We start from the raw sequence: 71,242 nt of genomic DNA on the forward strand, positions 1-71,242 counted from the left end.
ACATTGTCCTGAACAAAGGCAGTCACCACTCTCCATGGAAGAGCAACATTGTACAAACGACTGTGCAAACTTAAACCCTGGGAAGCAATCTCCATAATGCTTAAGAAAAATAATGGTTTTCTTCCACCTTTACAGTGTGAAAACACTAGTTAAATGTCAGTTTAAATGTATAGGGAAATGTAAACAATAATAAAATACGTGCTTGGTGTACAGTATCACGTTCCTCATGACTAAAACACTCAGGGTCACTCCAGGGGAACTGGGCTGCCTGAAATAACCACACAAGAGACAGAGACTCCTTTTTCTTTGGGGTCTTGTGATGGTTCCTCAGAACTTAAGTGTCCACAGAAAAAATAGTGAGAGAGCGCCTGCTGAACCCTTTTATTGAGGAAGAAGCCATTCAGATGAGGCAAGGGGTCAGGTTTCGGGGGATGAGTCTAGCTTCATGTTGTCTGCTGTCAGCAGGTTGACTGACATCTAGAAGGCCACACCCAAAGGCAGAGCACAGAAGGGGACACAGAAAGGGTATTTCCATGGAACATTCGATTCCAAACAGGGCAAGGGGTAATATCACAAAGGAACAGGTGAGCATAGCTCAGTCCATGGGGCTAAACACCTATGTCTGAAGACACATTCTGCTACTTTGAGGATGGGGCAATATCCAGGTCCTATGAAAGTGACCAACAGAGCCTCTTCCAATCTCGGGAAGGAGAATGCCCGTCATTCAGTGAGACTGCTCCCCACAGTCCAGTAATTTGAAACATCAGAAACACTGAGCATTAGTGTTTTATTGCTTTGTAACAACTTACCAGAGGAGTTTCAGCCATGTCAGCCTGGTTCTTATTAAGTGTCTTTTCTGCCTTGGTCAATTATCAGCCCCCTTTATGGGCACCACCACGCCCCCATGTATGTGGTTAATGTCACCTTCACTAGGTGAAACCAAAGGAAAGTCCCCATGTGGGATCCGTGTCCACACACTATGCCAGCTGCTTCTGTTCTGACCCCTTGTGGCCAGTTTAGTTTCACTTCCAGTATTGCCTCCTTTACTTTCCTCACTCTACTTTCATCCTGGTTTCTTATTCTTTAAAAAGAATGGACCAAAGAGGAAATAAGGGTAGAAATCAAATGAGAGCAAACGAGAACAGAGGTGTAACAAAGCTAAATCTCAGGGCACTGTGAAAGCAGTTCTAAGAGAAACGGCTTCATTTATTTAAAAATAAAGGGATCTCATATAAATAAGTACCTCAAGTCCTTAGAAAAAGAACAACATAATTCCAAAAAACAGTAGAAGGTAGCAAATGACTAAGTTCAGAACCAAAATCATGGAACCTGAAAATAATAATAATAAAACAATACAGAGCATCAATGGAAGGAGGAGTTGGTTCTTTGAAAAGATAAACAGAATTGATAAACCCTTAGCTACATGACCAAAAGAAAGGGAGGGGACTCAAATCAATCAAATTGGAGATGAAAAACAATCTATCACTGGAGACACTTCAAATTCCAGAGGAACATTGGAAACTATGTTGAAAATTTAGACTCCAAAAAAATTGGAAAATCTAGAAGACATTGACAAATCCCTGGACACATGTGACCTGTCCAAATTGAACCGCCAAAAACATGGAAAACTGAAAGAATCCAACACCAAGGAATGAAATTCAAACAGCAATGGAAAGCCTTCCAACAAAAGACCAGGACCACACGGGTTCCCAGCTGATTTCTACCACCCCTTTAACCAAGAAATAACATGTATGCTGCTACCAAAATCAGACAAAGACACTTCAAGGAAAGATAACTTCATGCCAACAGCTTGATGGACATGGATGCAAAAATAGTTAATGAAATATTATGAAACTGCATAAAACACGTCAAGGTGGTAATACACCCTGATCAAGTGGGTTTGATCCCAGGGGTGTGAGGTTGGCTCAACATACACAAGAGAATAAATGTTATCCCGCCCCTTAGGCAGAATTAAGGATAGAAATCACAGGACCATATCAATACATAAATAAAAACCTTTCATAAAATGCAGCTTCCCTTCATGTTACGAATGCTGGAGAAATGAGAATGGAAGGAACCTCCCTCAGCATTATGAAGGCTTTAAATGACAAAGCCACAGCTCACATCACACTTAATGAAGAAAAATTAAATAAGCTTCATAGAATATTAAGTACAAGACGAGGTAGTCCACTCACCCCACCTCTGTTCAATATAGCCAGTTATTGAAACACCAGAGAGAGCAATCAGACAAGAGATGGAAATAAGGGACACAAATAGGAAAGGAAGAGTCATCTGCTTGTGAATGACATGATCCTATAACTAGAAGACCCAAAAAAACGCCCTAGACACATTTCTAAGATAATAAATAAATTCAGCAAAGGAGTAGGACACAAGATCCACACCCATAAATCAATTGCTTTGCAATACACCAATAATGATTTCAACCAAAAAACAAATCAGAAAAAAACCACCCATTCAGAAATCTCAAAATTAAAAAAAAAGTCATAGGAACTAATCTAACCAATGAGGTTAAAGAGCTCTACATTGAAAATTATAGATCGCAGAAAAAGAAAATGATTGAAAATGTAAAGACATCCCCTGTTCTTGCATAAGCAGAATTAGTATCTCAAAATGGCCTTATTACTAAAAGTAATATACAGATTCAATGCAATACTCATGAAAATGTCAATAACATTCGTTACCAAGTTAGAAAAAATAATTCTTTAATTCATTTGTAAGAATTAGAGACCTAGAATAGCCAAAGCCATACTGAGCAAGAGAAATGTTTCAGAGGGCATCAGAGTACCTGACCTGGAATAATAATATAAACCTACAGTAAATAAAACAGCATGGCATTGACAACAAATAGACATGAGGACCAGTGTAAAATCATAGAAGACACAGAGACAAACCCACATACTCACAGCTCTCTGATATTTGACAAAAGTGCTAAAGAGACACTTTGTAAGAAAGCCTCTTTACCAAATGTTGCTGGGAAAACTGGGTGCTAGATATAAGAGAAAAGTGGAAATAGATCCACATCTCTAACCTGCACAAAAGTCAGATCAAAATGGACCAAAGACTTAGGAATTAGTCCTGAAATCTTGCAAATGCTAAAGCAAACTAGGGCCAACAGTCCCTCATGTAGGTTCTGGTGACAGCTTCTTTAATGAATCCCCCAAAGTGCAAGAAAAAAAACCCAAGAATCAGTAAGGGGGATGCCGTCAGTTAACATCAGGTGCACAGCAAGGAAATGATGAAGAGAAGGTCATTCCAGTCACTCCCCCAACAGGGGGTTAGTATTCAGAATATACACAGAGCTCCAGTACATTCAATCTAAATCACAATAACAACAGCAACCCACAAAACCAATGAGACAAACCCCAAACAGAAACATCTCAAAAGAAGAAACACAAATGGCCAATATGTATATGAAAAAAATCTCAACATTCCTTGTCATCAGGGAAATGCAAATCAACACTACAATACAGCTTCATCTCACTGCAGTCGGACGGCAAATGCCAGGATTACAAATCATAAGTGTGGGCGATGATGACTGGAAAATGCACACTCATCCATTGTTGGTGGGACTGCAAATGAAGGAAACCATTCAGGAAAGCAGAGTGGAGAGTCATCAAATAACTAGGAATGGAAGCACCACATGACCCTGCCATCCCACTCCATGGTGTTTTTCCAAAAGATCTAAAATTAGCATCCTACAGGGATGCAGCCAGCTAACGGTGTGTAGCAGCACAGTTCACAATAGCTAAATTATGGAGTCACTCAGGGCCTGTCAATAGATAAATGGATTAAGAAACTGTGATTTTTAACTGTGCTCCTTGGTTTCTACTTCAGAATTTGAAGGAAATTGCTTGTCATTCCATCACTTGTCACTCCATCACAGCCACAAAGAAGAATGACATCATGGCATTTGACAGTAAGTTGATGGACATGGAGAACATCATGCTAAGTAAAGAAGTCACAATCAGAAAGTCAAAGGTCTAATGTTTTCTCTGAGCTCTGCACAGTAGAGTGTAATAAGGAAAGAAGGAGAGAAGGACAGGATACCACACAGATGTGGGAAAGGTCAGTAGAACAGAAGGAGAGCAAGAGTCAAAGAGGAGGGATGGAAAAGGGAGGAAATGCACAAGGAATTCTTTTAAAGTTGTGTTATGTGTAATATAAATATACCCCAATTATATATAAATTGAAAGAAACAATAAAAATAAATGAAGACATGAGCAAAAGGAAGTCTAGTAGAAATTAGGAAGGAGGAGGGTGTGGAGTGAGCAGGGGAAAGGAAAAGGGAGATCCAGGATTGATCCCTAACTCCATGCACGTGTGGTTTTGTCAGGATGAACCCAACTGTTATGGGGAACTATGATCATTTACAGAAAAAAAGGTTTGCAATGATTGGCCATGGCAGGAGGTGACCAGTCCCTCCCCAACACTGAGCAGACCCCTGGAGCCCTCCTCCCTCTAGCTGAGTAGCTCAGTGTGTAGCTGCTGCAGAGTGAGGCCACCAGCCAGCCACACCAGGGTCTCAGGGACAGGAGTCTGGGGCACATCCTGCTTTTTCTGCGACTCCCAAATAGACTGTCACTAAGACCCAGGACACCACGAGGGGCCTAGTGGACTAGCGCAGGACCAGGGGAAGGAAGCTTTGTTCCTGGGAGGTGTGTTCCAATTCCTTCTGAAAATGCAGCATGAGAGACCCTTAACCTTTGCTGCCTGTGCTCCTGGTTTCTACTTCATAATTTTGGAGGAAATTGTCACTGTGTCACAGTTACTTCCTCTTGAAACAAAGTAGGCAGAGTGTCAGTTCTCTCCATAGAGCAGAGTCAGGGATCTCCCAGCACAGACCCTGGGACAGCTCCTCAGGGCTCCACCATGTCTGCACCTACCTCCTGGCCCCAGCGTCCCTGTCCTGTCCTGCTGCTGACCCTCCTGCTGGGACTCACAGGTGAGTGAGCTCTGTCTGGGGAGAGTCCTCTGTCCTGGTCCCTGGGTCAGCTCTGCCCTGGACTCCCAGGGACTCAGGACAAACACAGGCTCTGCCATGGAGGCTGGGACAGGGCATCATCTGGAGCCCAGACCAAGGGTCCTGAGCAGTGTCTCTGGGAGGCCTCCCCTGCAGCTGGGGCCAGAGGCGTCACATCAGCTGATGCTTCAAACAGCAGGGACAAGAATCACCTGCATATTATATCAGCTCACAAAATACATTTTCAGAATGTCAATGTTTATATCCTGATAATTTCTGAGACACCAAAGGTGAGGTGACCTCCTCAAGGCCGTGGAGCAGTGATCTCTCTGTCTGTGTCTCTCTCATACTCTGGCCTTGAGGTACATGGCTTTGTCCCATCATACCTTCTCCTCCCTTGATTTGTTGCCTCCCACAGACCCAATAGCCATGGGGACAATCAATGCTGGACTGAAACCTCTAAAACTGTGAGCTGTCATCCTACTTTTCTCTTCATAAGTGGCTTTGTCTCAGGTATTACTTACAGTAATGAAGAGTTGACTGACACAGGCTGTGACGATGTCCTTACCCTTATCTACATCACAGAGGGCCAGTGGAAGTCCCTTAGCCTCAGGAAATTTACTGAGTAACAACTCAATTTCTTGAACTCTCACTATGGGCCAGACTCTACTCAGATGTGATACAGTTAATTATGTGACCATGACACCCACAGCAGACACTCTGGCCACCCACCTTACAGCTGAAAAGCAGAAGCACCAGGAGCTCCGGGGTCCTCCAGGGGCAGTGCTGGGGCTGGGGTCTGGGTGCAGATGGTCTGATCTGGAGCCCGTGGTTCAGCCACCATCTTCTCAGACTCTGTGGCCCTGACCCTGCATGTGGCCAGACACTGTTTTACTGGGTGTAGCATGACATCATGGGGTCAGATGTCCGCTTCCAAAGACCTGGGCATCTCATGCTCATCATGGTGGTCTAAGACCCCAAGAGGATTTGGATCTTGTTTCTTTTCTTTTCTTTCTTGTTTTTAAAGGCAATAATAGGGGTGCCTGGTTTAAATTTGTATATGAAATTAGTAAACTATTCATATGTGGACTGATTTACACACTTTGTACAGCTTCTGCCAATGGGCGTGGAGACTGCTAGAGGAAAAGGGTTTGTGGTTTTCTTCTCCTGGGATCTTCTACTTCCTGCCTATATCTGGCAAACAGTTCTTGTTTTGCTAAGCATTCTGTGTGGGAAACTCAACTTATGGCCATTTCTCAAAATATATCCACTGCAAATCGACTTCTGCAATGCAGGGTTGTGGCAATTCACACATTAAGTACACACTGAGTGTACACCTACTGTGTGCAGGGACTGTTACAGAAACTTGCAGTGTATTGAGAATAAAAGAGGCAAAAGATTTGCCCTGTGAAGCTAAGGTGCCTCTAGGGACAATGGTGGTGATCAACACACAACAAAGAGGTAAATCATATCACATATTTAACAGTGATCAATGCGACTTCAAAACTATCAGCGGGATCAGAGAACGAGTGGGAGAGGTACTGCAAATAGGTCATCTGGGCGGGCATCACTGAGAAGGAGAATTTGAGCAGAGATTTAGAGGAGGGGCAGGAGCAGCCCTGAGGTTTTCTGGCAGAAGGGCTTCCTGGTAGAGAAACCCCATGTGCACAGGGCGTGAGAGCAGATGTCCCTGCTGTGTTCAAGGGACTTCCTCTCACTCTGATTGAAATGGGAGCCACTTCCAGGTGTGGAGCAGAGAGGTGAACTGCCCTGAGCTCAGGAGGCTGCCTGGGCTGTGGCAAGGTGTGTTGTCCTTGGGTCCCATGCTTCAGAAGGAGGCTCTGGTTAAGGGGTGGAAGGCACCACATCCCACTGACTTCCAGGGTGTATGGCGGGTGGCTGTGCCATTCCTACAGTCCACGGATTTCCATTACGTCCACTAGGTTAATTCTTAGAGTTCCAGCTAGCCATGGGGCCTGGTGGGAGGTGACCCCTCTGATACCCAGGCTTTGGGTAAGGGTCTAAGCATGGGGAAGTCACCCCATCCTGCCAGTGGGAAAGGCCAGATGGTCTAGGTTTTGCTTTATCTTCTCCTGATGATGCTTTCGTAGCTGTGGGAGCAGCTGAGGTGATCAGTGTTCACGGAGCATCTAAGTCCTAGAGAGCCAAGGGGTCAGCAGACAGCTGTTGTTTTCATGATATGTAGACAAGTCCATGAGGGGAAGAGTTTTCCAAAGCCATGGGGTGCCGCAGCCCGGCTGGCTGGGCAAAATATCCGGGGGGTGACGAATGACTTGTGTAGATTGATGCAGCAGGAGTGGAAGCCCTTTATTGTAGGACAACAGAGGTATTTATACATTTTGCACAGCTTATCTTAATTAGCATAAACTAGATACAGCAGTCAACCAATCAGGAATCTCCACACTTAATGGCTTGCTTTTGTTACTTTACAAACCACTCCCTCTGGCATTTTGGCCAGGCGCCATCCAGACTTGTTTACAGACTTTAACATTTCTCTGGCAAAATAACAGGTGCCAATCTGACTTGTTTACAGACCTTAACAATGGGGCAGTTTATGATCCTGGTGAGTGGTCTAGTTACTCCAAGGGGAATTTCTATCTGTTTGCTTAAATGGAATAACAGAAGCATATGTTGGTCCTTTAAAACATTTTTTTAAATTTTGTTCTTTTTAGTTATACATGGCAGTAGTATGTATTTTGACATATTATACATACATGGAGTATGACTTCCCATTCTTGTGGTTGTGCATGCTGTGGGGTTACACTGGTTGTACAATAATATATGAATATAGGAAATTCATGTCTGAGCCATTCTGATTTTCCTATTCCTATCCTCACTCTTTTCCTTTTATTTCTCTTTGTCAAATCCAGTGAACTTCTGTTCTTTCTTCCTCACTCTCCTTTGTTGTGTGGTAGCCTCTGCATATCAGAGACAACATTTAGCCTTTGATTTTTTTTCCGGATTGGCTTATTTCACTTAGCATGAGAGCTCCATCCATTTACTGCCAAATGCCATAATTTCATTCTTCTTTATGGCTGAATAATATTCTATTGTGTATATGTACCATATTTTCTTTCTTTCTTTTTTTTTTTTTTTTTGATGGCCACAGATTCTTTAACAAAGCTTGGAACAGCATTCCATATTTTCTTTATCCATTTATTTGTTGAAGGGCACCTAGTTTAGTTCCATAGCTTAGCTATTGTGAATTGAGCTGTTTAAAACATGGATGTGACCGTGTTGCTGTAGTTGCGGATTTCATGTTCTTAGGATATAAACTGTGAATTGGAATGGCTGGTCAAGTGGTTTTCTGAAGCATCTCCATACTGCTTTCCAGAGTGGTTGCACCAATTTGGAGTTCCACCATTAATGTTTAGTGTACCTTTTTCCCACATACTTGCCAACATTTTATTGTTACTTGTATTATTGATAATTGCCAATCTGACTAGAGTGAGATGAGAATCTCAGTGTAGCATTAATTTACACTTCTCTAATTGCTAGAGATGTTGAACATCGTGTATTTGTTGAGTGATTATATTTCTTCTTCTGTGAAGCAACTGTTCAGTTCCTTTCCCATTTATTGATTGTGTTATTTGTTTGTTTGTTTTGGTGTTAAGTTTTTTGAATTTTTATACATTCCTTTATTTTATTTATTTATTTTTAGGTAGTGCTGAGGATGGAACCCAAGGTCTCACATGTGCTAGGCAAGTGATCTACTGCTGAGCTACAGCACCCACCAAGTTTTCAAAATTCTTTTCATATCTGTGAGATCAGTGCTGAATCTGAGGTGCAACATTTTTCTCCCATTCCGTAGGATCTCTGTTCACCGTCTTGATGTTCTACTTGTTGTGAAGAAGCTTTGTCGTTTAATATTATCCCATTTATTGATTCTTGATTTTACTTCTTGCACTTTAGGAGTCTTGTTGAGGAATTTGGTTCCTAATGGGATATGATGGAGAGCTTTTTTTCTACTTTTTCTTCTAATAGGCACAAGGTCTCTAGTGTAATACCTAGGTCTTTGATCCATTTTGAATTGAGTTTTGTGCAGGGTTAGAGATGGAGGTTTAATTTCATTTTGTTACAGTTTTGTCAGTACCATTTGCAAAGAGGCTATCTTTTCTCCAGTGTAGGCTCATGGTGCCTTGTCTAGTATGAGAGAACTGTGTAGGTGGGTGCATCTGTTTGTCTTCCAATCTGTACCATTGGTCTTCCTGTCTGTTTTGATGCTGAAACCATGCTCTTTTTGTTACTATGGCTTTGTTGTATAATTTAATATCTGGTATTGTGATGCCTCCTGTTTCACTTCTCTTGCTGAGGATCATTTTGATATTCTGGGACTCTTATATTTTCAAATAAATTTCACAACTGCTTTTTCTATTTCTATGAAGATCATTATTGAAATTATAATATGTATGGTATTAAAATGCATAGTGCCTATTCAAGAATGTGGGAGATCCTTTCACATTCTAAGGTCTTATTTAAATTCTTTCTTAGTGTTTTGTACTTGTCATTGTAGGGGTCTTTAACCTCTTTTGTTAGATTGGCTCCCAAATATTTTTGAGGCCATGATAAATGGGGTGGTTTTTCTCATTTCTATTCAGTTACTTCATCACTGATACATAGGAACACAATTTATTTATGAGTGTTAATTTTATATTCTTCTGCTTTCTGAATTCATTTCTGAGAGATGTTTCCTTGAGGAATTTTTTGGATCTTCTACATATAGAATCATGTGAGTGGCAAACAGAGATGCTTTGAGTTCTTCATTTCCTATCTGTATCCTTTAATTCCTTTCTTCTGTCTAATTGCTCTGGCTAGACTTTCAAGGATGATGTTGAATGGAAGTGGTGAGAGGGCATTCCTGTCTTGCTCTAGTTTATAGATGGACTCTTTTCAGTTTTTTTTATTTAGAATGGTATTGTACTTGTTTTGCATATATAGCTCTGACAATATTGAGGTACAGCCCACTATTGCTAGATTTTCTAATGTTTTGAATATGAATTGATTCTGAATTTTGTCAAATACTTTTTCTGTATCTATTAAGATAATAAAATGGTTCTTGTCTTTAGATCTATTGACATGATGAATTATGTTTATTGATTTCCATATGTTGAACCAACCTTGCATTCCTGGGATGAAGTTCACTCGATCATGGTGCATTATATTTTTAACTTTTTATGTTATTTGTCAATATTTTTATTAATAATTTTTGCATCTATGTTCATCAGAGATATTGATCTGAAGTTTTCTTTACTTGATGTGTCATATAATGAGTTTGGAAGGGTTCCCTCCTTTTATATTTCATGGAATAATTTGAGGTGCATTGGTATTAGTTCTTCTTTGAAGATCTGTTCAAACTAGGCTGAGAATTTATCTCATCTAGGCTTTTCTTTTTTGGTCAGCTTTTGATGGCATTTTCAATTTCATTGCTTAAAATTACCAGTATGAATTTTCTATCTCTTTCTGATTCAATATGAATATGTCATATGTCTTGAAATTTGTCAATATCTTCAAGATTTTCTATTTTATTAGAATATATATTTTCCAAAACAGTTTCTGATTATCTTTTGCATCTCAGTAGTGTTCATGGTGATATTTCCTTTTTCATCACAAATTTTTACAACTTGAGTTTTCCCTCTCCTTCTCTTTTGTTAGCTTGGCCAAGCATTTATAACATTTATTTCTTTTTTTCAAAGAACTAACCTTTTGTTTTTTCAATGTGGAAAATTGTTTTTGTTTCAATTTTATTGATTTCATCTCTTATTTTAATTATTTTTTGTATTGCATTGTGTTTAGTGTTGATTTTTAAAAATTTTCTAGGGCTTCAGATATTTATTTTGTGTCTTTCTATTCTTTTAATGAATGAACTCAATGCAATGAACTTTCCTCTTAGCACTGCCTTCACAGGGTCTCAGAGGTTTTGATATGTTATACTATTGTTCTCCTTTACCTCTATGTATTTTTTTTATTTCATTTCTGTTTTCTTCTACTATACATTTGTGACTCAAAGGCATAATATTTTGTCTCCAGGTTTAGAGTAGCTTTTTTTAAAAAAGGTATTGATTTCTTATTTTATTCCATTCTCATTCCTCAACTGTGGGGTATCAGATTGGGGGATACACAGTGGTTTTTTTGATCCCCACAAAGCAGTACAAATTCAGACAATACCTCACTTTGTAAGATGGCACAAGCTACCCCAGCCTGGGCTCTGGGGTTGGTGGGGAGATGATTTGACATGTTTTCCCAGTGCAAAGCTACTGTGGAGACTCCAGGCTGCTCCCTAACTGTCCTCAAGCCTGTGTTGGCTGTGAACCTTTTTAGCAGCTATGACACTGACAAAGCTTGGACCTTCCCTCATCATTGCTCTGCAAAGGGGAGTCCCACCTCCTCTTCCTGGGAAGGCAGCTGGGAAAATGCCAGGGGGCTTTGTTTCTCTCTCTTTTTTTTTTTTACTACTGTATTATTTTGGAGGGTGGAGTATGTATGAATTTTACAAAATAATGGGTTTCCCTGTGGCATATTCATACATGCATATAACATAATATGATCACATTCACTCCTAATGCCCCTGATACCTCTCTGTACCCTCTCTTCTCCCTCCCTGTTTCCCTCCCCACTTTTTCTTTCATGATGCCCTGTTTTTCCCCTGTCTATTTTTCACATATGGAAGAAAACATTAGTTGTCTCTGAGTTTGGTCTATTTTGCTTGACATGATGTTCTCCGGATATATTTTTTTTCCGGAACATGGTGTAATTTCATTCTTCTTTATGGCTGAATAAAATCCCACTGTGTAAATGTAGCACAGTTTCTTTAGCTTTTCATCATTTGAGAGACACTGAGGTGATTCCATCACTTGGTCATTGTGAGTTGTGCTGTGATAAACATGGGTGTCTAAGTGACTTTTTATTCCATGATCCAAAGACTAGACAAGAATAATTGGAGGAGGAAATGATGAATTTGGGGATCACAATTTCAGAGGTCTCCTCCTATAGAGGCTCCATTCCTCGGGGATAGTTGAGGCACAACATCATAGAGGGAGTCTGTAGGAGAATAAGCAGGTCAGGACATGGCCACCAAGAATCAGAGAGGGAGAGAGACAGAGCTCCCTACAAGGACCACATATGGACCCCACAGGGATTGAACTCAGGGGCACTCACCACTGAGCCACACCCCAGCTCTATTTTGTATTGTATTTAGAGACAGGGTCTCACTGAGCTGCTTAGTGTCTCGCTTTTGCTGAGGCTGGCTTTGAACTAGGGATCCTTCTGCCTCAGCCTCCCAAGCCTCGGAGATTACAGGTGTGTACCACTGTGCCTTGTGAGACTATTTAATTTTAAGGGAGAGACTCTTAGCCTGTCGCTTCAAAACCCAAGCACATTGCCCAGGGGAGATTTATAACCTCAAATTATATCTTTGGGCATCTGAAGGAGAGGGCTCAGATTGCTCCTTCCCCTGTTCTCCTGGTACCAGGATCCACCCAACACCTTGGACGGCAGCCATGGACGGGGTGGGAGATGGAGATCAGCTACATCAAGGAAGCAGCAGAGAGGGGGCTGCCCTCAGAGCAGCATGGACATTTAGGGGGAGTCACAGAGGATTGTTCTTGGGAGGGGGACCAGGTGGAGCCAAGAGGGAAGAGAACAAATTACCTTTCCCATGAATGCCACTCACCACATGCTGAAAACAGTGGACAGGCTCATGTACCCGTTCTGTGACCCTCTGCCCCTTGAACCTTCTCTTTTTGCCACAAGTACCCAGGACACTTTTCCCACGGAGGATCCAAGGCACAGGAGGGGCTCAGCACAGACCCTGACCTGACTCACTGGGCAGGGAGCAGTGTCTGCCCAACTTCATCTTCTTGGAACCTGAATCTTGGGTTCAGGAAGCCAGTCACATTCACACCCTGAAGCCCAAAGTGACTAGAAAACCTCCCCTGAATGTCGGCTAAGATCTCCTTCCATAGGGAGATGCCCCAGCAGGACACACAGAGCTGCTGTGTTGTTTGAACAAGAACAAAAGCCTTCTTTATGTGGGGATGTTACAGTTGATCTTGCTGTTGTGATGGATGGAGTCGGGGGCTCCCCACTGGCTGTGCATAGGAATCACGTGGGAAACTAACTGGAGCCCCAAACTCCCAGACCCAGGCTTCACCTACAAACTTTGCTTTAAAAGGTCTGAGGAGGGTCTGGGCTTCTGAAGTTTCCACTTACTCCAGAAGTTTCTAACACATGGCCAGAGCTGTGGACTCCTGAGGTACATGTCCTGAAGACACAGAAGGAAAGCTGGGTTCTTTCCTCTGGCAATGAAGGAGAGCACAGGAGCCTTCTCAGGTGTGGATGCTGCTGAACAGCAAGTGCTGGGCTCAGCTCCCTGGGGCCTGTGGCAGGGTCTCCCAATGGAGCCTCCTAGATCCAGTGTCACCCCAGAGCCCACATCTGACACACGTTGAACAGGAGCTGAAACCAAGGAGCCCTGGCTCTTCAGTACACAGCCCTCCCTGCCTTGGTGAGCCAGAATGTCACTCAGGTATCTGTCCCTTGTCCCTTCACAGAGCCCCTCTTTATGGAAACAGCTTCTCTGGGTGAAACCCCTGTGATGCTGTTCGTGATGTGAGAAGCCCTTTGCCACCTTGTTTCCTGTGGGGACTCTTAAGAACACAGGGAGAGGGCAGGGTGCAGCTCAGTGCTGGTTCCTGCTGAGCCCCCCGAGGCCCTGGGTAGACTCTCAGGACCTGGGGGGGGGCAGGGAAACAGGGGGAGCCCCGTCATCCTCTCACACAGGTTCTCCTGGGGGCTGCAGGAACAGGATGGAGGCTTTTCCTGGGGTCCCCACTGCATTTGTTGATCCTTCTGTCTACTGAATGTGTGGTTCTAGAAGGAGTGATGATACAGGCACAGGTGTCATTTATTAGGCTCCTACTGCATGCCAGCACTGTGCCTTGCCTTCTCGATCCTCTTGCAGGGTGGTGCTTTTAATCATTCTCTATGGAACCCCTTCCATAAGGCTCTGCAGAAAAAACAAAAAGTGTTCAATAATCCTCCTGTGTGGATGAGAGGAGTCTGCTGTATCCCCTCCCCCCCAGCCTGATGCCTTTGGCCGACCAAGTCCCTCTCTGAGCCTTGTCCCATAATGGGCTCTCACTAGCACCTCCTCATGGGCAGGTGGTTATCGAGAGCTGAGGGGCTCTGGGGACTCAAGCCAGCTTCAAAATGCTGAGCAGTTCTTGATAAGTGGCTACAGAGTCCCCAACCCCTGTAGGGACTTCCAGGTGTCTGTGGTCTGGGTGACTCCACTTCTTCAGTGACACCCTCCATACTGTGTCCTCCTAGTGCTGGACATGCATCAAGCAGGGAGGTCAGTATTTGCTGATACAAACCTTCATGATATTTGGTGCCTAGTGACAGCTGTAGAATGTTCTGGGTGGTGGTGAGCAATCTGGAGACACCAAGGGACCCTTCTGAGGACCGTCCACAGTCAAGCAGACTCCTGATGCTCTCCCCTGAGTGCCCTCAGGACCTGCTCAGGGGCCTGGGTCTGCCTGTGTTGTAATTAGCCATCAGTTATGAACTCATCCCTGATCAGTGACCTGTGACTCCAATGCCAAGGGACCCAGGGAAGCCCACATTCAGAAAGCACCTCTTCATCCTCTCCCTCTCACATCCAGGTCTTGGCCCAGATGAGGCCCATGGCATGTTTGTGGAAAGAGGAACAAGTCGGCTGAGTTCAGAACCCCCTGTGGACGAGCCCTGCACAGAACAAAGTCAGGGACAAGGAGGGACCTGGGCTTGTTTTTTTGTTTTGTTTGTTTTGTTTTTGATTTTGTTTTTGGTGCTGAGAATTGAAACCAGGGTCACCTTAATACTGAGCCACATCCCCAGCCCTTATTTTACATTTTGAGGCAGGTTCTTGCTATGTTTCCCAGTCTGGTCTGGACATTGCCGTCCCCCTGCCTCAGCCTCCCCAGTCTCTGGACAACACGCCCTACAGTTTACTGAGATTCCAGGGGCAGCTCTGTGTGATCAAAGCCAACTGTGCTCAGTGTGGCCTGGGAGGAGATTTGCCAACCACCCCATCCCACAGATGAGGTGCTGGGCCAGGTCTCAGCATGAAGAGCTGGTTCCTATGTTCATTTTAGTGTCCTGGTCCTATTTGTCCCCTGCATTTGTTTCTAAATATGACCCTCCTTGGTGTCAAGCATTCTAGGTCAGGCCAGCAGGAAAAGGTTTTTAACAAAGGGTGAGACAGGGCTGTGCGGTCCTCCCTGGGCCCAGGTTGGTAGCAGTGCCCTGGTGCTGAGAGGAAGGCTCTGACCTCAGGCCTGGAGCAGCACCTGAGCTGACGTTCCTCACTGTTTTGCTACACAGTGGGCTCACCCAGGGACTTGAGGGTAGGGACATCATATGGGGATCAGCTCAGCACCCAGAGAGCTTTATTAGGAGCATTAAAAAACTATGTCTTATTGTTTGGGGTGTAGCCCAGTGACAGACCATGTGCTCAGCATGCACCTGGGGCCAATTCTTAGCACAGCAAATAATAGTCATAACACCAACAATAGCATCGAGGACAATTCTTAACAGTGTCACTTGTGCTCAGAAGGGGTCTCCAGATCACCTCACTTGTCTGTCAATCCCTTTCACAGCCAGACCTTCTGCCCCCATGGTGTCAGGTCCAGGGACGAGGGCCACACCTGGGCAGATGGTGAGCTTCACCTGCAAGTCCCACGGCTCCTCCCCCTGGAACATCGCCCTGAACTGGTTCAAAAATGGGAATGAGCTCGCGCACATCCAGACCAGCATGGACCCCACGGGAGAAAGTATGTCCCACAGCATGTCTAGCACAGCCCAGATGACCTTGACTTCTTGGGATGTCCACTCGCAGGTCACCAGTGAGGTGCCCCACGTGACCCTACAGGGGACCCCTGCTCTTCATGGGACAGCCAACTTGTTTGACACCATCCGAGGTACAGGACCCTGCTCCCTGCTCCAGCCCACTCCTGGAGCACCTACTCTACTGCTCCCCAGGGGCCTTTGCCCCAGGACCCTGCTCCCTGCTCCAGCCCACTCCTGGAGCACCTACCCTACTGCTCCCCAGGGGCCTTTGCCCCAGGACCTCATTGGCTTGGGCTCTAATTCCCAGCAGTGCTGCCACCTGCCATCACATGTGGACTCCTGCCCCGTGGCCAGCTTGTACTGGTGCCTTCATTAAACTGACTAGTAGTAACGACCACTGCTGAGCTCCTAAGAGAGTCGAGCTGCCACGTGCTAACTTCATCTGTTGTGCTCACTTCCTGCAGCCCAGGAGTTGGGCTTGTCAGCCTCACTCACTTTACCCTCAGGGGAGCTACTGGTCACTTGGCACCTGTGGGTGGCAGGCCCTGTGGTTAGTGATTCCCTCCTGTGCAAACCCCCAGTGTCTGAGCCCCTCTGCATGCCTGGCCCTGTCCTGAGGGAGGCCCTTGCCCTGCTGGGAGGAGCTCAGCATCTGTCCCATAAGGTCACAGCTTCTGCCTGTGCTGTTTCAGTTCCGCCCACCGTGGAGGTCACCCCCCTGCCCACCATGGCAGGGAACCAGGTGAAGCACTTCTACTCCGGGAGCCTACAGCTGACTTGGGTGGAGAATGGAAATGTGTCCAGGACAGAGATGGCCTTGACTGACTCAGAGAACAAGGACGGGACCTTCAACCTGATGAGCTGGCTGCTGGTCAACTCCTCTGTGCACAGGGAGGACGTGACGTTCACCTGCCGGGTGGAGCACGATGGGCAGCCAGCCACCACCTGGAACTACACCCTGCAGCTCTCTGCTGATCCCAAGGAGCAAAGCCCAGAAAACACCCCTGGTGAGGCCTCCATTCCAGCTGATCGAATGCTCTAAACTTCACCCTGACTCTGTGTGTTGTGACCTGAGAGCAGTGACCCCCTCCCCCAGGGCACCCAGAGCCTGGGAACAGCAGCGTCTTAGTCAGCTCCCCACACCACACTCTGGGGGTCTCCTCTGTGGGGTGGGCACACATCTCATGGGGCCTTCAAACAGGGACACTAAGGAAGAAGGGAGGACGAGGGATGGGCCTGTCCTGGCACCTGCCACTTGCCTTCCTCACCTGACACTTGTCACATCCTCATGGCCCTCTCACTTCTCCTCTCTTTCCACCCACATGGAGTTTCCCCAAAACACACAGTGATGGAACCAGATGATGGCCAGCCAGTTTTACCTCCTGAGCTTGCAAGTGACCTGGCTGGAGAATGGACACATGTCCAAGATGGAAACTGCCTCAGTCGTCACAGAGAACATGGACATGACCTATAACCACATTAGTGGGCTCCTGGTGGACTCCTGTGTCCAGAGTGGGGACGTGGTGGTCACCTGCCAGGTGGTACATGAAACACAGCCTGCCACCTCCAGAAACCATAGGCTCAATATGTTTGCCCCCCCAGAAGGAGCAGGGTACAGACCCTTCCCTGGCGAGGGTCAGTGTCTAATCTGAGCAGCTCAGAAGTCTGAGGCAAGAGGAAGGCAAATTCCAGGTCAGCACCTGCAACTTAGTGAGACCGTGAGCAACTCCTGGAGGCCCTGTCTCTAAATCAATATTAGAAAGGGCTGGGGAGGTGGTTGTGTGGATCAGCACCACTGGGTTCAGTCTCCAGGACCAAAATGGAAAACATATCTCCCTGGGGGGTCTCCACACCAGGTGACTGTGTCTTTTCTGTCTTGTATTTGTTGGGGATTTTTAGTGCTAAATGTAGTATTCCTATTTGTTATAGAATAACTCAAAAGTCTATAAATAAATATATATTAAAACCTTACAATAACCTTATGACCTGAAATCCCCCATCCTCACCCCAAGAGTCTCCACTGTCAAGAGCTTGGTCCATCTCTCCATGGATCTTCTGACACAAACAGACATTAAAGAAGAAAGGGAGGGAGGAGGACTGTCCTGTCCTACTGTCCTGCCTCTTGTCTCTCCACCTATCAGTTGCTCTCTTCTTTTCCCTCAGTCTCTCCAGCCTCCATTCAAAATTGGAATTTTCCTTCACATCTGTGTCCTCCTTCAACAGATGCTGGTACCTACCAGGTGAAATCTGGAAAGGACTCCCTGAGGAGGTGGAGACTGTTTGGAGCAGGCCTCTAGGTGACCTTGAGTGGTCTCCACAGGGGTCTTGATTTCCTCCTGATTTGTGGTCACAGACCTACTGAAGTGACAACCCTCAAAGCCTCATCACAACATGCAAATTTCTGCTGGTGTATATTCTCCTTTGATGCTCCAACTACCTGTGTGTTAGGAGTTTACAGAAAGGGAAACTAGGACAGCCCTGGAGAGCAATGGGAATGTTGCTGGTGACTTTCTGCCCTGACACATGTAGACTATCCATACTACTCAATGCAAATCTAAAGTCGTTGAGGATTGGGCCAACACCAGCCCATAGAGCAAATTTTTGCTAATTAAAAAAGTGTTCCCTCTCCCATGAATGTTGTCCCAAAGACCCACAGTGGTCTGGAGACCCCATTCTGTGGCCCAGTGTGCCCTATTTCCCTGTGTGACCACAGGAGCAGGTCTGGACTCCTACAGACTCTTTCAAGGTCCAGGTTCCTTCCAGCATGCCCTACCATGGGCCTCCTGTGCTGGGTCAACACTGGGCCACTGGTTTATCCCTGTCCCTTCTTGCAGGAAGAGTAATGATTAGAAGTGGGAGATAATTCCCTCATGGTAGGAGATACATGGAGGCTGCCTAATCCCATCCACTAATCACTGCCAGAAATGCACACCAGTGCCAGTGCAGTCCACAGCTGGATTGGTCGAATGATGAAGGACATTCTTCTACAAATCCAACAGCTTTATACAAGTTAATAAAAATCATGATAATTTTCTCTAATCATTGAAAATAATTGCAGTATGCATTCAAATTTTTCAAAATTTCTTTTATAGTTCTTTTCTCTGCACCAAAATCAGTTTTAATTCATCCTTAAGTACATGGCACAACCTCCTTAGGAAACCAGCGGGGCATCAGGAAGCCTTTCTTCAAATTTTAAAAGTGATGTAATTCCTTAGCAGTTTAGGACCATTTACATGCTAGATTTCATTTTGTGTGTATTGCGTTAGGTTGAGCTTCTTGAAGCAGTTTTGGTCTATTTTATGATGTCAACTCTATAACCGCAGATTTGCACCTAAAATGTCCTTAATTATCAGTCTAATGTCTGCAGAATCTCTCACAATACACCCTGTTCAATCTTGATGTTACTAGTGTGTCCTCTCTCTCTCTCTCTCTCTCTCTCTCTCTCTCTCTCTCTCTCATCATCAGTGCAAGAGAATTTTTTATTTTATTGATCTTTTAAAGCCATCAACTTTGTGTTTCAATGATCTTCTCTATTACTTCCCTGTATTCCATTTTATTGAATTTTGACTCTTTTCTTTATTATTTCCTTTATTCTGCTTTCTTGGGGTTTATAGGATCTTCTGTTATTGCTTCTGTGGGAGGAGGCTTCGGTTATTGGTCTGAGACTCTCCTGGTCCCAGAGCACTGCTCAGCTGGTTTCCTGGTTTCCTGGGACACACCTGGACACCAGCATGAAAACTGCATCCTGAGGCCAGCCCATGGGAAGTGTGCCCTGGCGCATCCCAGATCCTCTCTGTAACATGGGACTATAGCACTTCTCCTTTCTGGGATGCAGTGAGGATTACATGATGCAGGAGAGGCATTTTTGTTGGGATGGAACATGGAAAATGGCACTGGATGTCTTTGGGGCAGAGTTAATTGGCAGCCATCCTGCTAAGACTGTGGTCAGCAACCCAGACGTCCACTGAAGGTCTTCGAGTGCTTTGATCCATATGGCCCTAACTTCATTTCCAGCTTCTACAACTTCCCATCAGGAAGAGCCCTTGAACCTGAGGATGTCAACTCCTCTGAATCTCTATTACTATTGTAGCAGTAGATCCAAACCTGCTTTTGCTGCCCTCTGGCTACAGGAGACAAAAAATCCACCGGGAACTCCTTTGGCTCTCACACTTTACCTTTACCTTCAGATGACTCTTGCTTACGTTCTCATAGTCCTTCCCCACAAGACTGATGCCCCCCTGGTTTCAGGGGAGGAGAGGGGCGGGGTCTTCCACTCCCTGCTCAGCCAGGCTCTGATGCTGGTGCCTTCTAGAGGGAGGAGGGGGCAGGAGTGCAGCTCCCCTCCACTGAGGGGGAGTCCCAGAGCTCCACTCAGCTGAGATCGGTGACCTCCAGCAGGGCAGCAGTGTCCCCTCCTTCCTGTGGACCTGGCAGCATTTCTTTATTTACAAAACATTTTTCCATCATAGTCAGCATCATTTTAAGAGGAAAAGTGGCCCATGGTGACAAAGAAAAATCTCCCCAGGTCTGTTGCCAGGATTTGGCTTTGTGTGTCCAACAGAAAGACTCTCCAGCACTGGAGGGTGGTCTGCTATTGGGATATTTTGGTCCCTCCCACATAGGAGAAACATTTTCTTGACCCACAGAAGTGTTTTTCGGCCATAAATTTTACTAATTCATCTAGCACCTCCTTTGCAGGCTCCACAAGGTGAGGCACAGGGTCGTTCACCTGCCCTGGTACTGAGCAGGCAGCCTGGCTCTCCTCTGGCACCATGAAATGGCCCTCCCCCCATGTGCACGCCCCATTGAAAACTGGTTTCTTGGCCTGAAGACATGGACATTGGAACAAAAATCATGATCTTAGGTTTCACCCTATAGGACTCCAGGGAGGAGCTTCTCTGGGTTTGGATTCCTCTAAGCCATGGCTCTCCCTAGCCCCCCAGGAGGAGATGATGGTCGCTCTCCATGAGATGGTGAGGATCAAGTAGGAATCCCCATGGCAGGTGGGCAGTGTGCATGGAGCTCATGTTTTCACCTTCCCTCAGGGAGGACACTCTGGGACCTGAGGCTGGGTGAATGGGAATAAGGAGCCTCTTGACCAGGTTCTGCCTCAGGATGACCAGGGCAGCCAGGACAGGGTGTGTGAGCTCAAGCTTCACAATTTTATTGGGCCCAGGTAGCCTCACCTGGGGCAAGTGCAGGCTCCTGGGAATAGACATGTAGGAGTCCTTCTAATCGCTCCCCCTTGTCCCTTGATTTTCAGGAGCAGTGAAGTTTACTCTTGCTTCATACCTCATTGCCCTGTTTCTTGGCCCCAAGATCCTACTGGCAGTCGGTGTCTCTGTCATCTACGTTCATAGGAAGCAGAAGTCCTGACTGTAAGTCCCCAGGAGGGAGGGTAGAGCACAGGCTGCTGTGAAAGGGGGAAGGCCAGGGGGAGTGCAGCCCACCTGTGCACAGCTGCAGAGTCAGTGGGTCTAGAGAACCAGGCACACACCCCTCAGCACCCTCAGGGTCTCAGGAAACCTCTGTGGCATCTCAAGCTGCCAAGAAGTGTGTGGGTCAAGGGTTGGCAGTGGGTGTCCATTGAGGCTTAGGGGCTCCAGAGATGATGGGCTGAGGGTGTGCAAAGAGGGTCAGCAGATTGGGTGTGTCCCTTGGAGGCAACCTCTAGAGTAGTCCAGTAGTCCAATGCTAGGCCTCCATGGGCAGGAAGATTCTACCATACGGAGCAATGTTGAGAAGACCTGGGTGGGCTGCTCCCAGGGTGCTGACTTCTGACCCTCATTGTGGCCCACTGCAGGGAGAGGCTCAGAGTCCTAACCTGGGGCTGTTGGTCCACTCACCACAGGCATCCCAGGAGGGCCACACCAGGATCTCATAGCTCTAAGGAGACTCTCATGAATGGTGAGCAGATATTGAAAGTGGACATGTTTCCCACAGATCCTTCCTCATTTTTGCTTCCTGGGACTCTCAGTTTCTGCCACCTTCTTACTGCACCGTGATGCTCAGCCTGAGAGAAGGAGCTGTGGAGATGCCTATATAGATGCTGTTTTAACGCCTCCTCCCAGGACACCTGCCAGCCCACAGGCCCCTATTGCACCTCTGCCCAGTCCTTGATGCCCCATGGCTGAGTCTGCACTCATGGTTCTGAGCATGGCCTTGGGACCTGCCTCTGGACAGCAACTCAAGACGCCTCTCCAGAAAGTGACAAGCAAATCCCATCTGAACATGTCAGGATGGCTCTCCTCTTTGCCTTGGGCTTGGCCACAAGAACCACAGTCCTCACTCTCAAGTCATTCTGTATTTTTTTCCCCTGCCTATCCCTCCTCCCCAGCCTTGTTGAGCTCCTCAAAGGAAACTCATTCTAGCTTATTAAGAAAAATTATTCTCAGTCCTCTTTACCTAAGTGTCTTATGCCTCAAACCCAGAAAAAAAAAAAGATTCTCCTTCATCTGAGTGATTTTCTTCCTTAGCACTTTTGAACATCAGTATTGTACAGGATAAAGGCAATTAAAGTCACTTTCCAAACTGAATGTCTGGGAACATGTCCATGCTGATCAAGAAAAATAATGATCTTCTTCCACTTTACACTGTTTGTGAAAAATATTAAAAACACTCAAAACATCAGTTAATTGTCAGTTTAAAAGTATAGGGAAATGGAAACACTAATAAGACAAGGGCTTAGTGCACAGAGATTTGAAAGATGAGGAACACTGAGCATTAGAGTTTTATTGCTTGTAACGACTTACCCAGAGGAGTTTCAGCCGTATGGGTCTGGTTCTTATTAACTGAAGTTGTGAAGCAAGCGTCTTTCTGCCTTGGCCATTTATCAACCCCCTTTATAACCATCACCTTTGGGGCACCACCACTCACCTCATGTATGGGGTCACATCACTATCATCAGGTTCCTCCGTCTACCAAAAGGAAGTCCCCACGTGGGATCCGTGTCCACGCACAGCGGCCAGCTACTGCTTGTCTGTCCCACTCGTGTCCATTTCAATCTCCAGTGTAGTCTTCCAGCAACGTCACTTGCCCTGTCCTCGCTGCACTTTCATCTCTGTGGCTCATTCTTTAAATATAGAATGGATCCAAGAGGAAATGAGAGGAGAAATCAAGAAATCCTTCCAAGTGATTGAGAACAGAGATAAACATATCTAAATCTCAGGGCACCATGAGAGCAGTTTGAAGAGGAAAATCTACCTACCTTAAAAAATAAGGAGTCCCCAAACAAATAAGGTTATGCTGCCCCTCATGGCCTGAACAACTTATTGCAAAGAGGGTAGACGATAGGCTATAACTAAGATCACAGAGCCAAAATTAATGAAATTGAGAATGAAAAAAACAACACAGAGGATCAATGCAAGGAGGAATTGGTTCATTGAAAAGAATGAATCAATTCCTCCTTGATTTCCCTGAGGGGACATAACCAAAAGAAAGTCAGAGAAGATCCAAATCAATCAAAATTAGAGATGAAAAAAGAAGATATCACTGGAGACTCTTCTGAAATCCAAAGGTACATTGGCCACTAGGTTCAAAATTTAGACGCCAGGTTCTAAGAGATAAAATCATGGCATTTGCCGGTCACTAGATGGAGTTGGAAAATATCATGTTAAGTGAAGTAATCCACTCCCCCCAAAACCAAAGTCTGAATGTTTTCTTTGATATGAGGATGCTGACTCATAAAGGTGATGGAGGGGGACCATGGGAGGAATGAAGGAACTTTAGATAGGGTAAAGAGGAGGGAGTGGAAGAAGGGGGACAGGAGGTAGGAAAGACAATGTAATGAGCTGGACAGCATTTCCCTAAGTACATGTACAAGACACCAATGGTGTGAAAATACTTTGTATACAATCAGTGACTTGAAAAACTGTGCTTTATATGTGCTATATGAAATGAATTGCATTTTGCCATCATGTATAACAAATTAGAATAAATAAATAATTTAATTTAAAAAAAGACTCAGTTAACCAAAAACAAGCAACCACATTTGAAAATATTTTCTGTCTGCATAAGCTGATTGACTGCATGGCTGAAAACTCAATGGGTACTAAATTAAGGTCACATATGGATAAGAAGGTTTGGTGTGCTATCGACCAGTAGGGTAACTATCGATAACAATAACGTATCGTATATTTCAAAAAACTAGAAGTAAGGACTTTGAATGTTTTCACTATAAAGAAAGGGAAAAAATGTGAGTACATAGATACGATTACCTTGATTTAAACATTACACAATGTATACATGTTTTGAAACATCATATAACTCCATGAATATATATAGTCTTATAAGTTTTTATATGAAAGCTAAAAATAAATTTAAATTAAGAAGAAAAAATTTAGATGCCCCAAAATTGAAAACTCTAGAAGACATTGACAAATGCCTAGACATATGTGACCTGCCCAAATTAAAGATCATGCTACAAAAGAGAGGGGGGAACCTATACCAAGTCCCCTTGCAATGCCTTAAATCTTAATTGCTTTAAATTTTCTTTCAATTTCAAAATTTTTTTATAGAAATAGCATTGGGCACTATTATGCATACAAATAACAATAATTGTTGGTGAGGATGTGGGGGGAAATGTACACTCATACACTGCTGATAGGACCACAAATCGGTGCAGCCAATATGGAAAGCAGTATGGAGAGTCCTTGGAGAACTGGGATTGGAACCACAATTTGACCCAGCCATCCCTCTCCTCGGTCTCTATCCAAAAGGCTTAAAAACAGCATACTACAGAGACACAGCCACATCAATGTTCATAGCAACACAATTCACAAAAGCTAAACTGTGGAACCAACATAGTTGCCCTTCAGTAGAATAATGGACAAAAAATGTGGCATATATACACAATGAAATATTACTCAGCAATAAAAGAGAATAAAATCATGGCATGTGCAGGTAAATGGATGGTGTTGGAGAAGATAATGGTAAATGAAGTTAGCCAATCCACCCCCCAAAATAATGCTGAATGTCTTCTCTGATATAAGGAGGCTGATTCATTGTGGGGCAGTAAGTGGGGCATGGGAGGAATCGACGAACTTTAGATAGGGCAGAGGGGTGAGAGGGGAGGAGAGGGGGCATGGGGTTAATAAGGATGTTGGAATGTGATGGACATCATTATCCAAAGTACATGAATAAAGACAATAATTGGTGTGAACAAACTTTATATACCACAAGAGATGAAAATTTGTGCTCTATATAGGTAATAAGAATTTCAATGCATTCTGCTGTCATTTAATTAAAAAAATCAATTAAAAAAATAAAAAAATCTTCATCATAACGGATTAGTCCCCAACTTACTAACAAGACTCCTAAAGTATAAGAAATAAAATCAAGCATTAATAAATGGATGGACTCAAACTAAAAAACTTCTTCTCAGTAAAAGAAACAACCAATGAGGTATAGAGAGAACCTACATTTTGGGACCACACATATATCAGATAGAACACTAATCTCCAGGATATATAAAGAACTAAAAAAAATCAATAAATGAGCTAAGGAACTGAACAGACACTTCTCAGAAGACATACAATCAATCAACCAATATATGAAAAAATGTTCAACATCTCTAGTAATTAGAGAAATAAAATCAAAACTACTCTAACATTTCATCTCATTCCAGTCAGAATGGTAGCTATTAAGAATACAAACAATGATAAATTTTGGTGAGGATGTGGGGAGAACAGCACACTCATACATTACTGGTGGGACTTCAAATTGGTACAGCCAGTATGGAAAGCAGTATGGAGATTTCTTAGAAAACTCGGAATAAAACTACCATTTGACCCAGCTATCCCACTCCTTGGTCTGTCCCCAAAGGACTTAAAATCAGCATACTATAGTAACGCAGCCACATCAATGTTAATAGCAGCTCAATTCTCAATAGCTAAACTATGGAAGCAACCTAGAAGCCCTTTAGTAGATGAATAAAGAAACTGTGGTATATATACACAATGGAATATTACTCAGCATTAAAAGAGAATAAAATTATGACATTTTCAGGTAAATGGATGGAGTTGGAGAATATCATGCTAAGTGAAGTAAGCCAATCCAAAAAATCCAAAGCCTGAATATCCTCTCTTATAAGTGGAGGCTGATCCATAATGGGGATGAGGTGCATGGGAAATGGAGGAGCTTTGACAGGGAAAAAGGGAAGGGGAGTTAGAATGGGGCATGAGGGCGGGAAAGATGGTGGAATGAGATGGCATCATCACCCTAGGTACACGTATAACTGCACATATGGTGTGATGCTACATCGTGTACAACCAGAGAAATGAAAAGTTGTGCTGCAATTGTGTACAATGAATCAAAATTCATTCTGCTATCATATATATCTAATTAAAATAAGTAAAATAATTAAATAACTAAATAAAAGAAAAATGAAACTAGATCCGTATCTGTCACCCTGCACAACAGAGAAACCAGAATGCATCAAAGACTTAGGAATTAGTCCAGAAATCTTGCAAATTCTAAAAGAAAATAAAGGGCCAACATTCTATCATGTAGGTGCTGGTGACAACTTCTTTAATGAAACCCCCAGAGTGCAAGAGAGAAAACCAAGAATCAGTAAGGGGGATGCCATCAGCTAACATCTTGTGCACAGCAAAGGAAAAGATGAAGGGAATGAAAACAGAGCCCACAGAATGGGAGACGAGCTTTGACAGTCACTCCCCAACAGGGGATGAGCATTCAGAATATACACTGAGCTCCATTACATGCAACCTAAGTCATAATAATAACACTAATAATAATAATAACCCAAAACAAATGGGCCAAAAAACTAAACAGAAACATCTCAAAAGAAGAAATACAAATGGCCAATATGTACATGAAAAAATTTTCAACATTCCTTGTAATCAGGAAATCGCAAATCAAAACTACAGTAAGGTTTCATTTCGCTCCAGTCAGACGGCAAATGCCAAGATCACAAATCATAGTAAGTGCTGCTGAGGATGAGAGGAAAATGTACACTCATACACTGTTGGTGGGACTGCAAATGAAGGCCAACATTCTGGAAAGCAGAAAGGAGAATCCTCAAATAACCAGGAATGGAACCACCACATGACCAGCTGTCCCACTCCTTGATATTTTTCCAAAAGATCTAAAGTCAGCATATCACAGGGACCCAGCCACCTAAATGTTTATAGCAGCACAGTTCATAATAGCTAAATTATGGAATCAACCAGGTGCCTGTGAAGAGAAGAACGGATTAAGAAACTGTGCTTTTTATAACTGGGCTCCATGGTGTCTACTTAACAATTTTGGAGGAAATTGATTTTCACTGTCACAGTCACTTTTTGTTCTCCTCAGCCACATAGATAAATGACATTCTGGCATTTGCCAGTAAATTGATGTACACGGAGAACATCATGCTAAGTGAAATAAGTCACACTCAGAAAATCAAATGTCAGTTTTTTTCTCAGCTGTGGACACTAGAGTTAAATAAAGGAAAGAGGGAGAGAAGGAGAGGATATAATAAAGATATAGGAAAGGTCAGCAGAATAGAAAAAGGAGGTCAAGAGTCAAAGAGGAGGGATGGAAAAATGGAGGAAATGCAGAATGAATTCTTTAAAAATGTGTTATGTGTAATATAAGTACATAATAGGAAATTTCACATTTTGTATAAATCAAAATAATCAATCAAAAATAAATGAAGATATGAGCAAAAGGAAGTCTAGAAGAAATTAAGAAGGAAGAGGGGATGTGGGGTGAGGATGGGAAGGAAAGGGGGAGTCCAGAATTGATGGCACAGATTCCATGCATGCATGGTTTTGTCTGAATGAACCCAACTGTTATGTGTTACTAATCCACTAAAGAAAAAAGCTTTGCAGTGATTGGCCATGAAAGGAGGTGACCCAGTTCCTCCCCACACTGCGCAGATCTCAGAAGCCTCCTCCTCCTTCTCTTGTGTAGCTCTGTGTGTCGCTGCTGCAGAGGGAGGCCACCAGCCAGCCACACCAGAGTCTCAGGGTCAGTACTCTGGGGCATGTCCTGCGTGTCCTGCAACTCCAAAAAAGACTGTCACTATGGCCCAGGAAACCATGAGGTGCCTAGTGGACTAGCACAGACTCAGGGAAAAGGAGGTTTTGTTCCTCGAGGCCTGTTCAATTCCTTATGAAATTGCAGCATGAGAGACCCTTAACCGTTGCTGTCTGTGCTCCTGGTTTCTACTTCTCAATTTTGGAGGAAATTGTCACTCTGTCACTGTCACTTCCTCTTGCAACAAGGGACACAGAGTGTCCGTTCTCTCCATAGAGCAGAGTCAGGGACCTCCCAGCACAGACCCTGGGACAGAGCAGGCTCCTCAGGGCTCCACCATGTCTGCACCTGCCTCCTGGCCCCAGCGTCCCTGTCCTGTCCTGCTGCTGACCCTCCTGCTGGGACTCACAGGTGAGTGAGCTCTGTCTGGGGAGAGTCCTCTGTCCTGGCCCCTGGGTCAGCTCTGCCCGTGGACTCCCAGGGACTCAGGACAAACACAGGCTCTGCCATGGAGGCTGGGACAGGGCATCATCTGGAGCCCAGACCAAGGGTCCTGAGCAGTGTCTCTGGGAGGCCTCCCCTGCAGCTGGGGCCAGAGGCGTCACATCAGCTGATGCTTCAAACAGCAGTGACAAGAATGACTTGTATATTATAATATTTCAGCCTACATAATACATTTCCAGAAGTAACAATGTTTATATCCTGATGAATTCTGAGACATCAAAGATAGGTGACTTCCTCAAGACCATGGAGTAAGTGATATCTCTCTCTCTCTCTCTCTCTCTCTCACACACACACACACATACACACACACACACACACACAGTCTGGCTTTGACATACATGGCTTGGTCCCATCATACCTTCTCCTCCATTGATTTGCTGCCTCCCACAGGCCCAATAGCCATGGGGACAATCAATGCTGGACTGAAACCTTTTAAAACTGTGAGCTGTCATCCTACTTTTCTCTGCATAAGTGGATTTGTCTCAGGTATTACTTACAGTAATGAAGAGTTGACTGGCACAGGCTGTGACGATGTCCTTACCCTTATCTACATCATAGGGGGCCAGTGGAAGGCTTTAGGCCTCAGGAAATCTGCTGAGTAATGACTTTCAATTTTTTGAAATCTCACCATGAGCCAGACTCTCTGAAATGCTGTACAGCTCTCACGTGACCATGACACCCACAGCAGACACTCTGGCCACCCACCTTACAGCTAAGAAGCAGAAGCACCAGGAGCTCCGGGGTCCTCCAGGGGCAGTGCTGGGGCTGGGGTCTGGGTGCAGATGCTCTGATCTGGAGCCCGTGGTTCAGCCACCATCTTCTCAAACTCTGTGGCCCTGACCCTGCATGTGGCCAGACACTGTTTTAATGGTGTGTAGCATGACATCATGGGGTCAGATGTCTGCTTCCAAAGACCTGGGGCATCTCATGCTCATCATGGTGGTCTAGAGACCCCAAGAGGATTTGGATCTTGTTTCTTTTCTTTCTTCTTTTTTTGAAGGCAATAAGAGGGGTGCCTGGTTTACATATGTATATGAAATTAGTAAACAATGCACATGTAGACTGATTTACACACATTGTACAGCTCTGCCAATGGGCGTAGAGAATGGTGGAGGAAAAGGGTTTGTGGTTTTCTTCTCCTGGGCTCTTCTACTTTCTGCCGATATCTGGCAAACAGTTCTTGTTTTGCTAAGTATTCTGGTGGGAAACTCAACTTGTGGCCATTTCTACAAAATGTATCCACTTCTGCAATGCAGGGAGGGTTGCACTGAGCAATTCACACACTAAGTACACACTTATTGTACACCTACTGTGTGCAGGAACTGTTACAGAATCTTGCAGTGTATTGTGCATAAAGGAGGCAAAGGATTTGCCCGGTGTAGCTAAGGTACCTCTAGGGACAATGGTGGTGATCAACACACAACAAAGAGATAAATCATGTCACATATTGAACAGTGATCAATGCGACTTAAAAACAATCAGTGGGATAAGGGAATTGGAGAACAAGTGGGAGAGGCACTGCAAATAGGATTGTCTGGGCAGGCATTACCGAGAAGGGGAATTTGAGCAGCAATTAAGAGGAGGTGCAGGAGCGGCCCTGAGGTTTTCTGGCAGAAGGGCTTCCTGATAGAGAAACCCCATGTGCACAGGGCGTGAGAGCAGATGTCCCTGCTGTGTTCAAGGGAGTACCTCTCACTCTGATTGAAATGGGAGACACTTCCAGGTGTGGAGCAGAGAGGTGAACTGCCCTGAGCTCAGGAGGCTGCCTGGGCTTTGCAAGGTGTGTTGTCCTTGGGTCCCATGCTTTAGAGGGAGGCTCTGGTTAGGGGTGGAAGGCACCACATCCCACTGAGTTCCAGGGTGTATGACGGGTGGCTGTGCCATTCCTACAGTCCACGGATTTCCATTATGTCCACTAGGTTAATTCTTAGGGGTCCAGCTAGCCATGGGGCCTGGTGGGAGGTGACCCCTCTGATACCCAGGCTTTGGGTAAGGGTCTAAGCATGGGGAAGTCACCCCATCCTGCCAGTGGGAAAGGCCACATGGTCTAGGTTTTGCTTCATCTTCTCCTGATGATGCTTTCGTAGCTGAGGGAGCAGTTGAGGTGATCAGTGTTCACGGAGCATCTAAGCCCTAGAGAGCCAAGGGGTCAGCAGACAGCTGTTGTTGTCATGATATGTAGACAAGTCCATGAGGGGAAGAGTTTCCCAAAACCATGGGGCAGTTTGTGATCCTGGTGAGTGGTCCAGTGCCTCCAAGGGGAATTTCTATCTCCTGCTTAAATGGAATAACAGGGTTGTGTGTTGGTCTTTCAAAAAAAATTTAAAATTTGTTCATTTTAGATATACATGCCATTAGACTATATTTTGACATATTATACATACATGGAGTATAACTTCCCATTCTTGTGGTTTTACATGCTGTGAAGTTACACTGGTTGTGCAATAATAATTTATATCTGATTCATTCTGACTTTCCTATTTCTACCCCCACTCACTTCCTTTTATTTCTCTTTGTCAAATCCAGTGAACTTCTATTTTTCCCTCCTCATGCTCCATTGTTGTATGGTAGCCTCTGCATATCAGAGACAACATTTAGCTTTTGTTTTTTTCTTTCTGACTGGTTTATTTCACTTAGAATGATAGTTCCACCCATTTACTGGCAAATGTCATAATTTCATTCTTCTTTAAGGCTGAGTAATATTCTATTAAGTATATGCACTGTATTTTCTTTATCCATTTATTTGTTGAAGAGCACCTACGTTGGTTCCATAGCTTAGCTATTGTGAATTGAGCTGTTTTAAACATTGATGTGGCCATGTCACTTTAGTTGCTGATTTAATGTTCTTAGAATATTGTGTGGGCTCTTTCTCATGCAGCCAGAAGGTCCTTGGAACAGGGTAGAGAGAGTGTGGTTGAGGAGTCACTAATCAAGACCTCCAGAGACCAGCAGGAAGCAGGTCTGATTTTATTGGGCAGTTACTATACACACACACACACACACACACATACAGACACACACACACTCAGGCAGTAACTGAGCAGATTACAGGCAGCCTTTAATGCAATGCCTGCTAAATGTCCAAATCGAGGAGTGGGCCATAGAGCAAACACGGAGACTGGAACACATGGCCTCACGCCCAGGGCTGTGTCTTTTCCTGCCGCTCACACGCTGAGCACAAGGGGAGTGACCTGCCACTCAGACACCCTTAACATATGCCATGTATGCAGTACTCCATGCCCTTGTCTCCACATCTCCCCCCTCTGACTGTGCTTCAAGGACTTCAGCCAGCTTTGCTGTTTTTCATTTGGTGGCCTTTATATGGATACATAAGCGTCTCACAACACAAGAAAATATTATCTGCCGCAGCCCGGCTGGCTGGGCAAAATAACTGGGGGGTGACGAATAACTTGTGTACGTTGATGCAGCAGGAATAGGAGCCGTTTATTGTAGGATCTGACTGATATTTATACATTTTAAACAGCTTATCTAATTAGCATAAAATAGATACAGCAGTCAACCAATAAGGAATCTCCACACTTAATGGCTTGCTTTTGTTACTTTACAAACCACTCCCTCTGGCATTTTGCCAGGCACCATCCAGACTTGTTTACAGACTCTAACATTTCTTGGCAAAATAACAGGTGCCAATCTGACTTGTTTACAGACCTTAACATTTCCCCCTTTTGTTTAATTTAAATAATGACCATAGTGTTTTTTACAGAAACACCATAAATAACCTGCTAGAAACAGAAAGGGAGGATACAAAATGTTACAATTCCAAGCTAATTGATGGCTCCATGCAAGAAGCCCTTGGAAAAATTATACCAGCAATGACACCCTTGGAAAAATTATACCAGCAATGACACCGTTAGCAAAGATATCAAGTTATAATTTGTTGTTGATTACGGTTTGTTGTCTCAGTCCAGATAAAGCAGTGTCTCAATAGATTAACTCACAGTCCAGGTAAATCACAGTCCAGGTAAGTTCTGCAGGCAGCTAGCTTAAATCACAGTCCAGGTAAGTTCTGCAGGCAGCTAGTTAAATCACAGTCCAGGTAAGTTCTGCAGGCAGCTAGCTTAAGTTGTAGCAGCAGAAACAGCAACAGCTCTGAAGTTTTGTTGGGTTCTCAGCAACACTGTAAATTCTTTCACCTTTGTTTTCACCGGCACTGGGACAAAGGCAGGAACTCCGGATGGCTAAAGAAAATCCTGTAGCATTTCACTAAGAAAACAACCTTCTGAACAATTTAGTACATTATTTCAAGGTTTTTTACATTTGAAATAAGCCTTAATAGTACTCATTACTCATTAGCTTTCAGGTGTGGGAGAACCATTGTAGTTACTGACATTGGAAATGATCAAACTTTAGGGGCACCAGTATCGCCTTCTACCAGCCCCAGATGGTTCTGGGGGAGTCCCAGACTCAAACTGCTTCCGGGCACATGGAGCAAGAGCCTGTGAGACTGTGCCTCCAGGTCAGGTCTAGATTTGGGCTCACAGTGACTATCTGCTCCCCCAGGCAGGGGGGCGGGGAAGAGCCCGCAACTGCCGCTTGGAAAATTCTTGCTGCTCCATGATCGGCTTGGGCAGGTGGCAGCCGCCTTGTCGTTTCACGCACCCTCCGGTATCGAAAAGTATTCAGTAATAGCCTTTTGCTGCAACTTTTTTCCTGATAATCCTTTTTCTTCTGAACTTTCTTTTTCTTTCTGACTAGAGTTTTTGGGCTTTTATCAACACATGCCCTAACTATTCTTGGTTCCACTGGGGTGCCTTTTTCCCTTATCAATTTACTTCTCACCCCTTCCATATTTTCATCACAAAGACAATACAACATTTCAAGACAAAACAAGACACAAACATACTGCATCAATCTTCTCCATTTTCTCGAAATGGCCATTTTTCCTCTCACCCTATCTGCCTAGGGACGAGTAGATTGCTCCCGTCCTATCTATGCACAGGCAGCTTTTTTCGTCACTTACCCCCGAGTGTCCCGGGGCTCCCCGTAAGGGGCCACCATCTGCCGCAGCCCGGCTGGCTGGGCAAAATAACCGGGGGGTGACGAATAACTTGTGTACGTTGATGCGGCAGGAATAGGAGCCGTTTGTTGGAGGATCTGACCAATATTTATACATTTTACACAGCTTATCTAATTAGCATAAAATAGATACAGCAGTCAACCAATAAGGAATCTCCACACTTAATGGCTTGCTTTTGTTACTTCACCAACCACTCCCTCTGGCATTTGGCCAGGCACCATCCAGACTTGTTTACAAACTCTAACATTTCTCTGGCAAAATAACAGGTGCCAATCTGACTTGTTTACAGACCTTAACAATTATCACTATTTTGAACAGTAGGGCCAGGGTAATAGCATTATAAGGATTACTTAATTTGGCTATCAGGTTTTTCTAATGTCCAGTCAACCCCTGGAAAAAGGAAGAGGTTGTCAAGACAGACACCTTAGTCTCATTGATTTTGACAATTGCCTTAGTGAGGTTATGCATAGTCATAACATATTTAGCATCCCAAGCACCCTTAATACACTGAGAAAAATTAGAAAAGTGTCAGGTTACATTTTCAGATACAGCACATTGGGTGACACAATACTATGGAATTCAGGGTCACAAGTGAGCCTTTGCAACATAAACAGAATATCTAGTTGTTCCTGGTGGAGGACTAGTTCTTGCTGAATGACTAAAATAGTGGCTCAGGACAGTTTAATAAGTCAGTTTGAATGGCAAAGGCTTCTGCCATGGCAGTAGACAAGCTGTTTACAGTCTGAGAGACTGGATACTCTGAGTGAGTGAAGTAGCCGCTGTGGCTGTGGCGGTGATGGCGGCTACCAGGGCAGTAATCCCAGCTATGATGAGGCTAATTGCATGCTTTGTCTGATGTAGGATCTGATTCAGAAGATTCTTCATCTCCGTGTCCCATGGACTCCTCCACTCTCTGGACAGGTTCACTGGAGGCCAGATTGTTGGAGGCACGCTGAGGATAAATAGACATTTAGCTTTCATAGCAGGGGTTAGGCAATTCATGAACCAGCAGGATGTGGTGACTGCACAAGGGATCTCTGTATGAGTGACATTTATGCTATCAGTATCATTGATTATTAGCACAGCACAGGGTGGTGTAACACAAGCTTGTGCTTAGTGGGTATGGGTATAATTTGGCACAAAAGCAAATCCGTGGTCAGGGTCTAGACTCAGTGTAGACCCATTCATCCAGCAGCTGCTGCCCATTTGACAGGTCTAGCAGCTAGAAATATTGACGTGATATCCATCATGCCATACTGATTTCCTGCATACCGGTTGGTAATGGCTTGTCCCATGTAGCAGTTACTACAGTAGCCCATATGGTTTTGGTACACATCAGTTACATCCCAGGGGGCTGTGCCCACCCAGGTGCATAGATGTTGTTCTTCCCCAAAGAAATTTTTCTTATCAAGGAGATAAGGTATGGCTGTGACACATATATTCCATGGGATGCTATTACTATCTGAGAGGGGCTTTCCAAAAAGTGTTGTTGGGCATGTTGGCAGCAAGGGTTTCTTGCATTTGCCATGGGGGAGTCCATGGCTTTGGGTAGCACTGACTGTAACTCTAAGGTCAGTGAGAGACAGCCCAACATGTGACTTATTATAGTTATCTACAATAGTTTCATTGGCAAGAGCAAAACTGAGGGGACTGTCTGGATTATGGTCTCATTATCTACTATGGAGAAACAAATGGGCAGAGTAGGTATGGAAATGCTGGTATCCCAGAGTACGATTACCTCCTGGATGGATGACTCAGGATCAATAAGGTTGGATTATTAGAGAAGAGCTCGGGTAAAGCCCTTTCCCAATTAGCCACTGCTAAAATGGTGGCCTAGTGACCAAAACTCAATTTAACTCATGGGAGGCTTCACTGTTAGGAGTGAGCATTGCACACAGTAGGACCATCGTCATAGGCCCAGGGATGGGCTTGCCACTGGGCAAAGAGGCCACTCTGGTGGCTCGTTCCACAAGACCTTTAACGTCACAGGTTACTTTATGTGAGGTCCGTTTGAGTTATTGGGTCCTTTGTTTGTGGGGTTTCTCCTCCAGAGTTAGCTCCTTCATCTTCTTGGTTGGTGGTTCTGGGTGTCCAGGGCTTGACTTTCTGGCAGGCACCCAGATGGGGTGAGGCTCCTGTTAACATATGTAAACCCTCCACCCATGGTTAGGAGGGGCCCCAAACCATCCCATGCATTTGTTATGGGATCCTTCCCTGAGACCATAGGTGGATGGGAGGGCCCCGTGGGGGAGGGGGGCAATGCTTATGGCCCAATGCTATTTCTTTTTTTCTGTGGAAATTTTATTTATTTATATGACAGCAGAATGCATGTTAATTCTTATTACATAAATAGAGCACAATTTTTCATATCTCTGGTTGTATACATAGTATAGTCACACCAATTCATGTCTTCATACATGTACATTGGATAGTAATGATCATCAGTTTCCACCATCATTAATTACTCCATGCCCCTCCCCTTTCCTTCCAACCCCTCTGCCCTTTCTAGAGTTCATCTATTCCTTTCACGCTCCCACTCCTTATGCCACTATGAATCAGCCTCCTTATGTCAAAGAAAACATTTGGCATTTGGTTTTTTGGGATTGGCTAACTTCACTTAGCATTATCTTCTCTAACTCCATCCATTTATCTGCAAATGCCATGATTTTACTCTCTTTTATTGCTGAGTAATATTCCATTGTGTATATATTCCATATGGAATATATACACAATGGAATATTATATATATACAATGTATATATTATTTTATACATATATACAATATATTCCATTGTGTTTATGTATAAAATAATATACACATTATTTTTTATCCATTCATCTATTGAAGGGCATCTGTGTTGGTTCCACAGTTTAGCTATTGTGAATTGTGTTGCTATAAACATTGATGTGGCTGTGTCCCTGTAGTATGCTGTTTTTAAGTCCTTTGGGTACAGACTGATGAGAGGGACAGCTGGGTCAAATGGAGATTCCAAGTCCAGTTCTCCAAGGACTCTCCATACTGCTTTCCATATTGACTGCACCAATTTGTGGTCCTACCAGCAGTGTATGAATGTACCTTTTCCCCCACATCCTCACCAAGAATTATTGTTGCTTGTATGCATAATAGTGCCCGATGCTATTTCTGTAGAAAATTTTGAAATTGAAAGAAAATGTAAAGCAAATAAGATTCTTTTCAAGGCATTGCGAGGGGACTTGGTATAGGTTCCTCCCTCTCTTTTGTAGCATGGTCTTTAATTCCTTGTTCTTTCTATGATGCCTTGAGTCTAAGGGTTGTATGGGATCCCAGTTAATTGCTGTATATGCCAATCATGACAATCTGCTGGAAACGTCTTGCTACTATAGGCTGGCCCATTGTCAGTTTTAATAGACATGGGAACATCCATAATTCCAAAACATTTAAGTAGATGGGAGATGACCCTTTTTGGGGTTTCTCCTGTAGAGGCTATGGCCACTACACAGCCTGAATAGACATCAATAATTACATAAATATATGTTAAATTTCTAAAAGGAGCAAAATGAGTGACATCCATTTGCCATAAAGCATTAGATCTTAACTCTTGGGAATTCTCTCCAGCAGGTTTTAAAGGACCAATGGGGAGAAAAGATGCACATTTTTTGCCATCTCTGACTAGCTGTCTGCAAGCCTCTTTAGTCCTGCTTTTATGCAACGGCCATGGCTGAGGTCAGCAGAGAGGTTTCAGCTGCTTTTGTCCCTATATTCTGGATGGCCCAAATCCAGTCATTCAGTGTGCCATTTTGTACTGGTGCCACTGCTGCTTTATGTTTCTTATTTATTCTGTCCCAGATCAAATGCTTGGCTAAGCCTGCTGTAGCTGTTTCATGAGACACCTTCCCTTCCACCACCTTGTTTACCCTGTCAATAAACTGGGGCAAGTCCTCAGTGACTTTCTGCCTTAACCCCTGTACAGAAACGTACCTCCCTGAGCTGGTAACTTCCTCCAGGCTCTCAGAGCACAGAGCCACACCTGGTTGAAATAACTTTGTGTACCTGTAGCCTGTACTGCAGGGGAACTGTAGATTCCCTCTCCCTGCAAGCATTCAGCTGGGAGGTTAACATTTGTGGTGTGTTTGCAGTCCCCCTGATATTCACATTCATCATAGAAGAATGCCTCCCTCTTCAAAATGTTATGGGCTCAAGAGCCGCTCTGCCTAGGTCTTTCCAGGCTTGAGGGCAATTAAGTTCAAGTGATTTGAGCATTTGCTCTGCAAACGGCCCCCAGGGCCCATCTTCTTTTACTGCCTTCTTTAATTCCTTCAGGGTACCCAATATGTGTGGATACCCAGTGGCAGGGTGCTGTGGTGTGGGGGCCGTGTTGACTGGGAAGGCTTGTACTCCCTTACCCCAATTTTTATCTCTTATCTTGCATAGATCTTCAAAAGGATCTCTGGCCTCCTGGAATGGGTTTCTGGGTGACCATGTCTTGGTCCTGTCCAGCAGCCTGGTCATTTCTAAACTGTCATAGTCCCTTGCTGGCTTTGGTATTGCCTTATAAGAAAGCAGTTGCCATTGACTTAGGGAAAGACATAATCTTTGCTGGTCAGTAGAAGGCACATTTGCACCATTTGTAGTTATCTTTTCCTGCACCATGAAGGCTAGCTATACTATTTTCTACTTCTCTCCCTCCTGTACCTTGCTTTGAAGTAGATTCTTGCTTCCACTTTCCTGAGCAGCTGTAGTTGCTTGCTTTAAGGTAGATTTTTGTCCCCACTTTTTTCTACTTGTTTGTCTTTTACAGACTCATCTTCCCTCAGGGGCATCATTAAATAACAAGGATCTGTTTCAGGGCCCCCTAAACCTTGCTGAATGACTGTAACAATAGAAAAAATATAGTGGTAAAGTATACCCCTGTTTCATTTCATCTTGCTGTACATTTGCCATTATCTTGTCCCATATCCTAGAATCAAAAACATCAGCAGCACTTATACATGGACTGGTATCAATCACAATGTCCCAGAACCTCTGGGCTTCTCTCTTATTCAGGGTTAAACCTCTAGTATCTAAGAGAGTGCATAGCACTTGCATCTGCCAGTCTTTGGTGGAACTACTTGGTTCCCATTTCCCCTCCGCACCACTCTGTGAGGGGCCACACCCTGTTTTATAAGCTCACCTCAGGTTCCTGTTCATGCACCAGCTGCGTGGGCTCTCTTTTGTTCAGTCGGGACATCAATGGAACAGGGTAGAGGAGAGTGGGGCTATAGAATCACTAATCAAGACCTCTGGAGACCAAGCAGGAAGCAGGGTAATAGACAGTGATTTTATTGCACAGTTACCATGTATATATACCCAGGCAGTAACTAAGCAGATTTTAGGCAGCCACCAATGCAATATCTGCTAACTTTCCTTGCAGTGACCAATCGAGGAGTGGGACATGGAGCATACACAAGGGACTGCCACACATGCCTCATGCCCAGAGCTGTGCCTACAGGGTAAGCGGCCTGCTGCTCACATACCTAGCATGAGGGGAGTGGCCGGCCACTCAGATGCCCTTACTGTATGCTGTGTATGCAGTACTCCATGTACTTGTCCCCACAGGGTATAGACAGTGAATTGGGCGACTCCAGTAGAAGTAGAAGGTGCACCTGCACCATTTGTGGTCACCTCTTCATGCACCATGAAGGCTAGCTATCCTGTTTTCTACCTCTCTCCCTCCTGCACCTGTTGTGGTTGCTTGCTTTGAAGTAGATTCTTGCTTCCACTTTCCTGTGCCAGCTACAGTTGCTTGCTTTAAGGTAGATTTTTGTCCCCACTTTTTTCTACTTGTCTTTTACAGACTCATCTTCCCTCAGGGCCATCATTATATGACAAGGATCTGTTGCAGGGCCCCCTAAACTTTGCTGAATGACTGTAACAATAGAAAAAAGTATAGTGGTAAAGTATACCCCTGCTTCATTTCAGCCTGCTGAATATTTGCCATTATCTTGTTCCATATCCTAGAATCAAAAACATCAGCAGCACTTATCCATGGACTGGTTTCAATCACAATGTCCAGAACCTCTGGGCTTCTCTCTTATTCAGGGTTAAACCTCTAGTATTTAAGAGAGTGCACAGAACTTGCATATGAAAGTCTTTGGTGAAACTAGGTAGGTTCCCATTTCCCCTCCTCACTGCTCTGTGAGGGGCCACACCTGTTTTATAAGCTCACCTCAGGTCCCTGTTCAGGCACCAGCTGCATGGGCTCTCTCTTGTTCAGCCAGGAGGTCAATGGAACAGGGTAGAGGAGAGTGGGACTATGGAGTCAGTAATCAAGACCTCCGGAGACCGAGCAGGATGCTGGTGTGATTTTATTGCACAGTTACCATATATATGTACTCAGGCAGTAACTAAGCAGATTTTAGGCAGCCACCAATGCAATATCTGCTAACTGTCCTTTTAGTGACCAATCGAGGAGTGGGACATGGAGCATACACAAGGGACTGCCACACATGCCTCATGCCCAGAGCTGTGCCTACAGGGTAAGCGGCTGCTGCTCACTCACCTAGCATGAGGGGAGTGGCCAGCCACTTAGATGTCCTTACTGTATGCCATGTATGCAGTACTCCATGCACTTGTCCCCACAGGGTATAGACAGTGAATTGTGTTATCTGGATCAAATGGGTATTCCATTCCAAGTTTTCTGAGGAATCTTTATACTGCTTTCCAGAGTGGTTGCACCAATTTGCAGTTCCACCATTAATGTTTAGTGTACTTTTTCCCCCCACATCCTTGCCAACATTTATTGTTACTTGTATTATTGATAATTGCCATTCTGATTGGAGTGAGATGGAATCTCAGTGTAGTATTAATTTACATTTCTCTAATAGCTAGAGATGTTGAACATTTTTTCACATATTTCTTGACTGATTATATTTCTTTTTCTATGAAGCGATTGTTCAGCTCCGTTCTCATTTATTGATTGGGTTATTTGTTTGTTTGTTTGTTTGTTTTGGTGTTACGTTTTTTGAACTATTTATGTTCCTTGAGATAAATGCTGTATCTGAGGTGCCAGTGCCAAAAATTTTCTCCTATTCTGAAGGATCTCTGTTCAACTTCTTGATGTTCTCTTTGCTGTGAAGAAGCCTTTAAGTTTGATATCATCCCATTTATTGATTCTTGATTTTACTTCTTGCACTTTAGGAGTCTTGTTGAGGAATTTGTTTCCTAAGCTGGTATAATTTAGAGTTGGGCTTACTTTTTTATTCTAGTGGGCACAAGATCTCTAGTAATGCCTAGGTTCTTGATCCACTTGAGCTGAGTTTTGTGCAGGATTAGAGATAGCAGTTTAACTTCATTTTGCTACAAGAAGTTTTCCAATTTTGCCAATACCACTTGCAAAGAGGCTATTTTTTCTAAAATGTTAGTTTCTGGTGCCTTGTGTAGTATAAGAGAACTGTATATGTGGCTGTATCTGTTTGTCTTCTATTCTCTACCATTGGTCTTCATGTCTGTTTTGGTTCTGAAAGCATGCTGTTTTGTTACTATAGCTCTGTAGTATACTTTAAGGTCTAGTATTGTGATGTCTCCTGCTTCATTCTTCTTGCTGAGAATTTTTTTTCTATTATGGAACTCTTATTTTTTCAAATGAATTTCACAACTGCTTTTTCTGTTTCTATGAAGAACATTATTGAAGTTATAAAATGTATTGCACTAATTAGGCATAGTGCTTTTGGTAATATAGCCATTATGACAGTATTAGCTCTGCCTATCCAAGAACATGGGGGGAATCTTTCCACATTCAAAGGTCTTATTCAATTTCTTTCTTTAGTCTTTTATACTTTTCATTGTAGAGGTTTTTCTTTTGTCAGATGGATTTTCAAATATTTTTGAGACCATTATGAATGGGATGGTTTTCCTAATTTTTATTTAACTCATCACTGATATATAGGAACACTATTTATTTATGAGTGTTAATTTTATATCCTTCTGCTTTCTGAATTAATTTCTGAGAGATGTTTTCTGGTGTAATTTTTAGGATCTTCTACATATAAAATTATGTCAGTGGCAAACAGAGATGGTTTGAGTTCTTCTTTTTCTATTTATATTCCTTTAATACCTTTCTTCTAATTGCTCTGGTTAGAGTTTCAAGGACAATGTTGAATAAAAGTGGTGAGAGGGCATCCCTGTCTTGTTTCAGTTTATAGAGGGAATGCTGTCAGTTTTTCTTTACTTAGAATGTTGTTAGTGTTGTGTTTTGCATATATAGTTTTGAAAATGTTCAGGTATGTTCCCACTATCAATAGTTTTCTAGTGTTTTGAATATAATTGATTCTGAATCTTGTCAAATGCTTTCTCTGTATATATTGAGATAATAAAATGGTTCCTGACTTTAGGTCTATTGACATGATGAATAATGTTTATGGATTTCCATATGTTGAACCAAACTTTCATCCTTGGGATGAACCTCACTTGATCATGGTGCATTATCTTTTTAATGTGTTTTTAATGTTATTTGTCAGTATTTTATTAAGAATTTTTCCATCTATGTTTACCAGAAATATTGACCTGAAGTTTTCTTTCCTTGATGTGTCTTTGTCTAGTTTTGGTATCCAGGTGATACCAGCCTCATATAATGAGTTTTGAAGGGTTCCCTCCTTTTCTATTTCATGGAAAAATTTGAGGTGCATTGGTGTTAGTTTTCTTCTTTGAAGATCTCTTCAAACTAGGCTGAGAATCCATCTGTCTTGGGCTTTTTTTTGTTGGTCAGCTTTTGATGACATCTTCAATTTCATTGCTTAATATGAGCTGTTTGAATTTTCTATGTCTTTCTGATTCAGTTTGGGTAGATCATATAGTGTCTCAAAATTTGTCAATGTCTTCAATACTTTCCATTTTATTAAAGTATATATTTTCAAAACAGTTTCTGATTATCTTCTGCATTTCAGTAGTGTCCATGGTAATATTTCCTTTTTCATCATGAATTTTTATAATTTGAGTTTTCTCTCTTCTTCTTTTGGTTAGCTTGGCTAAGCGGTTAAAATATTTATCTCTTTTTTCAAAGGACCAAACTTTTGCTTTTTCAATGTGTAAAATTGTTTTTGTTTCAACTTTATTGATTTTATTTCTTATTTAATTAGTTTTTGCCTTGCACTGTGTTTGGTGTTAATTTTTTTCTTGATTTTCTATGGCTTCCAATTTAATATTAAGTTATTTATTTTTTGACTTTCTATTCTTTTAATGAATGAACTCAATGAATGAATTTTCCTCTTAGAACTGCCTTCACAGTGTCCCAGAGCTTTTGATATGTTGTATTACTATTCTCATTTACCTCTATGTATTTTTTTTATTTCATTTCTGATTTCTTCTACTATCCATTTGTGACTCAAAGGTGTAATATTTTGTCTCCAGATGTTGGAGTAACTTTTTTTTTTAAATCATTGATTTCTTATTTTATTCCATTCTCATTCATCAACTATGGGGTACCAGAGTGTGAGATATTCAGTGGTATTTGATCCCCACAAAGCAGTACAAATTCAGACAATACCTCACTTTGTAAGATGGCACAAGCTACCCCAGCCTGGGCTCTGGGGCTGGTGGGGAGATGATGTGAGATCCTTTTCCAGTGCAAATCTAGTGTGGAGACTCCAGGCTGCTCCCTAACTGTCCTCAAGCCTGTGTTGGCTGTGAGCCTTTTTAGCAGCTATGATGCTGACATAGCTTGGAACTTCCCTCATTATTGCTCTGCAAAGGGGAGTTTCACCTTCTCTTCCCGGAATGCAGCTGGGAAAATACCAGGGGGCTTTGTTCCTCTTTCTTTTGTACTATTTTATTTTTTTGGAGTGTGGAGCACATATGAATTTTACAAAATAATGGGTTTCCCTGTGGCATAGTCATACATGTGTATAACATAATATGAACAAATTCACTCCTAATGCCCTAATAGCTCTCTGTACCCTCTTTTCTCCCTCTCCTTTTCCCTCCCTCCCTTTCTCTTTCATGATGTCCTGTTTTTTCTCCCTGCCTATTTTCCACATACAGAAGAAAACATTATTTGTCTCTCCGAGTTTGGCCTATTTTGCTTGACATGATGATCTCCAGCTACATTCTTCTTCCTGAACGTGGTGTAATTTCATTCTTCTATATGGCTGAATACAATTTCCATTGTGTAAATGCAGCACATTTTCTTTATCCATTCATCATTTGAGAGACACTTACAAAGTTCACTAATGCAGACGGACAGGGGTTATCATCCTGAGGAGCAATAGTTGACACAAGTATGTCTTGTACATTCTTTATTTGTGATCATGTAACTTTTTTGTGTGTGGGGGGAAGAGTTACCTGTGATTAATTCAGGGACACTCAACCACTGAGCCACATGCCCAGCCCTATTTTGTGTTTTATTTAGAGGCAGGGTCTCACTGAGTTGCTTAGTGTCTCACTTTTGTGAGGCTGGCTTTGAACTAGGAATCATCCTGCCTCAGCCTCCAAAGCCTCTGGAATTATAGGTATGTGCCATTATGCCTGGTGTGACCATCTAATTTTAAGGGTGAGACCCTTAGCCTGTCACCTCAAAGTCCAACCACATTTTTCAAGGGTGATTTATAACTTCAAATTTCTTCTTTGGGCATCTGAAGGAGAGAGGGCTCAAATTGCTCCTTCCTCTGTTCTTCTTGTACCAGGAGCCATCCATCACCTTGGATGGCAGCCATGGACGGGGTGGGAGGTGGAGATCAGCAGCATCAAGGAAGCAACAGAGAAGGGGCTTCCAGCAGTGCAGCATGAACATTTAGGGAGAGTCACAGAGGACTGTCCTTGGGAGGGGAACCATGTGGAGCCAAGAAGGAAGAGAACCAGTTACTTTTCTCATGAATGCACTCACCACATGGTGGACACTGTGAACAGGCTCATCCAGCTGTTGTGTGGCCCTCTGCCCTCTTGACTCTCACACTAGCACTTAGCTATGGACACTCAGCACCTCATGGAACTACACACCCACCAGAAGGGATCCTTCCTCAAATCACATTCCCATACAAGTGCACTGGCAAAGAGCCAATACCAGATTTCAATGATAGGATGATTCTGCAGCTGGGGCAAAGCTAGGAACTGGTATTCCAATATGCATTCTTGGAGTTGGGACAGAAGCAACTGTAAGTTGGTGAGTGTTAGAGCTCTCTGAAAAAGCAACAGAGAGCTGCACAAAACAGTGCACAATATAGCTAGCAGTTCAGAGAGCTGTGCAACATGTCAGAGCCATTGGGGTGAGGCATGAGAAGTCATAGGCAAGCCCCAGGGACTCTGCATCTGACTTCAGAACATCCCTTCCTCATCTCCACTCTGTGGCCAATGGGAGGGTTAATCCCACTGATGAGCAACATAAGGATCAACCCAACATAGCTGTGGGAACTGCACTTGGAAAGACACCAGAAATTGAGGATTTTTCAGGAACACAGTTCCTAGAGAGAACTCCTAGGCAAGTGCTTTGTTGGGGGTCCCAGCAGAGCCCACAAGCCAATATTGTGAGGGATTTCACAGGTGTGTGAATGTCACTAGATCCCAGACCAGGGAGAGCCACAGGGGAACTCATGGTTGAGTACTTTTTGGCTGAATAAAGTGTTCACATCTGTTTGTGGGGATATTGAGGCACCAGAAAAATTAAAACATATGTAAGATATTTATTTTTTGGTATGCCTTGGCCTCATTATCTACAATATTTTCATTTCAACTTAATGGCTTCCATTCGAATTTCTTGCAGGACATTTCTAGAGGTAGTGCCCTACTCAGCTTTTATTACCTGAAAATATCTTCATTTCTCATTTATGTTGAAAGGACAGTTGTGCCAGGGATAGAATTCTTGGTACCTTTTTTATTCAACCTTTAGATCGATCATCTTACTGCCTCCGATTCCCATCATTGAGAACTTAATAAAAACCTTAGGAAGCTCTCCTGTGTCTGGTGGAGAGGCCTATCTTTCTGATTCAGCATTTTCTGTTTTACTTTAGCTTTGGAAGATTTGTTTCCAGTGGCCTCAGTGTGGGTCTGCTCATGTTGATGGTCCCTGGAGTTTGTTCAGTATCTTGGATTAGAACATTCAAATACTTGATCATATTCAAGATTGTGGAGGTCATTTCTCTTTAAAATAAACTTTTATTAGTATTTTTTCATTTTTGTACCTCTGGGATTCTCATGTTTGTCAATGCCCTTTCTGGCATCTTGAATGGACTTTAGGTTCTTTTTAATATTCCTTTTTTTCCCCTGAATCACAGACTCAGCAATGTCAATGGGTCCTGCTCCACGTTTTGTGATTTTTTTCAGCTGCCTGTTCAAACCTATTGTGGAATCTCCAGTGAACTTCTGAGTTAATTGAGTTTATCAACTCCTAAATTCCTGTTTTATTTTTAAATACATTCTCTTTCTTTATTGATGTTCTCAATTTGCTGATCATATTCTAGATTTTCTTTCTACTTCATCCCAATTTTCCAGGAGCATGTTGCAGACAGCTGCTTCACAGGCTGGTCTCTTTTCAGGTGGGGCCCAATAGGTCACTAGGGTCCTGAGGAGGACAGGGCAGGAGGGTAAGAGCTAGGGAAGGACATGGGATGGGGAGGCAAGGGGGAGGAGGAACAGGAGGATGGGAAACAAGGGAAGCAGCCCAGGCAGCCCCCTGGGTGTGGAGAGCAGGGAACAGCCTCCTAAGGAAAGAGCTCTCACGAGGACCCCTGGGTGAGGCCAGTGACAGTGAATTTGGGCTCTGATGGTCACGACCATAACAGATAGATTTCTGTTGCTGTAGGCACTAGGTGTGCAGTCCTTTGTCACAGCAGCATTAGAAACTTACACAGTGTGATTGTACTGTGGGGAGATATGTGAGGGGCTTCAGCAATGTTTCATTTCTTACTTGAGCTGCACGTTCACTGCTGTATGCACCAGGATCACTCCAGGCTGAAGGAGGGAACCCCATCATGAGCTGGAATCTCTGTGGAACATGGAACCTGAACAGAGACTCATGTCAAATGCATGTCCCACTAACTGTACCCACCACTTCCCCAAAACTCAGGAAACCCAAGAGGCACAGGACCCCACCCAATGTCATGGTCCATAAAGTACCAGTGACCTTGTGGTCAGAAAGGGAAGATCAACAAACAGTTGTGACACGTGAGAGCTCAGGGGGGGGCTCAGGCCCCAAGTCCCCTCCCCCCACCGTGCTCAGGGCTCTGGGCCTCAGGAGCAGGTGTCCCACAGTGTGGAGGTGCAGGCCAGGGAGGCTCAGTGGGAGGACACGCCCTGTGCTGAGCTCAAGGCCACTCTGGGCACTCAGCCAGTGACAGGCTTTGCTGATACCACGTGGTAAACCAAGGGGATCCCCAGGATGAGCAGTGACCACCCTGTGTCTCCCCCAGGAGCGGCTGCACAGGAGCTGCAGGTGATCCAGCCTGAGAAGTCAGTGTCTGTCGCTGCTGGAGAGTCGGCCACTCTGCACTGCACTGTCACCTCCCTGCTCCCCGTGGGGCCCACCCTGTGGTTTAAGGGGACAGGGCCAGGCCGGGAGTTGATCTACATCTTCAGAGAAGGCCACTTCCCCCGAGTCACATATGTCTCAGATGTCACAAGGAGGGACAACAGGGACCTTTCCATCCGCATCAGTAATGTCACCCCAGCAGACGCCGGCACCTACTACTGTGTGAAGTTCCAGAAATCGACCCCTGTTGACAAGGAGTATAAGTCTGGACCAGGCACCGAGTTGTCTGTGCGAGGTGAGTGCAGCTGCCTCCTCCTCCCTGGGGTGGGACAGGAGGTCAGGGGTCACACCCTCCACCCTGGGGCCCAGCTGAGAAGCAGGAGCAGCACTGGGTGCTCATGGCATGACCTGCTGTCACCCCTCTGCAGGTCAGGGAGGCAGAGGCCTGTGGAGGCCGTGCTATTTGGTCCAGGCTCCATGGCTGGTAAATGGGGGGCATCTGCACCCCTCACCTGCCTGCTCCACAGCCCTGACCTTTTCCAGTCTGGCCTGCCCTGTGGCTCCCCAGCTGAGGGCTCTGAGGGTTTGAGGGACTTGCCAATCACAGAGCCAGACCATGTCTGCTGCCTTCAGAGAGCACTGCCCTGTGGGGGTGAGACCTATTTATACCACCAGCACCCAGGACCCACTGTGTGCCAATCCGCACTCTGGATGCTCTGGAAAGAGCTGGGAGCAGAGCAGGTAAAGTTCTCCTCCCACAGGCTACTGTTCTGTCCCTCCCTGAGGACCAGGCCTCCAGAGCAGGGAGGGGACAGGGCATGCTTTCCTTCCTTCCCCTCCTGGAACAGCACCTGAGAGGATTCTGACAGGCTCAGGTTCCCTGTAGACCTGGGGCCCTGGTGGAGGAGCTGCCAAGAGGTTGGGCCTTTGCCCTGGGTCTGTCTGTAAATCCCTGTGTCTCAGGGACCAGCCCTCACAGGCCCTGCAGGGTAGGAGCAGAGCTGGGTCACTCACCAGGCAGTGTTCCCCATGTGGGTGACATAGGGGTTCCAGGTTCAGGAAGCACAGGTGCTCATTTTCTGTTTTCTGCAAGAGGCCCTGCATGCTCTCCCTAAGCCATGAGGCTGAGGTGGTCAGCACACATGGACCTTCACACCTGTGCCCACCCCTGTTGACCTGGGGAGCTGGAGGCCCTGCAGGCCCTCTCTCACACAGCACATTGATGCCAGGAGGGAACAGAGCCCAGACCTGACTCCAACCCAGGCTCCTGCTGCCCTGGGAATAGACACTGTCCCCACAGAGGAGCCAGGACACAGGAGGGGCTCAATACAGATTCTCACCTGACCCACTGGGCAGGGAGTAGCGTCTCTGCTCCTCCTCCCTCTCCCACAGGTTCAGGAAGCGAGTCACATTTACACCCTGAAGCCACAGTGAATGGGGAACCTCTCCTGAATCTCAGCCCTGGTCTCCTTCCATAGGGAGATGCCCCAGCAGAACACACAGAGCTGCTCCATTGTTTGAGGAAGGGCAAAAGACTTCTCCCTGTGCAGATGTTACAGTTGTTCTTACTGTTGTGGGGGGTGGGGTCAGGTGCTCCCCAGTGGCTGTGCATAGGAATCACGTGGGAAACTGATGATGGAAATTTTAGACCCAGGATTCACCTTGACATTTTGTTTTAAAAATTCCAACATGGGTCTGGGCATCCAAAGATTTTACTTACTCCAGAAGTTTCTAACACACAGCCTGGGCTCTCGACCACTGAGATTGATGTCTTGAAGACACAAAAGGGAAGTTGGGTTTTTTTCCTCTGGCAATGAGGGACAACATGGGAGCCTTCTCAGTGTGGGTGTTCAGAACAGCACGTGCTGGGCTCAGCTCCCTGGGGCCCTTGGCAGGGTCTCCCAACAGAACCCACTCAGATTCAGCGTCAGCCTGGAGCCCACATCTGATATGTGTCTGAACAGGACCTGGAGCCACTGAGTCCTGGCTCTTCAGCACACAGCCCTCCCTGCCTTGATGACCCAAAATGTCACTGAGGCATCTGTCCCTTGTCCCCTCACAGCTCCCCACTTTAATGGAAACAGCTTCTCTGGGTGAAACCCCTGTGATGCTGTTCATGATGTGGGAAGCACTTTGTCACCTTGTTTCCTGTGGGGACTCTTAAGAACACAGGGAGAGGGCGGGGTACAGCTCAGTGGTGGTTCCTGCTGAGCCCCCCTGAGGCCCTGGGTAGACTCTCAGTATGGGTGTGTGTGTGTGTGTGTGTGTGTGTGTGTGTGTGCAAAAGAACAGGCAGAGCACCATCCTCTGTGGGGCATCTGCTCCTCCTCTCACTGGGGTTTTCCTGGCAGCTGCAGGAACAGGATGGAGACTGTTCCTGGGGTCCCCACTGCATTTGTTGTTAAACAATGAATGTGTGGTTTTAGAAGGCGACAATAACAGCCTCAGATGTCATTTATTGGGCACCTACTCCATTCCAGTGCTGTCCCTTGCCTTCACCCTAGTCTTGCAGGGTAGTGCTTTTAAGAACTCTCTAATGGGCTGGGTTGTGGCTCAGCAGTGGAGAGCTCACTTTGCACATGCGAGACCCTGGGTTCGAACCTCAGCATCACATAAAAATAAATAAGTGAAATAAAGGTATTGTGTCCAACTACAACTAAACTATAAATATTTAAAAAGAAAGAACTCTCTTTAGAAGGAGACATTGAGGTTCAGCAGAAAAAAACAGGTGTTACCTTGTCCTCCTGTGTGGATGACAGGAGTCTTATTTCTTCCCTCTTCCCCACCCTGGTGCCCTTGGCCAGCCATGTCCCTCTCTGAGCCTTGATCCATAATGGGCTCTCATTAGGACCCCCTCACGGAACAGGTGGGGATACATGAACTGAGGGGCTCCGAGCTCTGGCCAGCATCAGAGAGCTTAGCAGCTCCTGATTAGTGGCCACTGACTAGGGTCTCTAACTCCCGTAGGGACTTCCAGGGTACTAATGTCTATGCGACTCCATTTCTTCAGTGACACCTCCATATTGTGCTCTCCAATGTTGGGCGCTTGTCAAGCAGGGAGGTCAATATTTGCTGATACAAATCTTCATGATTTCTGCACCTGGTGACAGCTGTAGAAGGTGCTGGGTGGTGATGAGCAATCTGGAGACACCAAAGGACACATCTGAAACCTGGCCATAGGTGTACAGCCGCCTGATAATTTCATCTGAGTGCCCTCAGGACCTGCTCAGGGGCCTGAATCTGCATGTCTTAAAACTAGTCATCAGTTATTAAGGTAGCCCTGTGGCTTCCTCTGCATTCAATGACCTGTGACTCCAATGCAAAAGTGACCAGGAAAGCCTAGATTCAGAAAAGCACCAGTTCATCCTCTCCCTCTCAAATCCAGGCCTGGCTAGATGAGGCCCATGGCACATTGGTAGAAAGAGGAACAATTGAGGTGAATTCATAACCACCTGTGGAAGAGCCCTGCACAGAATAAAGTCTGGAAGAAGGAGGGACCTGGGTTTGTTTGTTTGTTTTGTTTTGTTTGTTTATATTTTGGTTTTATTTTTGGTACTGAGGATTGAAAGCAGGGGCACTTTAATATTAACCTGCATCCTCAGCCCTTTTTACTATATATTTTGAGGCAGGTTCTCCTTATGTTTCCCAGTCTGGTCTGGACATTGCAGTCCTCCTGCCTCAGCCTCCCCAGTCTCTAGACAACATGCCCTACAGTTTGCTGAGATTCCAGGGGCAGCTCTGTGTGATCCAAAGCCAACTGTGCTCAGTGTGGCCTGGGAGGAGATTTGCCAACCACCCCACTCCACAGATGAGGTGCTGGGCCAGGTCTCAGCATGGAGAGCTGGTTCCCATGTTGATGGTGGTTTCATGGTGACATTTGTCCCCTGCATTTGTTTCTAAAAATGACCACCCCTAGTGTCAAGCATTCCAGGTCAGGCCAGCAGGAAACAGTTGTTAACAAAGAGTGAGACAGGGCTGTGGGGTCCTCCCTGGGCCCAGGTTGGTAGCAGTGCCCTGGTGCTGAGAGGAAGGCTCTGACCCCAGGCTGGAGCAGCACCTGGGCGGACGTTCCTCACTGTGTTGCTAGACAGCTGTGCTCTCCTAGGAAGGGAGGGACACCACACAGGGAGGAGCTCAGTGCCCAGAGATCTTTATTTGGAGCATTAAAAAAATTATGTCTTGTCATTTCTGGTGTAGCCCAGTGTCAGAGCATGAGCTTAGCATCCACCTGGGGATGATTCCCAGCACAACAACAAATAGTAATAATAATAATAACAATAATTACATGGAGAAAGATTCTTCACAGTGTCACTCACTTGTGGTCAGAGGGTGTCTCCCAATCACCTGACTCGCCTGTCACTGCTCCACTGTAGCCAGACCTTCTCCTCCTGTGGTGTTGGGTCCTGTGAACAGGGCAGATGGTGAGCTTCACCTGGGAGTCCCACGGCTTCTCCCCAACAACATCACCCTGAACTGGTTCGAAAATGGGAATGAGCTCTCACACACCCAGACCAGCGTGGACCCCAGGGGAGAAACTGTGTCCTACAGTATGTCCAGCACAGCCCAGGTGACCCTGGCCCCTGGAGACATCCACTATCAGGTCATCTGCCAGGTTGCCCATTTCACTTTGCAGGGGGAGCCTCTTCTTTGAGGTACTGCCAACTTGTCTGACACCATTCGAGGTACGGAACCCTTCTCCTGACTCTAGTCTACACCTGGCCACCCAGCCTGTGGCTTCCCAGGGGCCTTTGCTCCAGGACGTTAGTGGTCTGGCTCTAATTCCCAGCAATGCTACCCACCTGCATGCATGTATGATTTCATGCCTTGTGGCCAGCATGTGCTTGGTGGCTTCATTTCACTGACCAGCAGCTACTAACATAACTGAGCTCCTACCAGAGCTAACTTCCTGCAGGCCAGGAGATGTGCTGGTCAACCTCACTCACTTTTACCCTAAGAGGAGCTGCTGGTACCTTGACACCTGTGGGTGGCAGGCCCTGTGGTTACTGATTCACTCCCATGCAAACCCTCAGTGTCTGAGCCCCTCTGCATGCCTAGTCCTGTCCCGAGGGAGGCCCTTGCCCTGCTGGGAGGAGCACAGCTGTCTGTCCCATAAGGTCACAATTTCTGCCTGTGCTGTTTCAGTTCCGCCCACCGTGGAGGTCACCCCACTGCTCACCATGGCAGGGAACCAGGTGAACGTCACCTGCCAGGTGAAGCACTTCTACCCCCAGAGCCTACAGCTGACCTGGGTGGAGAATGGAAACTTGTACAGGACAGAAACAGGCTCGACCCGCTCAGAGAACAAGGACGGGACCTTCAACCTGACGAGCTGGCTGCTGGTCAACTCCTGTGAGCACAGGGAGAATGTGACATTCACCTGCCGGGTGGAGCATGATGGGCAGCCAGCCACCACCTGGAACTACACCCTGCAGGTCTCTTCAAGCTTCAGGGAGCAAGGTATGGACAGCACCCCTGGTGAGGCCTGTCCCAGCTGATCGAATGGTCTAAACTTCACCTTGACTCTGTGTGTTGTGACGTGAGAGCAGTGACCCCCCCCTTCCCCCAGGGCACCCAGAGCCTGGGAACAGCAGCGTCTTAGTCAGCTCCCCACACCACACTCTGGGGGTCTCCTCTGTTGGGTTGGGCACACATCTCATGGGGCCTTCAAACAGGGACACTAAGAAAGAAGGGGGGGATGGGCCTGTCCTGGCACCTGCCACTTGCCTTTTTCACCTGACATTTGTCAAGTCCTAATTGCCCTCACCCTCACCCTCACTTTCCACCCACCATGGAGGTCACCAAAAAATTTGCAGTGACACAGAACCAGGTGACTGGCACCTGCTAAGAAAATAAGTTCTATCCCTGATTTTGCATGTGACCTGGTGGGAAAATGGAAACGTGTCCAATATGGAAACCACCTCAGTCATCACTGAGACCATGGATAGGACCTTTAACCCCATGAGCTGCCTCCTGGAGAACTCCCGTACCCAAAGTAGGAACGTGGTAGTCACCCCTCAGGTGGTACATGAAGACCAGCCAGTCATCTCCAGACACCATAGACTGGATATCTCCACTCCTCAGAAGGAGCAGGGGACAGACACCTCCCTGGCCAAGCTCAGTGTCTAAACCCAGTGGGTCAGGAGGTTGGTGCAGGAGGAAGGCAAATGCCAAGTTAGCTTCTGCAACTTAGTGGGGCCCTAAGCAACTCATCGAGACTGTGTTTCTAAATAAAATACTGAAAAGTTCTGGGAATGTGGTTGAATGGATAAGCACCTCTGGGTTCAATATGCAATACCAAAAATTTAAAAAAAAAAATTCCCTTGTGTCCATTCCGGAGACTGGTTCTTTTCTATCTTGTTTTTTTCTTTTCTTTTATTATTTTTTATTAATTTATTTTTTGGGAGGTGCTAAAGGTAGTATTCCTGTTCATTGTAGAATGATTCTCAAGTCTATAATTATACACCAGAACCTTACCTTCACATGAAGCCTCCCACTCGTCACCACCAAGAGTGTCCACTGTGAAGACCTTGGTCCACCTCTCCATGGATCCTCTGACATAAACAGATATTAGAGAAGAAGGAGAGGGAGGGGAACCCTCCTGTCCTGCTCTTCAGCCTCTTGTCTGTCCACCTACCAGTTGCTCTCTTCTCCTTCCTCAGGGCCTCTCTCTCCTACTTACCCTGTTGACCTCTGCCCAGCTTCTATTCCATATTACAATTTTCCATACACATCTGTATCCTCACCAAGCTGACTCTGGATCCTCCAGGGAAAATTTGGAAAGGACTCCCTGAGGATGTGGAGACTGTTTACACTAGGCCCCTAGGTGACCTTGAGTGGTCTCCACAGGTTTCTTGATTTCCTCCTGATTGTGGTCACAGACCTACTGAAGAGACGACCCTCAAAGCCTCATCACAACATGCAAATTTCTGCTGGTGTATATTCTCCTTTGATGCTCCAACTACCTGTGTATTAGGAGTTGACAGAAAGGGAAACTAGGACAGCCCTGGAGACCAATGGGAATGTTGCTGAAGGCTTCCTGCCCTTACACATGTAGACAATCTGTACTACACAATACAAATCTAAGTTGCTGGGGACAGGGCCAACACCAGCCCATAGAGCAAACTTTTGCTAATTAAAAACAATGTTCCCTGTCCCATGAAAATTGTCCCAAAGACCCACAGTTGTCTGAGACCCCATCCTGTGGCCCAGTGTGTGTCATTTCCCTGTGAGCCACAGGAGCAGGTCTGACTCCACAAGACTCTTTCAGGGTGGAGGTCCTTCCAGCAGGCCCTACCATGGGCTTCCCGTGCTGGGTCAACACTGGGCCACTGATTCTTCCCTGTCCCTTCTTGCAGGAAAAGTAATGACAGGAAGCAAATGCAATTTCCTCACAGTAGGAGAAATATGGAGGCTGCCTAACTCCTGTGCTAATCACTTAGGTGTGAAAAACAGTGCAAGTGCAGTCCACACCTGGAGTGGTCAAATGATGAAGGACATTCCTCTATAAATCCAACAGCATTATCCCAGTTAATAAAAATGATGATATTTTCTCTAATCATTAATAATGATTGAAGTATATATTCCAATTTTTCAAAATTCCTTTTATAGCCCTTCTCTGCACCAAAATTGGTTTTAATTAATCTTTGAATACATGGTTCAATCTCCTTACAAAACCATTTGGACATCAGGAAAACTTTCATCAAGTTTTAAAATGATGTAATTACTTAGAAGTTTAGGGCCATTCACATTCTATATTTCATTCTGGATGTATTGGGGTAGCTTGTGTGTCTTTGAAGCATTGTTGGTCCATTTTATCTAAGGTGTCAACTTTACAACTCTAGATTGGTACCTAACATCTCTTTTTTATATATAATTTTTTATTTGTTTTAATTAGTTACAGAAGGACAGCAGAATAAAATAGACATAATTATTACCTAAAATCTCTTTATTATCGGTCTAATATTTGCAGAATCTGTAGCAATGCACCATGTTAAATCTCGATGTTACTAGAGTCTCTCTCTCTCTCTCTCTCTCTCTCTCTCTCTCTCTCACACACACACACACACACACACATCATCATCATCATCATCATCTGTAATTACTTTTGCAAAGGATTTTCAATTTTATTGATCTTTCAAAGGATCAACTTCATGTTTCAATTGTCTTCTCTATTACTTCCCTGTATTCCATTTTATTGAATTTTGACCCTTTTCTAATTTTATTATTTCCTTTATTCTGCTTACGTCAGATTCATATTGATCTTCTTTTTGATGCTTCTGTGTGAGGAGGCTTCAATTATTGATGTGACACTCTCCTGATTTCCTGTGACACACCTGGACACCAGCATAAAACTGCATCCTGAGGCCAGCCCATGGGAAGTGTGCCCTGGCACAGCCCAGATCCTCTCTGTAACATGGAACCACAGCACTTCTCCTTTCTGTGATGCAGTGAGGATTACATGATGCAAGAGAGTCATTTTTGTTGGGATGGAACATGTAAAGTGGCAGTGGATGTCTTTGGAGCAGAGTTAATTGTCAGCCATCCTGCTGAGACTGTGGTCGGTCCTAACACACAGGTAGTTGGAGCATCAAAGGTCTTTGAGTGCTTTGATAGATATGGCCCTAACTTCATTTCCAGCTTCTACAAATACCCTGTCAGGAAGAGCCCTTGAATCTGAGGATGTCAACTCCTCTGAGTTTCTACTACTATTGGAATTACATCCAGGAACCAAACCTCTGCGTTTGTTGCTCTCTGGTTCCAGGGGACAAAAAAACCCACAAATCCACCAGGAACCCCTTTGGCTGTCACAATTCACCGTTATCTTTTGATGACTCATATAAACTTTCTCGTTGTCTTTCCCCCCACAGAATTGATGCCCAGAAAAAGCTCTACGATACCAGAACCTAAAAATAGCCATTTCCCAATTCATGGTCAAGCACCAGATCCCAAGAATCCCCTTCCTGGGGTTAATCCACAAGTTCACTTCTGCTGAAAGTGTGAACAAGGGCACCTCAACACAGGCCAGTGCCTTCCCAGGTGCCACTGACCTCCAGCACTGGGGTCATGATAACAGACAGCTGATGAGTCCCAGGTTCAAACTCAAATTACAGAGTCCAATTCCCAGACCTCTCCTGGAGCTGGGATTCCATATGAAGTTCCCAGTGTGATGGACGGGGAATCAGGGAGCTTCTTGGAATGTTCTCAGGATGAACATCAAGGTCCCTCCCACCTGAGTGGGAGAAGCAGCAGCAGCTCAGCTGTTCCACAGAAGCCAGAGGAGCCCCAGAGCTGCTTTCAGTGGAGGAGAGGGGCCTTCCACTCCCTGCTCACCAGGCTCTGATGCTGGAGCCTTCTAGAGGGAGGAGGGGGCAGGAGTGCAGCTCCCCTCCACTGAGGGGGAGCCCCAGAGCTCCACACAGCTGAGAACCATGGCCCCCAGCAGGGCAGCAGCCCCATGGGGTGAGGTGTCCCCTCCTGTCCAAGGATCCAACAGCATTACTTTCTTCATAAAATACTTTTCCATCTTTGTTTGCATCATTTTAAAAGGATAAATGGCTCATGGCACCAAAAAAAAAAAAAAAAAGACTCCCCAGGTCTAATTCCCTGGATCTGGGTTTGTGTGCCCAACAGAAAGACTTCAGGTGACAGAGCCCTGGAGGGGGGTCTGCTATTAGGAGACTATGGCCCCTCCCACATAGGAGAAACTTGTTCTTGACCCACAAACTCTTTTACAGCCAGCGGTTTTCTTAGTTCATCCAGCGCCTCCTTAGCAGGCTCCCAAGGTGCTGAGACCCAGGGCCCCTCAGCTCACCCATGGACCTGAGCCAGCAACCTTGCCCTCACCTCTCACCAGGGAAGGGCCCTCACCCATGTGCACGCCCCACTGAAAATAGTTTTCTGGACCTGAAGACCCTGGGCATTTGTTTGGTCCAAAAACCGTGATCTCAGGTGTCACCATATAGGACTCCATGGAGCGGCTTCTCTGGGTTTGGGTTCCTCTAAGCTGTGACCCTTCCTAACTCCCCAGGCCTCAGTGTCCTTATCAGGAGGAGATGATCCCTCTCCATGAGACGCAGAGGATCAATACAGAATCAGCACAGCTGGGATGGCAGTGGGCACAGAGCACACAATTTCACCTTCCCTCAGGGAGGTCACCTGGGACCTGGGACTGGGTGGGTGGGAATAGGAATCCCTTGACCAGGGTCTGCCTTAGGCTTGACTATGGCAGCCAGGACAGGGGGTATGCTATTGCTTCATAATTTTGTTGGGCCCAGGTAGCCTCACCTGGGGCAGGTAGAGACTCCTGGGAATGAACTCATAGGAGTCCTCCTAATGGCTCCCACTGTCCCTTGACTTTCAGGAGCAGTGAAGTCTACTCTTGCTTCATACCTCATCGCCCTGTTCTTTGGCTCCAAGCTCCTACTGGCAGTCGGTGTCTCTGCCATCTACGTCCACAGGAAGCAGAAGTCCTGACTGTAAGTCCCCAGGAGGGAGGGTGCACCCAGACTGCTGCAGAGGGGGCAGGGCCAGGGGGAGTGCAGCCCACCTGTGCACAGCTGCAGAGTCAGTGGGTCTAGAGAACTAGGCACATATCCCTCAGCACCCTCAGGGTCTCAGGCAACTTCTGTGGGGTCCGAGCTACCAGGAAGTGTGGGAGGTGTGCAAAAGATGAAGAAGTCAGGGGTTGGCAATAAGTGTCCCCTGAGTCCTAAGGGGTCCAGAGATGATGGGCCCAGGTGGTACAAAGAGGTGCAGCAGACTGGGTGTGTCCCTTGGAGGCCACCTCTAGGTTAGTCCAGTAGTCAACGGCTGGGCCTCCATGTGCAGGAAGACTCTACCGTACAGAGCAATGTGAGAAGACCTAGGTGGGCTGCTCCCAGGGTGCTCACTTCTGACCCTCATTGTGGCCCACTGCGGGGGGAGGGAAGGGGAGTCAGGAAACAGGAGAGGCTGAGCTAAGAGTCCTGACTTGGGGTATGGTTCAGTCAAGACAGGTGTCCCAGGACAGCCACACGAGGACATCATTGCTCTCAGGAAATTGTCATGAAAAGCTTATAGATAATTGAATGTGGACATGTTCCCACAGATCCTTCATCACTCCCTGCTGCCTGGGACCCTCAGTATCTGCCACCTTCTCCTAGCTTCACGGTGCTCAGCCTGAGAGAAGGAGCTGCCCAGAAACCTCTGTAGCCTCTGCTCCACATGCCTCCCCCAAGGACACCAGCCCACAGGCTCCTGTTGAACCTCTAACCAGTCCTTGACGCCCCATGGCTTAGCCTAGACTTGTGGTCCTGAGCAGGGCCCTGGGACCTACCTCTGGACAGCAACTTATGACACCTCCCCATATGTGACAAGCAAGCCCCACATGACCACATCAGGATGGTTCTCCTCCATTGCCTTGGGCTTCGTCATCAGGCACCCCAAGTCCTCACTCTCAAGAGTCATTCAGCCATCTTTTTCCTGCCTACCCCTCCTCCCAGCCTTGCTGAGGTTCTCACATGAAATTCGTTCTAGTTTAATAAGGAAAAATTATTCTCCTTCCTCTTTTCCAAAGTGTCCTATGCCTCAAATTCAGCCAGGACAGGGTGTGTACTATTGCTTCATAATTTTGGGGGGCCCAGGTAGCCCCACCTGGGGCAAATAAAAGCTCCTGGGAATGGATGCATAGGAATCCTCCTAATGTTCTTCTTAACATGAGTGACTTTCTTCCTTAGCACTTATGAACAACACTATTGTCCTGGATAAATGCAGTCTTCTCTCTCCATAGAAGAGCAGGATTGTAAAAATGACCATGAAAACTGAAACCAAAACCCTGGGAAAACATCTCCATAGTGATCATGAAAAATAATCATGGTTCTTCCAACTTTTTAGCATTTGTCAAAATATGAAAGACACTCAAAATATCAGTTAAATGTCAATTTAAACATATAGGGAAACATAAACAATAATAAAATTTGAAACATAGAAACACTGAGCGTTAGTGTTTTGTGATTTGGTAAAAACTTGTCCAGAGGAGTGTCAAGATGCTGGCCTTGTTCTTCTGTATTTGAGTTTGCAAAGCAAGCACCTTTTATATCTTGGTGAATTATAAGCCCCTTCAATAACATAGCCCTTTGGGTCACCACCACTCCTCATGTGTATATGGGTAATGTCACCTTCAGTAAGTTTGCTTGTCTGCAAAGTCCCCATACAAGATCCATGTCCACACACCACGGCCAGCTGCTTCTGTTCTGATCCACTTGTGCCCAGGTTAATGTCATTTCCATAATTGTCACCTCTCCTTTCCTCACTGTGCTTTTTGCTGTGTTGATTAGTATTTTAATATAGAAGGGATCAAAGAGGAAATAAGAGTAGAAATGAAGAAATCCTTAGAAGCAAATTCGAACAGAGATACATCATATCTAAATCTCTGGGACACTATGAAAGCAGCTCTAATAGGAAAATCTAAATCATTGAGTGCCTACCTGAATGACATAAAGAGATAGCAAATAAATAAGGTTATACTCTAACTCAAGGCCTTAGGATAGGAAGAACAAACTGATTTCAGAAAGAGTAGAGGATAGGAAATCATTAAGATAAGAACAGAAATTATTGCAATTGAGAATGAAAAACAACACAGAAGATCAATGCAAGGAGGAGCTGGTTCTTTAAAAAGTTAAATATGATGGAAAATCCCTCAGCCAAATGACCAGAAAGAGAGAAAAGACTCAAATATATCAAAATAGAGATGAAAAAGGAAACACTTCTGAAATCCAGAGAAAGTCTGGATGCTATGTGCAAAATTCAGACTCAAAAAAGTTAGAAAATCTAGAAGACATTGATGAATTCCTAGACACATGTGACTTGCCCAGATTGAGCCCCAAAGATGTAGAAAACCTTAACAGAGCAGTTTCAGGAGTGAAATTCAAACAGCAAGTAAAAGGCTTCCAACAAAGAACAGAGGAGGACCACATGCATCATCAGCTAAGTTCTACCACATCTTTAAAGAAAAACTAACACCAGTCCTTCTCCAACTGTTCCATGAAATTGAAAGGGAGGGAACACTCCCAAATGCACTCTCTGAAGCTAGTAGAATCTTTATGTGAAAACCAGACTGAGATACATAGAGTGAACTTCAGGCCAATACCACTGATGGGCATAGATGCAAAAATACTTAATGAAATATTACCAACCTGCATGAAAAACACAGCAAGATGCTACTACAGCATGATCAATGGGCTTCATCCCAGGGAGGCTAGGTTGGTTAAACAGTCACAAATCAATAAATGTTGTTCCCAACTTAGACAGAATTAAGGACAGGAATCACTGAACCATCTCAATAGGTAAAGAAAAGATCTTTTGAACATCAATTTATGATTAAAATGCTGAAGAAGGTTAGGATAAAAGAATCTTACCTCAGCATTGTAAAAGCTGTGAATGTCAAACGTCAATCAACATCACACCAAATGTAGAAAATTTAAATCCATTTTCTCTAAAATAAAGAACAAATCAAGGTTGTCCACTCTTCCCACTCCTGTGCAATATACAGCTTGAAACACAAGACAGAGCAATCAGGCAAGAGATGGAAATTAAGGGATACAAATAGGAAGAGAACAAGTCATCTGTTTGGAAATGACATGATGCTGTCACTACAGGATGCCCAAAACTCCATCAGATGATTTTTAGAGATATAAATCAATTCAGCAAAGGAAAATGACACAAGATCTACCCCCATAAATCAATTGCTTTCCTGTCCTCTAACAGTGATCCAGCCAAGGGAGATATCATCAAAGTCATCCCATTCACACACACATACACACACACACACAAAAAAAATTGAAATTCATGGGAACTAATCTACTCAAGGAGTAAAAGAGCTCTACTTGAATATTGAAGAACACTGAAGAATGACATTGAAGAAAAGTGTAGAAGATGGAGAAACTTCCCATGTTTTCTCATAGACAGAACTAATATCTCAAAATGGCCATACTACCAAGAGCAATGGCCATACTACCAAGATTCAATGCAATCACCCTCGAAATGACAATTACATCACTCCCAGGATTAGAAAAAACAATTCTTGAATTCATTTGGGACAATAAAGTCATGAAATACCAAGAGTCATACTGAGCAAGAAAAATTTTGCAGGGGGCATCAGAATACCTGATTTGAAATGATAGCACAGAACTATAGTACCAAAACCAGCAAGGCATTGGCAACAAATAGACATGAAGACCCGTGTAAAGGGATATTAAGGCACAGAGACAAACCCACACAGTCACAGCTGTCTAGGGATACTTGACAGGAGTGCTAAAATTATACTTTTTAAAAAAGACTCTGTAACAAATGGTGCTGGGAAAACTGGATGCTAGATATATGTAAAAAAGGAAAATAGATCTATCTGTGTCTCTCACCCTACACAAAAGTCAAATCACAATGGATCAAAGACTTAGGAATCAGTCCAGAAACCTTACAAGTGCTTAAAGAAACCGTAGGGCCATCATCGTAGGTGTTGGCCACAACTTCTTTACTGATACCCCCAAGAGCAAGAAAGAAATTCAAGAGTCAATAAGTGGGATGCCGTCAGTTAACATCTTGTGCACAGCAAAGGAAATGATGAAGGGAATGAAGAAAGAGCCTACAGAAATGGGGAGGAGCTTTGCCAGCCACTCCCCCAACAGGGGACTAGTATTCAGAATATGTGAAGAACCCCAAATCATTCAACCTAAATCGTAATAATAACAATAGCCCAAAAAACAAATGGACCAAAAAAACTAAACAGAAACTTCTCAAAAGAAAAAACACAAATAGCCAATATGTACATGAAAAAATGTTCAACATTCCTTGTCATCAGGGAAATGCAAATCAAAACTTCAATATGGTTTCATCTCACTCCAGTCAGATACAAATGCCAAGATTAGAAATCAAAACAAGTGTTGGTGAGGATGCAGGTGAAATGTTCACTGAAATGTACTTTGTTGGTGGACCACAAATGAAGGCCACCGCTCAGAAAAGCACCCTCAAATAACTAGGAATGGAACCACCACATGACCCAGCCATGCCACACCTTGGTATTTTTCCAAAAGATCTAAAATCAGCATCCTACAGGGATGCAGCCACCTAAATGTTTATTGTAGAACAATCACAATAGCTAAATTATGGAATAAACCAGGTGCCTCTCAATAGATGAATGGATTAAGAAACTGTGGTTTTACACACAATGGAGATCTCCTCAGCCAAAAAGAATAAAGTTTGGACTTTGGGTGGTGAATGGATGAAAATGGAGAACATCGTGCTAAGTGAAGTAGATCAAACTCAGAAAATCGAATTTGAATTATTTTCTCTCATCTGTGGAGACTAGAGTTACATAAAGGAAAGAATAAGAGAAGGATGTGGTATAATAAAGATTTCAGAAAGATCAGTATTATAGAAGGAGATCAAGAGTCAGAGACGAGGGACAGAAAAGGAGAAGAAATCTGAAATGAGTTCTTGAAAAGTCATGTTAAGTTGAAAATATAAACATTTCACCTTTATGCATAAATAAAATGGACCAATCAAAAACAAATATCAAGATGAACAAATCCATGAGGGGCTTAGTTGACCAGTGCAGGCCTAGGGAGGCCTTGTTCCTCGAGGCCTGTCCAATTCCTTCTGAAAATGCAGCATGAGAGATGCTTAACTTTGCTGTCTATTTTATTGTTTTCAAGGAAATTGCTTGTCACTCTATCACTGTCACTTTGTCTTGCAACAAGGGAGGTAGGTTGTCAGTTCTCTCCAGAGAGCAGAGTCAGGGTTCTCCCCAGCACAGACATTGGACAGAGCAGGCTCCTTAGGGCTCTACCATGTCTGTGCCTGCCTCCTGGCTACAGTGTCCCTGTCCTGTCCTGCTGCTGACCCTCCTGCTGGGAATCACAGGTGAGTGAGCACTGTCTGGGGAGAGTCCTCTGTCCTGGCCCCTGGGTCAACTCTGCCCTGGACTCCCAAGGACTCAGGACAAACACAGGCTCTGCCATGGAGGCTGGGACAGGGCATCATCTGGAGCCCAGACCAAGGGTCCTGAGCAGTGTCTCTGGGAGGCCTCCCCTGCAGCTGGGGCCAGAGGCGTCACATCAGCTGATGCTTCACACAGCAGTGACAAGAATGACCTGCATATTACAATCCTTCAGCTCACAGAACATCTCTCCAGGGGATCAGTGTGTAAATCCTGATAACTTCTAAGACCCCCAAAAGGCGAGGTGACCTGAACAAGGCCATGAAGTGGTCTCTCTCTCTCTCTCTCTCTCTCTCTCTCTCTCTCTCTCTTAATTTCTTTAATTTCTTGAACACACACCATGGGCCACACACCATTGAAATGCAGTACAGCTCTCATGTGACCATGACACCCACAGCAGACACTGGCCACCCACCTTACAGCTAAGAAGCAGAAGCACCAGGAGCTCCGGGGTCCTTCAGGGGCAGTGCTGGGGCTGGGGTCTGGGTGCAGATGGTCTGATCTGGAGCTCGTGGTTCACCCACCATCTTCTCAGACTCTGTGGCCTGACCCTACATGTGGCCAGACATCTGTTTTAATGGTGTGTAGTACAGGACCATGGGGCAGGTGGCAGATTGTGGTTTCTGAAGCCCTGGGGCATTTTATGGTCATCGTGAATGGTCTGGAGAACCCAAGAGGAATTTCGATTCCATCTTTTTTTTTGGAAGGCAATGAGAGGACTGAATTTGGGTTTTAAGAGGTATGTGGAATTCATAATGAGGCACATGGCTGATTTATGAGCTTTCTGCATCTCCTGCCCATGGGCATAGAGAATAGTGGAGTGAGGGGAAGAGGTTTTCCTCTGTGGTTTTCTTCTCCTGGGCCCTTCTGCTTCCTTCCCATATCTGACAAATAGTTCTTGTTTTGCTAAGTATTCTGTGTGGGAAACTCAACTTGTGGCCATTTCTACAAGATGCATGCACTTCAAATAGACTTCTGCAATGCAGGGGCTCTTGTACTAAGCAATTCCCACATGAAGCACACATTGATTGGACACCTACTGTGTGCCAGGAACTGTTACAGGAACAGGCAGGGCCTTGGGAACAAAAGAGGAAAAGTAGATGCCCTGTGTAACCATGGTCATTCTAAGGACAATGGTTGTGATCAATACACAACAAATAGGTAAATTGTTTAACACCCTGAGTCGTGATCAATATAAAGTGAAATCAATCAGCTAGATTAGGGACCAGGAGACTCTGTGGGAGAGAGGTACTGCCACTGAGAAGGGGAATTTGAGCAGAGATTTAGAGGAGGTGCAGGAGTGGCCCTGAGGTTTTCTGGCAGAAGGGCTTCCTGACAGGGAAACTGAATGGTCATAGGGTGTGAGAGCAGATGTCCCTGCTGTGTTCAAGGGTGTTCCTCTCACTCTGATTGAAATGGGAGTCACTTCCAGGCTTGGAACAAAAAGGTGAATTGCCCTGAGCTCAGGAGACTGCCTGAGCTTTGTAAGGTGTGTTGTCCTTGGTTCCCATGATTTAGAGGGAGGCTCTGGTTAAGGGATGGAAGGCACCACATCCCACTGAGTTCCAGGATGTATGATGGGTGGCTGTGCCACTCCTAAGTCCATGGACTCCCATTATGTCCTCTAGGTTAATTCTTAGGTCTCCAGCTAGCCTCAGGGCCTGGTAGGAAGTGGAGCCCCTTTGATGCCCAGGCTTCATGTAAGGAACTAAGCATGCGGAAGCCACACCATCCTGCAGGTGGGGCACACCAGATGGTCTAGCTTCTGTTCTATCCTGTCCTGATGATGATTTGGTAGCTGTGGGGGGCAGTGCAGGTGACCATTGTCCCAGAGCATCTAAGTCCTAGGGAGCCAGGAGATCACCAGACATCTGTTGCTTTCCAAAGCAATGGGGCAGCTTACAGCCATTGTGAGTAGTCTAGAGACTCCAAGGGGAATTTGCCCTTGCTTGGTTGAAGGAAATAACAGGGGTGTCTGTTTACTTTTAATTTTTAACTGTTATTTTTTTTTAAACAATTTCATTCTTCTTTATGGTGGAATAAAACTCCATTGTGTAAATATAGCACATATTCTTTAATCATTCTTTTGAAGGATACATAGGTGATTCCATGACTTGGTTATTATGAGCTGTGCTGTGATAAACATGGGTGTCTGAGTCATCTGTTTTTCTTCTGTGAGCCAAAAATATGTCAAGAATAATTAGAGGAGGAAAAGATTCATTTGGGGGCTCACAGCTTCAGGTGTCAGCCCATAGAGGCTCCATTCCTCAGGGTTAAGGTTGAGGCACAACATCACCAGATGTATGTGGCAGAGGAAAGAGGTCAGGACATGGCCACCAAGAAGCAGAAAGAGATAAAACTGTATTCACCTACCAAATATAGACCCCAAAGGAATGCCCCCATGGACCCCCTCCTCTACCCACACCATACCTGACTGCAGTCACCCTCAGTGAATCCCTTTTAAGGGATTAAGACACTGATTGAGTTGAGGCTTTCATTACCCCATCATTTCATCTCCAAACTCACATGAGCTTTTGTGCAACCCCTCACGTCTAAACCATAAGTATAGGTATGCATGTACCACTACAGTTTTCTACAGGATACTGACTCTCATTCTTTATTTTAAAATATTATTTAGGTGTAGCTAGACACAATGTATTTATTTTATTTATTTTTTATGTGGTGCTGAGGAACAAACCCAATACCTCAGCAAGCAAGGGAAATGCTCTACCACTGAACTACAGCTACAGCTCCTGACCTTAATTCTTTAAGATAAATACCAAGCAGTGGTCGAGTTGATCATACAGTAGTTCTGTTTTTAGTTTCTTGAGGAAGCTCCACACTGATTTTCATAGTGGTTTAGTAATTGACATTTTCACAAACACTGAGTAAGAGTTCCTTTTTTCCATGTCCTCACCACCATTTATCGTTTGTATTATTGATGATTGCCATTCTGACAGGAGTGAGATGGAATCACAAGTGTGGGAACTATAGGCAGGTGTGGACTGGGGGAAGGAAGCAGGTCCCTGGGGACTGTATTTTGTCCCTGGATCCCCATGTGCACTCGCTCTTCGAACCAACACCACATTTCTCTATATATTTCTCCTTTATTTCCTCCTCCTCCTTCTTCTTCTTCTTCATTGTCTTTCTCTTCTCCTTCTCCTTCTTCTTCTTCCTGGCACTCACTGCCATGGACTAAGGAGCTTCCCACCACATGCCCTTATTTTACAATGGTCCTATCTTCTTGCCACTTGTCAATAGACTAACTTCTGAAACTGTCAGCCCATTATGATCTATCCTCCTCTAAGTTGTTCTTGTGGGTATTTGATTGCAGCAATACAAGTTGAATAACCCAGAAAAGCATGGGTCGTTATCCAGAGGAGCAATAGTGATCTCAATTGTGCATCTTAAACTCTTTATTTGTGACAAATTGATTATAAGGACAAGAGTATTACCCTGGAAATGGCAGCAGTACTTCCAAGTCCAAGCACATTTCCCAGGGGGATTTATAACCTCAAATTACTTTCTTGGGCATCTGAAGGAGAGAGGGCTCAAAACGTTCCTTTCTCTGTTCTCCTTGTACCAGGAGCCCCCCATCACCTGTGATGGCAGCCATGGATGGGGTGGGAGGTAGAGGTCAGCTGTAGCAAGGAAGCAGCAGAGAAGGGGCCGCCAGCAGTGCAGCATGGACATTTGGGGGTATCACGGAGCACTGTCATTTGGAGAGGAGCCATGTGAGTTCAAGGTAGAATAGAATGAATGACTGCTCACTAATGCCACTCACCATATTCTGGACACTGAATAGGCTCATGCAGCTGTTGTGTGGCCTTCTTCCCCTTTGACTCTCACACTAGCACTCAGCAATGAACACTCAGCACCTCATGGAACTACACACCCACCAGCAGGGGTCCTTCCTCAAATCACATTCCCACACAGTGCACTGGCAAAGAGCCAATTCACAGGGTCTGGTGTTCCAGATTCCAATGGTAGGATGATTCTGCAGCTGAGTCAAGGCTAGGAGCTGGTATCTCAGTGTATGTTCTCAGAATTGGGACAGGAGCAGCACTGTAAGGTGGAGAGTGTTGTCTGCTCTCTGAAAAAGCAACAGAGATCTGCACAAAGTAGGACACAAGACAGCCAGCAGGCCAGAGGGCTGTGCAACATGGTAGAGGCATTCGGGCCATGACCCGGGGACTTTGTTTGTGACTTTAGAACCATTCCCCTCATTGCCACTGTATTGTCAATAGGACAGTTAATCTCACAGATGAGCCACCTAAGGACCTACAGAACTCTGGGAAATGGACCTGGAGAGGCACAAGAAATTAAGAATTTTTCAGGAACACAGTTCCTAGAGAGAAGCCCTGGGCAAGTGCCTTGATTGAGGTGCCTGCAGAGAAACAAGCCAGCATTGTGAGGGATTTCACTGGTGTGTGTGAATGTCACTAGATCACAGTCCAGAGAGAGCAACAGAGACCGGCTTATTGTAATGATGTACCTGTTGCCTGGGGGAATGTTCACATCTGCTTATGGAAATGTGGAGGCACCACAAAGTTCAAAATATTCAAGATATGAGAGATCTTTATTTTGTGGTGCAACTTAGCCTTATTATCTAGCATCCTTCATTTCAACCTAATGACCTCCCTTTAGAATTTCTTGCAGAACATTTCTAGAGGTAATAACCTGCTCAATTTTTGTTTATGTGGGAATATCTTCATTTCTAATTCATGTTGGACAAACAGTTTTGCCAAGTATAGAATTCTTGGTTCCTTGTTTTTCTTTTCAACACTGAAGATTCATCATCTTACTGCCTTGGGTTCCAATCATTAAGAACTGATAAAAAAAAAAAAACAGACATTATTACTGTATGTATAAGTGACTGCATGACAAATTTGAATCTGCAAAGAAGGGGGAAAGGTGGTGGCTAGAGAGAGGCAGCATCCTGTGTTGCTCCATGACTCAGGTCTCACTTAGTCGGAATACAGCATCTCAGAGAGTGTGAGAGGACCCCTATGCAGTGGATGTTTGCAGAAATCACCAGCACTGTGACCCCTGAGCAGGTCTCAGAGCTTCGGTGTTCAAGTAGGACTCCAGACTCTGGACCCAAAGCCTGCAATTCTAGCTCACAAGTGGCTTAGCAGAATCACCTATCAGCACCTCTTCAGAACTCCAGACTGCGCTCTGCTCTCTCAAAGGTCACTCAGCTGCTACCTATCCACAGCACAAGGCCATTGCCCAGCTCCCCCCACCTCACCAGACACCCCAGTGCTGGAAGGAGATCAGCTCCATATTGGATTACTTTTCTTGCTATATTTGGTGGGCGCAGGTCTCAGATTGGATATCCATCTGGCCAGGTACCTGGTTTCCAAATCCTGCACCCCAGTGGTGATAACTCAGCACCGTGACTACCCAATAGCTATGTTCTTTTCAAGAGTATATATTTTACCTTCCTCTTCTGAAAAAAAACAAAAACAGCTCTCATTTGGGCAGGTGTGCAGTGCGACCAGGGCACCACCCACCTGGTGTGAGCCTGGGGGTGAAAGGTCCCACGGTTGGGAACTGCTAAGTGCGAGAGGGGATGGGACTAAACTCTGGAGCATAACAGAGAGACCAGGATCTGGGAAATCTCCAGGCAAGAGAGGGAGACAATACCAGGGGCTCAAGTCAGATGAGCGGTCCCAAAAAGAGAGCCGTGAGGTGCAATTTTCCTGTGGGACCAGATGCTCTACACCAGGTCCAGTCTTCTCACCCTCCTTACCTACACCATCCTGAGAGTAGAGTCCCCAGCTTAAAACAGACAGCCCCACCTACAGGATGAGAAGACAAGCAGAGAAGAAACAGATCTCTAAAACTAGCAACAACCCTGGTTTCTTCTTTTGAGTAAGTTTTTTTTTTCTTTTCTCTTCTACCCTTCTATCTTCTGACCCTCACATTCCCAACATATGTGAAACCAAGAACTTTGCATAAAATAGGACTTTGAGGACTGAGTCACCTGTGAAATATAATGTACAGGAGTGGCATATGCCCTTGTTTTTCTTTTCTTCCCTTTTTTTCTTTTTTTTTGTTATCTTCTTTTATCCTCCAAATTTTACTATTTTTAAATCCTGTATTTTTCTAAATACATATGTGTTTGTTTTATATACTCTCTGTCTTCCCACGAACTTGTCTACCATAAATTACTCCCTGTCTCTTCCCCTGCCACTAACCCTGTTTATTAGATTTCGATTTTACATTTCCAAAGACATATTAACTCTATACCCCCACAACTTTCCCCCTCAGTATATCATCCTATGCCCAACCCAAATTCATTGTCCACTGCCAGAAACTGTAAACTTCTTATGAAACTACTGTTAATATTTTAGATAATAATTGAATCCAACATTTCTGAACATTGAGACTAAACTTTAAATGTCTTAATAACAACAAATTGTTCATAGGTGATGTATAGTTGATGTTGGGATCTGTTAACATTGTCCTTCCCCACAAAGGAGAGACTTGGACCTTTCAAGAGCACTACAGATCTATAGGGTATAAACAATAACACACTAGACCCACAGAGCTGAAAAAAAAAAAAAAACACAAGAGCAACATGAAAAGACGAAGGAAGAAAGTATCACAAACAAATGAAGACAACACATCATTAGAATCATTGGCAGCTATAGTAGAAAAAATTACAGAGAAATATTTCAGGATACACATAGTTAAAATGTTCTGTGAACTCAAGGAAGATATAAGAGAGCAACTACAAGTAGTGAAAGATCACTTCCACATTGAGCTACATAAACAAATCCAAGAAGCAAAAGATCACTTCAACAAGGAGATAGGGGTTCTAGAAATAAAACTAACAAAAATCCTTGAAATGAAAAAATAATAATAAACCAAATTAAAAGCTCAAATGAAAGCATCACAAACAGAGTAGACCACTTGGAAGCTAGGACATCAGACAAGGAAGATAAAATATACAATCTTGAAAAGAACATAGACCACACAGTGAAAATGGTAAGAAACCACAAGCAGAACATTCAAGAAATATAGGATAGCATTAAAAGATCAAATTTAGGAGTTATTGGGATAGAGTGATGTATAGTTGATATTGGGCTCTGTTAACATAGAGGCATAGAGGTCCAAACCAAAGGAATGAACAATCTATTCAATGAAATAATATCATAAAAATTTCCAAACATGAAGAATGAACTAGAAATACAAATTCAAGAGGCCTACTGGACACCAAATGTACAAAATCACAACAGATCCATATCAAGGCACATTATAGTGAAAATGCCCAACATACAGAATAAGGAGAGAATTTTAAAAGCCACAAGAGAAAACAATCAGATTACATATCGGGGAAAACCAATAGGATAATGGCAGATTTTTCATCACAGACCCTAAATGCAAGAAGATCCTGGAACAACATGCATCAAACTCTGAAAGAAAATGGGTGACAGCCAAGAATCTTGTATCCAGCAAAATTAAGCTTTAGATTTGAAGATTAAATAAAAACCTTCCATGATAAACAAAATCTGAAAGAATTTATAGCTAGGAAAACCAGCATCCTTGGCAAGATAATTCATGAAAAGGAAACAAAAAACAATAATAAAAATTAGCAGAGGGAGGTTAGTACCCTAAAGGAAAAAATAATCAAAGAAGAAAACCAAGTCAAGTTAAATAATAAAAATAAACAAACGTGGTTGGAAATACAACCATGTCTCAATAATAACCCTGAATGTTAACGGATTAAACTCACCAATCAAAAGATATAGGCTAGCACAATGCATTAGAAAAAAAGGACCCCAAAATATCCTGCCTCCAGGAGATTCACCTGAAAAAATAAAATAAAAAAAGACATCGACAGACTAAAGGTGAAAGGTTGAGAAAAATCATACCACTCTCAAGGACTGCAGAAGCAAGCAGGGGTTTCCATTCTCATATCAAATAAAGTAGACTTCAAGCCAAAGTTAATCAAAAAGGATAAAGATGGACATTACATACTGCTCAAGGGAAACATACACCAACAAGACATAACAATCATAAATATATATGTCCCAAACAATGGTGCAGCTATGTTCATCAAACAAACTCTGCCACAGTCTGGCTGGGCACAATTCAGGAGCCACTTGTCAACCAGGAACTAACTTTATTTTTAGCATGCACGCCACACCACCCGAGCTCTCCAGGAATTCCTGGAGAGCCCAACCGCCACCTCAGGCACTTTCAGTGAGCACTCTCAACCAGAACCCTTAGGTCATTTTTAAATTTTCCCGCTCTTGAGGCAGATTGGCTGGGTCGTGTGGGCGGAGCCAAAAGAGTCCCCCAGTGAGCAGCTCCGTGGTCTGAAAGGGCGGAAAACAGCCCAATGAGGGACACATCAGAGGAGCCAATCAGCTGAGCGGGTGGGGCCCGGCCCCTCTATCTTGCCTCCTCAGAGTGGTTTGCTCCTTGCTCTGCTGCCTATGGACCAAGCCTGCTCAGCCCCAGCCGGAGGAGGCGTCATGGGCAGCGTGGAACCC

At 44.7% G+C, this 71,242-nt stretch overlaps 1 protein-coding gene and 1 pseudogene across 2 annotated transcripts; both read left to right on the top strand.

Annotated features, from left to right (window-relative positions):
* The first annotated feature begins 4,885 nt into the window (after positions 1 to 4,885).
* LOC143394880 (signal-regulatory protein beta-1-like) lies at positions 4,886 to 22,159 on the top strand. The gene is made up of 5 exons (XM_077109045.1): positions 4,886 to 4,963; positions 15,640 to 15,960; positions 16,522 to 16,836; positions 21,093 to 21,207; positions 21,773 to 22,159. Exons 1-4 carry the CDS (start codon positions 4,891 to 4,893, stop codon positions 21,203 to 21,205), a joined length of 822 nt encoding a protein of 273 aa, XP_076965160.1. The 5' UTR covers positions 4,886 to 4,890; the 3' UTR covers positions 21,206 to 21,207; positions 21,773 to 22,159.
* A 5,982-nt stretch (positions 22,160 to 28,141) lies between these two features.
* Positions 28,142 to 57,238, top strand: LOC143394882 (signal-regulatory protein beta-1-like; annotated as a pseudogene). Its single transcript, XR_013155366.1, has 5 exons — positions 28,142 to 28,222; positions 46,707 to 47,060; positions 51,139 to 51,447; positions 51,908 to 52,240; positions 57,126 to 57,238. The product of XR_013155366.1 is annotated as a signal-regulatory protein beta-1-like (transcript).
* The last annotated feature ends 14,004 nt before the right edge of the window (positions 57,239 to 71,242 follow it).

This window comes from Callospermophilus lateralis, chromosome 3, assembly GCF_048772815.1.
Source record: "Callospermophilus lateralis isolate mCalLat2 chromosome 3, mCalLat2.hap1, whole genome shotgun sequence".
Classification (NCBI taxonomy): Eukaryota; Metazoa; Chordata; class Mammalia; order Rodentia; family Sciuridae; genus Callospermophilus; species Callospermophilus lateralis.

What these genes read in the sequence shown, in the direction of transcription:
- LOC143394880 (XM_077109045.1), top strand. Translation starts at nt 4,891, where the DNA reads ATGTCTGCACCTACCTCCTGGCCCCAGCGTCCCTGTCCTGTCCTGCTG. An exon ending in CTTGTTTGACACCATCCGAG is followed by an intron (nt 15,961 to 16,521) that starts GTACAGGACCCT and finishes GTGCTGTTTCAG; the next exon opens with TTCCGCCCACCGTGGAGGTC. An exon ending in AAGCCCAGAAAACACCCCTG is followed by an intron (nt 16,837 to 21,092) that starts GTGAGGCCTCCA and finishes CTTGATTTTCAG; the next exon opens with GAGCAGTGAAGTTTACTCTT.